The following is a 72,089-nucleotide window of genomic DNA, read 5'->3' as shown; positions in this document are numbered from 1 at the left end:
CTAGAGAAAGCCTTATTCTTTACCTTTTGCTTCTACACTTTGTTTTCATCCTTAGCCATATTTTTCTTTTCTTTGGCTTTTGACTCCTTTGATTCTATTTTTTTTTTTTTTGGAGTTCTAACTCTTTATTTTCTTTTATTTATTTATTTTTTATTTGGATGGAAACTTCCTTTTCTTATCTGAAGCGACTAACGAATTCTTGATTTCAAAAGTTCTTCTCTTTTCTATTCTTCATCTTTATTCTCAGACTTATTCAAAGAATTGGGTAGGTTGATTTTTTATTTTGTTTTGTTTTGTAACAGGGTAAAGGATTTTGGGTTTATGAAAGGCTAAAGAAAGGCTCAGAGGGGCGACTAGCGGAAAATAATTCATAGGTTGGAATTTCTGGCTATATCGATCCAAAGATGGCCTAAATTCTCGCTTAGGATATGGTATAGTGATCAAGCAAGTGGACGTGTGATTTCTCTATCCAGATTTTACTTCTCCCTTGTGTCATTTCTCAAATGTGTCACTCATATAAGACTTTAGGCTATATTCTCACAGGATTTGTAGAATAAGTACTCTAGCCTAGATTTCATAAACTTACTACCAACAATCATAGGTACTCATGTAACATATTTATAGATAGATGCAAGGATTATTACCTGCATATTAGCCTAAGTTTCTAAAAACTATTCTAATGCAAAAGCTACGTGAGACTTCTAGATTATTGAGAGCATAGAGAAAAAAAACAATACCAATGTTCCTAAGTGTATAGCATACTTTTTTATTTATATTTTTAAAAAATTTGAATTTTTTTAGCTAGAAAACAAGTGCATATTATACATATCTATATCCTAACAGATGCCTTAATTACACGTGTTTCTATGCCCCCTCCCAAAACAAACAAGAAGCATGCTTTGTCCTCAAACTATTTTAAATAAAGAGGGTAGGAAAATACCATTGAAACGCGTGAACTTCCAGAACATCTACAAAACAAGGTTATAACATACTAATATAGAAAAGAAAACTGACGCAACTCTATAAAAATTCCACCCGTTCTGGGGTTAATGAGAAATAGATTGCTTGGGACATAAGCAGACACTAACTGAAATAAAAACTTACCTGCACTCCTGTTTAAACATTTTCCTCCTCATTTTCCTCTTCATCCTTAATAAAGAAATGAGGTTCCTTCGTATCCTGCCATGCCATGGTAATTTGCCAGGCTTCACACCACTTATCGTCTACTATAGCTAACCTGTCAAGCGCCACTTGGTCGGATGGGGTGTAAGGCGCAACCTGATGAGGTTGTATCCTTTACCCTTGCCAAGTCATTGCACAGAACGATCGAATAATACAATTGGTGGGTCTCACAATGTCGACCCCAAACCAATCCGTGGAACGGGCACAAAAAATTGGGAATAAACATAGCATTATACGGCAAATTAAAACAGGCATAAGAAGGTACTCATGCCTCTTGCCATGGGCTCGGGCTAAACTAAACATTAATGTCTGGGGAATATCATAGAGTGTACGACCCCCAGCTAAAGCAAGGAAAATATCACATGTTTTGTCATTCACAGAAGAATAACGTCATTCCCCTCTAATGTTGAGCATAATCCAAAACATAACAGTGCCCACGTTCATAGACAGGCTACCAAGGGCGACGTTATAATCCCCTTGGTCCTCTATCCTAAAGATTCCTACCTCGTAATACTCATGCAAATCATCATAGTTATACATGTACATATTATCTACCAAATAGGCCCATGAGTCTTGTATTTCGGCCGGCATAGCAAGTCCAAGCACAAAGGCTATCAAGAACCTGAAAATTTCCATTGGTTCATCCCCGATGGTGATGGAGAACACTTGTTCTCCATCTGGTCTATCAAAGAACTTACAGTTATCATAAAAATAAGATGTAAGTGCGGGAGAATAAAGTTCATCAGGACTTACCAATAGTGGCTCCCATCCTGCTAGAATGATCACTTCGCGAAACCACGCACCATAGGTGTCACTTTGGAATAAATCTTCAAATGACTGTTCTGGTATGATACGAGGGAATGTCATCCCTAATAAACTTGCTGGAAAAGATGCGAAGGATCCGGGAACAACCCTCGGAAAACTGGAATTTTTTGGTGCTCAGAGGGGTCAGGGCACAGGGTACACTCAAGCAATGCCTGGGATGGGCGCGGGTGGCGCTCTGGTGATATTTGAGGTCCAGGCACTTGGGCGCAGGGTGCGCTCACAGTTAGCCTGGGATGGGCGCGGGTGGCGCTCGGATGAAAAACCGAATTCCGGTGTTTTGGCGCAAAATGTAAATTTGGTTTGGCTGAGTAGGTGGTGCGTCGCTTCGGGGTAAGATTTCTCTCGATAGGCTTAGGGTGCGGTGGCGCTCCTTTTGGGGCGCAAAGCCGAGTTTCTTGATAGACCAAAGTGCGAAGGAAAAATAAGGTAAAGTGGGAGTGAAATGTGAGAGATGAATGTGAGATGTAGTTGGGGTTGTGAGTGTAGAATGAATGCAGTTTTTATAGGTTTTAAATTGCTAAAACGAATCGGGAAGTTGCCAAAAAGCTTTAAGGTAATTGCTGGAAATAATAAAATTTCCAAACCCGAAAACGAAAATAACTCATAATCTTGATTCTAAGACAACCCTAATATCTTTTAGGTTGAATTGAGGATAGAAACTGCCTAACTCATCGAGATTTCATTCTACCACAATATCTATTCATACCGATGGCCATATCGGTCATATTCTCAACCCTCACTACAAAACAAATTCTAAAATAGACGAACATATAAACGAATTATGCTAAGCTATTTAATACCACCCCCCCCCCCCCCCAAACAATTCGGGAAGGTGGGATTAATGATAACAACCATGCACAATTCGAAAATAACCAAATTATATTAAATTTTAATTCAAACAACATAAAACAACCAAATTCAAATTTAATTACTTAACTAATATCCGACTAATAAAACAATAAAAACAACGAAATAACAACGAAACACAAAATTATTCGAACACGTAGCCATGTGATGAAGAAGGGTCCTGAGATGGAGATTGGTCATGGGATGAAGAAGGGCTCGATCCATTCTTTCTTTGGTGACGACGCTCATGCCTCTCAGACTCATCTGAAACAAAACCCTCCAAGGGTGGCATGCGTCGATAGAATCTCTACTCGGAACAAGCGTTGTGCTTCCATCTCAGCCTTTATTGCTATATACTGGGCCTAGTGACGCTGGTGGATATTCTCCATGTTAATCAAGATATCTTCCTGACCCTTTTCGAGTATTCCAAAACTCGTGTTAAGGTTCGTTTGTTTATTTTGAACTATAATCTGTCTATCTCGTATATCTTCACAAATAGCGTAAATGCAACGCACGCTAGTATGCAACACTGACATGCATTCTGAATCAGACGTACACCTTTCCGAGGCATCTTCATCCAACCATGTCATGTCCTCCCCTTCCTCATCCGAATCCACTACCCTATCCTCCGGCAACATCCAAGTCTTTTGGATACACTCCTTATAACTACTTTCATTTGCATGAAATTTAATTCAACATTATCTACTCAGTTCTTAGTTTATTCCCCTAAGATAACATTATCTTCGTAATTAAAACAGGAAATGGTGCGATACTCTTCCCAACTCCTCTAATCATATTTAGCAAAAACTCGAGGATATAGAATTCATACATCTTTTCTTGCAATATCCAGAGAACGTGCAGACATGTGAACCTGATGTCGCTCACTTTCTCCTTCCCAATGACGTTCTTACCAATCCACTGAGCTACAGCCAGTTGGTTTGTGAGCAGAGATGACTGTCGAGCACAATGAGAAGTCATATTATATTGACCCTCCATAAGGGTTTCATTCATCAATGCAGGAATACCAGTATACTGGGATTCCTACACGGTGGCTTCTATGTGGCGTCCAGGCGTAATGCCTAAAATTTCAACCATCTTCTCTTTCGATAATTCTCTCCGAGTCCCAACCACTTTCATGAAAATTTTGTGACCGGCCAACTCTCTCTTCTTATAGAACTATTCGACCAAATCGGAGTGGTAGAAATCATCTGTCGAGTACCACAACCGATTCCAACCCCTGCTAATCATCTCATCACCGTAAAACGGCGTGAAGCGGTCGGCCGTAAACGCTTGTTCCGGCAACAACCTTCGTCTTTGAGCCATTGATATCTTAGAACGATTTGGGGTTTAAAAGGACTGTGGGAATGGAGTTTGAGGCTCCCTTACTAACAAAATAGTAGTGGTGGCGCGGTAGTTTGAATTTCGTTTGGTTTTGGGTGATTTTCGGTGGTGGAAATTTTTGGGATTGGTGGAAGAGTGTTTTGGATTAGAATCGAAGTTGGAATTGTATTGTGGGCGTGGGTGTATTGAGGTTTATTTTTACTATTATTTTTTGTTAGGTTTTTAAATTTGGAAATGGTGAAATTGGAAAGAATCGTGATTCAATTTGTTTTGGAGGAAGGAGACGCACGCGCGTGCGTTGGGCCCAAGCCCAAATTGATTTTCCGATTTTTGTCGATTTTTCATGCAACTTTAAACTAAAATTCCCGCTTCGTTACTGGTCCGATTTATGCGAATGAGATATGGAAATGATCATGAGAGAATTTCCAATCTAATGATCTATAAAACACTCTATTCCGACCGTGGGTGACATATAAGAAGATAAAAAATGCCTCGAAGTGCGTACATGACGTAAGTTATGCGAACGAATGAAATCTAACTTAATAGAAAATGTCAATCCAAATAGTAATACCATTAAATGGTCTAACCAACACAACTGAAGAGTTGAACAATCTAGGATGGAACGAACACCCCACCCCCAAACAAATTTTAGACTCAGAGTTGAAAAAATTGGTTTTTTTTTTTTTTTTTTTTGGGTCTTTTAAAGTCAGATTCCTGAGACTTCTCAACTTACTATGGTTGTGATTTTAATGATTTTTAATTTTTTATGAATAAAAGTTAATATAAGAAAAACAAGAAAGCAATAAATGCATAATTCACACCATAGAAGAACATGACTTAAAAGCCGAGAAAACATGCAAGAGTAGAAAACGTGAATTATGTTGACCGTGGACTTAGGATCCGGTACTTACAGGCACACACTCCATAGGAAGGGCCCGGTTACCTGAATGGTGCACTTATCAGTATACGAAAGTGATAGAAAGTACACCAGACAACCAAATGAGTCGTTTATAGTCAGATACGCGAGACTTTAACAAATAACTGGATATATATATTAATACCCTATAGTTTCTATATATCAACAACCTAAAGAGTGGGTCTTTCTAGAAATAAATAACATGGAATGCACCCCCAAACATAATCAGGCACCAAGATTTCCTCGGCGCAACCTAGTGGAATGAAAACGAAGTCTGATAGACCTAGAACGTAACCGAGCATGCACCTTCTTATTCATCTTTGAATGAGAGGTTGTCCAAGTGAATGAGTGTGAAAAAATGGATAGTTTTGGAAGATATGGTGGATAGGGATAAGTATTAGAAGGAAAGAATGGAAAGAATGAGAATGTTGGTTTAGCACAAAACTCATTCATGGTGTAGGTAGGAACGGCCTCCATTCTGAAAATAGAGGTGTCATGTGCCTTTTCTTCGGGAATTATATCCGTATTAGGCGGATTTAGAAAATCATTAAGCACAGAAGAAATAAGAGGATCAAGTGCAAACTCTAGGTTCTTTTGAAAAGGTGTAGGATGGGGTACATTGATGGAAGGGGAATGATGTGAGGTGGGTGAATGGTTATCAATAGGAGGGGACTCTCGAGATGGCGGAGAAGAGTTGCAAAAGAGTTGAAGGAAATCTTCCTCAATTCCCTCCACATCCAAGGAGTCCTTATTAAAGTTGGAATGTCCAAAGGAAAGGAATTTGTGCATCTGATTATTTGGAAACATGGTTTTAACATAATCATGAGCTAAACCCTCGATCATACTAACCTCTCTATCGATATTGGTATCAGGAACCTATGTGATCGGTTCAAATACATTGACCTTAGCGGAAAGATGGCCAAAAGATAAGGACATCGAACCATCGCGGCAATTTATAAACGCGTTGGCAGTTGCCAAGAAGGGGCGCCCTAAAATGATCGGGACATCGTCATTAGCGACTTCTGTATCGAGGATAACAAAATCCGCAGGATAGTAGAAATCTTGAACCTTAACCAGCACGTTTTCCACTACACCTTGAGGATACTTGATAGACCTATCAGGTAATTGCAACGTCATTGTTGTAGGTTGCATTTCTTGTAGACCTATTTGTTTATATAAATAATAAGGGAGTAAGTTAACACTCGCCCCTAGGTCTAATAAGGTAGTGGTCGTGTGAGTATCTCCTAAGGTGCATTGTACAGTAGGACGACCAAGGTCCTTGTACTTAACTATTCCATTATGTTCTGATAAAGTTGGAACCTGTTCAGTGAGAAAGGCGTCTTTTGGAATATTTGTCCTACTCCTAGTAATGCACAACTCCTTAAGAAACTTAGCGTGGTGAGGTAATTTTTTAATTGCGTCGAGAAAGGGTAGGTTAATCGTTAGATTTTTGAAAACGTCCCTAATCTCGTCAAAGTTTGTATCTCTTTTTAACATAGCTAATTTCTGGGGAAACGGTGGTTTCTTACTATGTTTAGTGTATGGTTCTACTGGATATCTAACCTTTTCTTTTTGCTTCTTAGGTTGTGGTTTAACTGGTACCTCTACAGGGGTAGGATCTTCAGTTTCTGTTTCGGTATCTAGTATAATATCTGGTGTAGGAACTCCTTGTGGGGTAACTATAGACATAGTTACTTTGTTATCCACCACTCTACCTGAACGGAGAGTGGTGATGGAATTTATCTCTCCTACGTTTGCAATTTCGTTATTAGTATTACCGTTTACTTCAAAGGTTGTGTTTGGTGTTTTAGGATTAGGTATTGCTTGTCCTGGAAACACACCTTTGGGTTGTACTTTATCTTGAGCTAACTGTTGTAAGGAAAGTTGGATGGCTTGTAAAATCTGTTGTTGAGATTGCATAAAGGTATCAAAACAATCCGGTTGTGGAGTAGTATTTGCTACTGGTTGTGTGACAGGAACTATGTCACGTTGATTATTAATGAATAGATTTTGGTAGTTATTATTTATCGGAACGATACCTCTATTAGCATTATAATTATTATTGTTATATTATTATAATTACCCTGACCTTGTGCTTGACCTTGTCGTGGTTGAGCTTGGTTATAATTGTTTGTTTGCCTAACATTTGGGTTAAACAACCTTGGAGGTTGTTGATTATTCCGCCAACCGAAGTTGGGGTTTTGTCGCCAAGCTACGTTAGGTTCGCTATTAATGGAACAAACGTTATCTTGTTGTGATTGTTGTTGCTCATAAGCGAAAGGACAATAGGAGTCGGGATGCTCTAGACTCAAACAGAAATTACATGGATTGGAGTTGACATTCATGACGGGGATAGGCGTTTGTTGAACATAAATAGCCTCTACCTTTTTAGATAGAGATTCGATTAAATTTTTAAGTTCCGGATCGGGTTTCATCTCAAACATAATCTTGGCGGCCTTTATCAAGAGAAGAACTAGCGCCAAGGAGATATCGTCACTACCCCCAGTTATTATTACGCTTAGTCTGATTTTCTAAAAATTTATAAGCTTCTAAGGCTCCTTTACTTAAGAAACTACCCCCATTCATTATGTCAAGGACTTCTTTATGGTGGTGTAGAAGTCCCTTGAAAAAGGCACGAACTAACGTGTCTTTCGCAAGGTTATGATGTGGACACTCTATAAGTAGATCGGTGAAGTGATTCCAAGCCTCTGAAAATGATTCATAAGGATTTTGTCGAAAGAAATGAATCTTGGAAAGCATTTCATCGGTTTTCAGTGGTAGGTAAAAATGTTCCATGAATAGTTAAACAAGTTTAGCCCACGAGTCCACAGAATTAGGCGCTTGGGCAGTTAACCAAGGTGCCACCTTATCGTCTAAGGTGAAGGGAAATACCCTTAGTTTAATTTGTTCAGCACCTACCGTAGGATGGTGGAATGTAGTAAGGACTTGGTCAATCCTACGCATGTGCTGATAAGGTTTTTTATGGTCTAACCTATGAAAAACGGGTAACAAATTAAATATATTTGGGGGAATACGAAAATCCCCCACTGGGTCTGATAGAACGATGCAAGATTTAAGGATATCGTTCAAGGCTTTGTAAAAGTCAGAGAGAGGAGACTCTCTTTCTTCAGCCATTACTTCAGGTAGTGTGTGTGGTATGCTAGCTAGAGGTGTAGTGAGTGGTATACTAGAAAGACTTGTTTGTTGCCGTTGTTAGTTAATTACGTTAGACGTTTTTCTTCGGCCTGACCTTAATCTCATGCAAGGTTAAGACCAATCTTAATGAAACATAACAACACTCCAAACAATCCTGATATGCTAGTATGAACCTCTAACAGAAGATGCGAGGTGTGGAAGAAAAGAGTACCTGAAAGCCTCCTTACTTCGCTTATGAATATCGTCTTGTTTACGCGTGCTCAGTGTATATAACAAGTTAGAACACTGAAAACTTTGAAGAAATGGAAGTTCGAAACAAACCTGTGGAAATCGGGCAGTTTCAGCAGAGGGCGCGGGTGCGCTCAGAATATGCTTATGCAGGGCGCAGGTCGCGCTCAAGCAAAAGGTAGGATTCCAGGCGTGTGGGCGCAGGTGGCGCTCCAAGTTGGCCTTGGTAGGGCGCAGGTGGCGCTCAGCCAAAGGGTGGGATTCCAGGCGTGTGGGTGCAGGGTGCGCTCCACTTTGGCTTGCCCAGGGCGCAGGTGTGCTCTGAGTAATTTTTCATGGAAACTTACAAAGCTGAAACAGACAACCACAGTGAGAATCCAAACAAGGGTGGGTGGGTTATGGGACTTTGAAAAACTATCAAGTTTACAGAAAACAATACTAAAGAGTACTAAGATGGCAGCGGCGCCATTTGATAATCGTAAAATTGAATAATTTACCTACGAAATGAACGATGAAACTCAAAATGCAAGTGAAACTAAACTTAATTACGCATTGCTATCAAAGATTTATATACTCTCAATTCTATCGAAATAGAGTGGAGTAAAAAGTTTGTTCCACTCTTAGTTCTTTAGCATTCAAGTTTCCTAGATTGACTAATTTATTCAAAGTCTAATGAGAGCAATGGTGAGAATTATACTACGATGTGAATTAAAACTAGACGTAATATAAAGATTATAACTTTATTAAATTTAACTAAACAATATTTGAATTCTAAATTAATAACTAAGAATTGAATAATAACAACTGAAATTAGATCTAACAATTTTAAATGACAAAATCGAAATGAACAAGAATTAATTTATCTAATCAATGAAGAACTATGATTCAAAGAATTAATCTAAAATAATGTATGAAACTAATTAATTTAACTAATTGAATTCAAAACTAGATCTACAAGCTATTTTAATGGCTACTCTCTATTCTAGATTCTCTAACTATATCTTTCTTAAGAGCTAAGTCTTGTTTTATGTAAAGGAGGAGACCAGATCCACAATTTCATGCATGGGCTGAGGAGCCATGTTTTGGGCCGGAAAATCGAGCCCAAAGCCCAATTTCTTCAGTCTATAGAGCCCATTTCAGCTGACTTTGACTTTAGCAGACTTTTCATCCACTTTTGCTCCTCTGATTGGGTCAAGGCTTAGACCATTGGAAATTTCTTTCTGAGCCGGTCGTTTTGACGTAAGGTAGGCCCAAATCCGAGGCCTGAGTCAAAAGATATGGTCTTTGAAAGTTCTGCTGACTTGTGAACTGTTTCTGCCCGTGTTGACTTTTCAGCTTTTGACTGAGCTTTATAAAGGCTTTGTCTCCTTAAATCTTGGCTTTTATCATAGAACTTCTTAGCAACCATCCCTTTGCTCCTTTATATCACAAAAGTGGCACATTTCTGCACATAATTGAGTTCCATGCCTGAAATACATAAAAACACGTAATTAGCATTAACTCTTATTTATTACTCGCATAATTGGTCTAAAAGTAGTATTATTAAGGGGTTAAAACTACAGTTTTGGGCTCTTATCAGTGGTTCTCGCAATTTGTAGAAATATTTGCATTTTGAATAACGGTTCCTACAGTTGTTGCGTCTGACATGGTTCAACAGCTTCAGGATATTCGTACTACTGTTCGGAAGAATCTTTTAGAGTCTAATGCCAAATATAAAGCTTTTGTTGGCAAACATCGCCGTCATGTTGAGTTTGAGGTAAGTGACTTTGTTTGGGCAGTGCTTACTAAAGAACGGTTTGCCATTGGCAATTACAATAAACTGAAGCATCGAAAGATTAGCCCAAACAAAGGTGATTGAGAAGATCAATCCTAATGTCTATCGTCTTCTTCTCCCTAGCCATATCCGTACTGCGAATGTCTTCAATGTGAAGCATCTTATGCCGTATTTTAGTGCCTCGTCTGATGATGATGCTAACATAAATTTGAGGATGAATTCTTTCAATCCAGGAGGGACTTATGCAGTTCAAGTTACTGCTAGTGTTTAGTTAAGGGTGCACACACCCTTGGTTTGGGCTGTTCATGGGGGCGCACGCCCTTTGGACCTTAAGTAGTCAGGCCTTTTGTTTTTTCTATTAGTTACTGCTATTATTTAGTTAAGAGCGCGCACACACTTGGTTTAGGTTGTTCATGGGGATGCACGCCCTTTGGGCCTTAGGTAGTCAGGCCTTTTGTTTTTTCGGTCACGTAGGAATTGGAAAAGGTCGGTTTTAGGTCACCGCAAGGTTAGTTGTTTTTGTTTTTGGGAAGCCTATTTAAGGTTTCTTAAGGGTTTGTAATAGACACTTATGGATTTTATCATCGTTTCTTGGTTAAAGAGCGATTCTTTGATTGTTTGAGAGCTAACGAACACTTAGTTATACATCAAAACCCGACCCAACCCGCTCGAGTTCCACCCCTACTATTGTTCACTTGTCTTATCGAAAGCATTTTAACAAGCTTTTGGGCTTTCTTCATTTGATTTGGGCTTATTACGGCCAGGACCGATCTGGACAATTACTATATATGAATCCCTTCAAAACAATAAGTCTTTCTACAAACATATTCAAGAAGTTGATCATTCTTTCTTTTAGGGGCGCAGTATTGACACCCCACTTTATGGGATTGGCACACCTTTGGCAAAAAGTAAAACAATAATGGTTATTCTTTATATGTCCTTTTATACCCCCCATATGTTCGATAGTTCTACGACATCGGGTTGCCGCGAAATCCTATATCCAACGACATTGCTGTAAGATCGCACAGTCCACGGTATCGGGTTGCTTTGTGAGATCTTATATCCCATGGCAGGGAGTTGCCGCGGAGGATTTTTTTGTGCTTTTTTATTTTTTTTTCACTTCAAATTTTGCGTATTGAACAACACACGCACGACATATGGATACCTCATTTTCTTCTTTAAAGCTTCTTTATATACTCCAAGAACAACACCAAAACCATGAAGAAAAAAAAAAAGTACAATCGAGGCATAATTTTGTTATCTCGCGACAAATATTTTCATATGCTATAAGAAAAACTTGTGATCAAATTAATGAAGAAGAGTTTTGATAATTAACACAAGCAAAGACTCCATTTTAGTGAACACAACCATCTCGCGGTAACTATCTTTTTTTACGGTGGCTATTAAAAAAATTTTAAAACAAAAAAGGACCCACGACAACAACCTTCTGTGGGATATGGGATCTCGCGGCAACCCGATGTCGTGGATTGTACGATCTCGCGGCAACTTCTTGTCGTGGGTGTTTTTTTATGTGATTAATGTAGGGGTGTCAATATCACACCCCAAATTTCCAAAAAATTTAAAATAGGGAATTATCCAAGATATAATTATCTCAATCGTCACCCTATTCCATCTTCTGAAAACCCAAGATGAAACGAAACCCTAATAACTCATTACTAAACATGATATAGAAAAATAAGATCAAATTAAAACCAAAAGAACAACTCTTAATTCACAAATAAATAAATAAAATACTAACCAACTCTATTACATCTGTTTCAAATCAAAACTTTCCACTTCAGAAAACTTAAACCAGTAAGGCTCCAATAGTGAATCCAAATCAAACGTTGTCATCCATTTCATTCTACCATCTATGTTGCCAAGAACATACCCACGTTGCAAAACAAAGTAACCATGGGTCAGCAAATTGAATTTGCTGGTATGAGTAAGACTAAAATAAAATATACACTACTACATTCAATTTTCCAAATAAATAAATATAACATTACCAACCATTTCAACTTGGAAGACAAGATAGTTCCGTTTTCCAAAACGGCGTGTAGTTTCTTCCCAAGTAAGATTTCAATTCCATTATCTAGTAAATTAATTTAATTAACATCTTACCTATATCTGCTTATGTGATAGGGTAGGATAACGTCCCTACATAAGATGTTAATAAGTCCTACCCTCCTGCAAAACAAAGTTAGGTTTCCCAAACATAAACATTTAATTCATACCTCTACTTCACTCTCACAACAACCATGAGAATACACAATCTGGCATAATATGTCACCAATATTAACATTCATGTCACATTCCTTCGTAAGAAAATTATATGTATCATATAATAATACACAACCAATCATATTCAACAACTCACTCATATATAAAGCCAATATTTTACTTAAACCACTCATCTACTTATGAGAACGGGGAAAATATCACAACCAAGGAGTACATTCATCCCTTGTGAGTATCAACTCACACAAACCACGTATATATTTCTCATAAGAAAACATGTACATTATAATACATAAATATTCATATGCAATAACTCACTCACACGTAAAATCAATATTTTACTTTAATATCACTCGTCTACTTATGAGAACGAGGAAAAACACAACCAGGGAGTACATTCATCCCTCGTGAGTATCAACTCACACAAACCACATAAATATTTTCTTGTAAGAAATCATGTACATCATAATACATAAATATTCATATACAATAACTCCATCACACGTAAAATCAATATTTTACTTTGCTTATTAATTATCTCATTGACTCATTTATTAAAAGTCACAGCCCAACCTTTAGTTCCTACTCCATGATTTGCACTTCACACATTTGCCAAATCACACATATCCGTGTGCCTTACTCACATCGAGTACCACTACAAGACATATGTCCCAAGCGGGGATATCGCCTCCACGAAACATATTTTCATCTTGTAAACTTGTAACTTGTGAGTCACAACCATCTCTGGGCTTTCCATACACAAACACAAAGCCTCTTTTGGGCATAACAAAATATCAGGTCATTCATGGCACATTTAATGAATACCTTGGGTCATTCCCGCCACATTCAAGGAATACCCATCATAACACTAGCAGGTCATTCATGGCACATTCAATGAATACCTTGGGTCATTCTCGCCACATTCAAGGAATACCCATTATAACACTAACAGGTCATTCATGGCACATTCAATGAATACCTTGGGTTATTTTCGCCACATTCAAGGAATACCCATTATAACACTAACAGGTCATTCATGGCACATTCAATGAATACCTTAGGTCATTCCCGCCATATTCAAGGAATCCATACCTACATTCTCGTACACTCAAAGAATACATCACACCCGCAAGGCAAATGCCTTAGTTCCTCTCTAAGGCGGCTTTTCAAATGGCATCATTAGTCATAAACATTTCTTTTCATCAAAGAGGCATGGAGAGATCTAAAGATGTGGGCGACACATTAAATTTTCATCGGACACTTTTACACCGGATTTTAACACTCAAGAGTTCTCATTTATTATAATATTTTCATTACAAAACAAACATCGTCTCAAACAATAATTCATTACTAAATATTCCAAACACAATAACTAATCAACTCACCTCATTATCAATTATATAAATCATAGATATCAAAAGGTTTAATCAAGAATAATGCATTACTTAAATGTCTTATGAATACATTTTAAACAACTACAATCATGTACACAATTAAGTACTAACATTGTTCACATATAGTTATCACAATATATAATATATAATATATAGTGTAGTGGCTGCACTTTTGCTCAAAACTGTCTACGTATCCAAATCTTTCAAGATTGGAATTAAGCCTTTGTAGTTCTTATCAGCCACATATTCAAAGTCCAAGTCCATCAGTGCTAATATATATTATTGCATAATACCACGCCAAATCTTTAGCTACCAATATACGCTCTATACATACAATATTCATCAAACAATTATGCATGCAACTCTTATTCCAATATATGTAATAGAACTCTTTAGACAAATAAAATAATTACTCCTCCAATCAATACGCATTTATTTGAAATATTAATACGCTACAAATTGCATGATCATTAAATTTTTTTTCTTGTACAACTAAAATCTACACTAATAAGTTACGTATATTGTTCTATGCATGAGAAATTGGTTAGGACAATTTGACCTTTGTCTATTCTAAAAATTCTAGAGAATTCATATAATCAAAGTTTTGAATCAATTATACCATTCTGAAAATTAGACAGAAAAACCATTTCAATAATAAAATTTCTAAACACTAATTCGTTTAGTATGTACTCTAAACTATGTGATGGAACAGACCTAACAACTTAAATTATGTTATTCAATTTTCTGACGCACTTTCTTGAAAAATTCACATCAAATAGAATATAAACTGGAATCAGTCAAGGCCAATTGGAAATCCAAGATTATTCAGAGAACTAAAATTGTTTAGTTATGTTGAAAAGCTAGTTACATCATCTAATTAGTCCAATTCAAGTCACAAGTCAGTACTTGTGCAGAATTCTGCAAACATATCACCGTTCCAAACGATAATTAAAATTACAAAACAAATATCAAACGTTCATAATTAAAGATGAAACTTTTATAAAATGATGATGAAACAATTATGAAGCAAACAAGATAAAAATCATAGAAAAATGATTTATATATTTTTTTTGATAAAAATATGTCTACTCACCTGAAATTGAATTTGCAAAAGAATATCCATGCTTCACTTTCTCCAATCCCTTTTCTTCTTCTTCCCCTTCTTTTTATTTCTTTCAATCAAAAATATTCTTTTTAACGGAGGCTAGGGTTTTGTTTTTGAATAATAATATTTTTACAAAGAAAATTCGCAAGTATTGTTTATTTAGTGTTTTAAGTCTGTTTAAGTTAACCTATGGACCTCAAATAGGTCTAAAAACACCCAAGGTCCATACCTATATGAATGGGTACATTTTAACAATGTTTTCAAGCCCAAAAATGATTCTAAAATACCCACACAAGTTCTAACAAACAATTCAAGTAAAAACAATTTTGAAAAATCAATAACAGCCAAACAAATTCTAGAATAAGCTAGACTTCATAATATAATAATTATTTTCAATTCAAATAATGTAATTTATGTTATTTAAAAATTGGGGTTGTTATAGTCAATACCGTGGAATTGGTTAAAGGGGTGTCAATCCCATAAAGTGGGGTGTCAATACCGCAACCCTTATTTTATACTAGAAGAAGTTGAAGATTCTTTGTGGAAAAAAAACTCATTCACGTTTTTCAGCTAACCATCATTGTTATACCGACATACCCTTAATGAAGCAAATTTATTTAAAGAGTTTTAATGAAGCAATACTATAATTGCATCAAATGTTTCATCAAATCAAACAATTACAGATTATATATCAACACATCCACTCTCATTTGCTTTATTTGAGGGATGATTTTGCAGTCAAGGCCAATCTTACTAAACCTTCTATTCGTCTAGATATGCGTTGTATCTGCATATGTACCGATATTGTTGCATAAAACCTAGCATCAGACTTGCCTAAAACCTCATCTGGGTATTTCCTTCGATATTGTTGCATCCAACGATACCTAAACAACAACAACAAAAACTTATGTCATTCAATTTAATAATTAAACAAATAAGAAATCTTGTTGCTTATGAGAATTCTTGAAAAGCGTAAACAACTGGTTCAATTTTGGGAATGACAAAAGGTAATCTCTCAAACAATACGGACACCACTATCTTATCTGACGAAGATGCTGACGTTGACAACCCTACTCTTGCCGACCCCATTCTTCTTATTAGAGAATGAGATAAAAATGTCAACCTACGTTGCATTTTATTGTCACTATATTGTTCATTTGTCTCTCTGCAGTTTGTTCATCAAATGGTGTTAGGTGGACCTGGTACATTTTTAACAAGCTTTTGGGCTTTCTTCATTTGATTTGGGCTTATTACGTCCAGACCCTATCTTACAATTACTTAGAGAGACAACGAATATAAACAGTTATAGATTATATATCAACACATCCACTCTCATTTGCTTTATTTGAGGGATGGTTTTTCGGGGAAGGCCAATCTTACTAAACCTTCTATTCGTTTGGATATGCGCTGTATCTACATATGCGCAAATCATAGCACGGGATGGTTGTCAATCCAATTGTGGAGACATTAACATTCCTTACCTTTTTGGTATAGGAAGGGATGTTATAGAGGCGAAGGATTTGAAATCATATGCATGTTAAAGGTAAACAATACCGACAATAATCTTAAGGGTAATTTCCCAAGTAGTAACCCATAATGTCAATGTGTTCCCAAGTAGTAACCCACTTTCAATTTTGACTTTTCAACGCGGCTTTTGACAATTTTGCCCTTCAAATAAAAACAAAACACTTTTCTCTCACCTCTTACACTTTTCTCTCTCTTTGTCCCATGATGTTGACGTATTTGAGTTTTGTTTTTAAACAAAACAGTACTCTCTCTCCTCTTACACTCAATCATTGATTTTTGAGTATTTTTTTATTTATTTCTTAAGTAACTAAAATGACTAAAAATATAATATATAAAAATAATTAATAAATAATAAAACAATAAATTTAACACAATCCATCTTCATTCAAATAACAAAATTCATATTCTTTGCAAAATAATAAAAGATGTCTCATAATAAAATGAACAAAATATATATTCCATTAAAATGATAAAATTCATATTCTTTTCAAATTTATTACATCAAAATCCAACAAAACCCGAAAAATTAAATCATGAAGTAGTTTCATCAGTAGATGAAATAATAATTAGTCAATGTATAACAGTAAAGTTGTTGATATACAATGCACATGAGTTTGTCAGTCCCTCACTTATAAGATGAAAATAGACAAATGAATTTGGCGAGAAATCTGTTAGGCGGGAAATAATTGAGCGGGAAAAATATTAGCGATAAAACAATTAACACTAGTAAAGTTCTTTCGATATACGTGCATGTGAGTTTGTCGTCTCTCTCACTTGTAAGGTGACAAAAGACATAATAAATTGGGCGACAAATAATAAAATAATTGGGCGGAAAATAGTTAGGGGGAAAACAAAGAAGATATCTCATTTTCTTCTTACATTTCTTATTACTCAACTCATTTCCACATAATTTCTTTTATTTTTTTTCAACTTTTTTTTCTTAATCCTTCAATTCTCTTGTTATTCACTTTTCCCCATTTACCATTTTCATTATCCTACATTTATCTCTCACAACCAATTATATTATCCATTTTAAAGTTTTTGTTCATATATAATTCACACGGAATAAACAAATATCAACTTGTTGAACTCATCATTTAGTTTAGCTACACTTAAAAGTTGTACAACAAATGAAAAAGGTTTTACCTTTGTGTGTTTGGATACGCTAAAACCTTATCATAGTTCCAAGACATAAGAAAGGTAAGTTGTCAAGTAACAACTTTGTCAAAAGATATTCCCAATCTATCTTTTTTCATTTAGTAGTTTGAAGACGTTCAAAATTGAAAGGTAAATTATCTAATGGAGAAAAAATTCCAATGTGATAAGTTGAATTGACAATGAGTGTTGGATATTTGATTGTGGAGCAGGTGTTTTAGAAGAACCCTAAAACGAACTTGTGTTTTTTTTTTTCAATACATTTTGTGTAAAAAAATTTTCTTGCCTATAATGTACCTAATTTGGTAGTTACTTTCAAACAATATATCAGCTACATAATGACGAATCTGTTTGTCACTTATAAATATTATTTCTTACATACCAAATATATACATTTTTAAAATGCTTGTTTTTTTAGCATAAATATCTCTGAGTTTTAATTTATTGATTTGTGATCGAGTTATAAACTAATAAATATATTTGTCACATATAGAAAATACTAGTTGAATGTTGAACTCGTGTTATTTAAATACATTTTGGGCTAAGTATATTTTGGACCTTATGTATATATATGATAGTTACTTTTGAAACATATCTCAAAGAACTTTTATGATTTTAGGTAATCTTGAAATGGTGATTATTATTTTATTTTATATTATTTTTTCTTTATTAAGTTTCTCTAAATGATAATGGGTTGAATGTTGAACTTCGTGTTTTTAGTACATTTTAGGTCAAAATTTGGTATGTATCTTTTGGATTTAGTGCACATATTTAGTAGTTACTTTCGAAATATCTTTCAACAACTTTTATTATTTTGGATACTGAAATGGTGGTGATTATTTTATTTTATATTTTTTTTCAATTAAGTTTCTACAAATTTTAATTTATTGATTTGTGATTGATGATATTGGTTGAATGCTGAACTTGTGTTTTTTTAGTACATTTTAAGCTAAGTATCTCTTAGATATAATGCACATATTTAGTAGTTACTTTTGAAACATCTATCAGCAATTTATATTTTTTCAAGTAAGTTTCTCTAAGTTGTAATTTATTGACCTGTGATCGATGATATTAGTTAAAGGCAGAACGCGTGTTTCTTTTAGTACATTTTGTGCTAAGTATCTCTTGGATCTAATGTACATATTTAGGTAGTTACTTTCAAAGCATCTGTCAGTAACTTTTAATATTTTAGGTACTAAAATAGTGATATCTATGATTATTTTGTTATTATTCTTTTTTATTAAGTTTCTCTAAGTTGTAATTTATTTACCTGTAATCAGTGATATTGGTTTAATGTTGAACTCGTGGTTCTTAAGTACAATTTGTGTCAAGTATCTCTTGGATCTATTGTATGTATCCGGTAGTTACTTTTAAAACATATGTCAAGAACTTTTATGGTTTTGGAACTGAACTCGATTAATTTTATTATTCTTATTATTCTTATTTTATTTTATTTTTAAGTTTCTCTCGTTGTAATTTGTTAAACCGTGGAGCGAGCTACATACTAAGGAATATGTTCACAACATCAAGCAATTGCAAAATGGGTTTCGAAGTTGTGAAATCAAAACTTAGGGACAATATTGATATGGCTCAAACATACGTGAAGGTAACAACCTTTTTAGCTATATCATCATGATGAGCGCAACAATAGCAACTACTAACCTATGTTCGTTTGCCTTTTTTGCTTGCAGATAAGGGAATGCTTCAGTGAGTCGTACCAAATGTTGCCAAATTATTGTAAAGAACTTAAAAGAGTGCATTCAGATTGTTTCACCGAGCTATTAACGTCGTCCACCCATGACCACAAGTTTGAGCGTTTGTTTGTTAGCTACGGCGTCACTGTCCGAGCTTACAAAAGATATCTTCGTCCATGGATTATGATTGATGGCACTTTCATGACAGGTAGGTACAAGTCAGTCATACTAACTGCTATCACGGCGGATGGCGATAGCCACGTGCTTCCAATTGCATTTGCTATAGTCCCGAAGGAAAACTATGACCACTGGGATTGGTTTCTGGAAAAGTTGAGAGACCTTGTTGTTGGGACTAAGCTAAACTTTATTCTTCTCTCTAATAGGCATGCAAACATTCTTCAGGTCATGCCTAAAATATTTCCTAATGTGGTTCATTGCTTTTGTGCACAACACATTTCAAATTGTGTGACTAAGCAATAGACAAAAGGGAAGGTGAAAAGAGCAGCTGAAGCTTACGAACAGGCAGAATTTGTAAGACTAATGAGCCAAATGTATTGTTGCGACAACAAATGTTATGCAAAGATTGTTAAGATTCCAAAAGAGTCGTGATGTTGTGCTTTTGCTAAAAGGAGAAGGCATGGCATTTGTTACACAAATCACATAGAGCTGGAATAAGATGATACTTCTAGAGAGTGCTATGCAAGTGACATCTCATTTTGTCAATGGTATCAGGTTGAACATAATGAAACATTTCTATGACTACCGGGTGATGGCGTCAAAGTTGAAGACAAAACTGACCAAATCAGCCGAGGATGTGCTCATCTCGTCGAGATATACGAGTAGACCTTTCACAGTGGTAAGGGCAAGTGAGCACATTTACTATGTGCATTCAGTGGATCGTACTGACACCGTAGACCTTTTGGAGAAGACTTGCACTTACAGTTTCTTTCAGCAACTTGGTCTTCCTTGTAACCATGCTATGAAGGCAATCGATGACGGTAAGATATGTGTATATGACTTTTGCATGCATTAGTACACAAAGGAAACGATGATGGATACATATAGGAAGAAGTGGACGCCATTAAGAGGAAAAGAACAGTGGGTTTGGGTTTATGATGACATCATTGTCCTACAAGTGAGAGACTGACAAACTCACATGCAATCGTATATCGAAGAACTTTACTATCATCGTTATTTGTTTTCTCGCTAACAGTTTTCCGCCAATTATTCCCGCTTAATAGTTTTCCCGCCAAATTCATCTGTCTATTTTCATCTTATAAGTGAGGGACTGACAAACTCATGTGCATTGTATATCAGCAACTTTATTGATGTGCGTTGTACATTGACTAATAATTATCCCATCTACTGATGAAACTACTTCATGACTTAGAATTTCGATTTTATTGGATTGATGTAATAAATTTGAAAAGAATATAAATTTTATCATTTTAACGGAATATATATTTTGTTAATTTTATTATGAGGTAACTTTTATTATTTTGCAAGGAATATGAATTTTGTTATATGAATGAAGATGGATTGTGTTAAATTTATTGTTTTATTATTTATTATTTATTTTAATCTATTATATTTTTAGTCATTTTAATTAGTTAAGAAATAAATAAAAAAAACACTCAAAAATCAATGATTGAGTGTAAGAGGAGAGAGAAAAGTGTAAGAGGAGAGAGAGTACTGTTTTGTTAAAAACAAACTCAAATACGTCAACATCATGGGGACAAGGAGAGAGAAAAGTGTTTTGTTTTTATTTGAAGGGCAAAATTGTCAAAAGCCGCGTTGAAAAGTCAAAATTGGAAGTGGGTTACTACTTGGGAACACATTGACATTATGGGTTACTAATTGGGAAATTACCCTAATATTAATAGTCTTGCACCTTTTTTGGGTATCAATGGTGCGGAAATCATAAAAGTATCACTAGATCAAACAGCACGCGTCCACGTGCCAACCGTTTCTAGTTGTTATGACAGAAAATTTGGTGAGCAACAAGGATCAAGTGATAACACGTTCAACTTATCTGAAGGCCCTTTCACTTTCTCAAATATGCACAACAAGTTAATGATTGTTGGTTGTGATGTTTTTTCTTATATCTTTGCTATAAATAGCGAGAAGTACATGAGTGGCTGCGCATCTCTATGTAGAGCTACCCGTCTGAAGTTGTTAAACGGGCCATGCTATGGTTTTGGTTGCTGTGAGACAACAATTTCTATGGGTTTGAAGATATTCACTTTGTCGGTAGATCGCATCAACACGCAGACACGTCGTTCTAGGGCTTCAGACTCCAATGCTTGTAGTTTTGCAGCCCTGCATGACAGTGATCCATATAGCCCAATAATGAGATCCCTGATTAGAGCAAGTAATAAGACTTCAACTACTGCTCTTGATTGGGCTATAGGGGAAGTTACATGTGAAGGTGTGAAAACACTGAATTATACGAGTAGTGAATGCGGAAACAATACTGAATGTGTTAATTCATCTAATGGCTCTGGATATCATTGTCGTTGCAAACATAGTTTTGAAGGGAATCCTTATCTTCCTAGTGGCTGCCAAGGTAATTCAATATTTAAATTATATTTCCTTGCTAAATCGCATTATCGAATTTCTAATAGATAAAATCTGAACTCTTAGGAATGATCATAAAACACACACCATATATGCATGCATGTTCTTGGACCAATAAAGGAATTTTGATATATTAGTTGTTTTTTTTTAGATAGTCACATTATTTGGCTTAAAGAAGAGAACTAGACATCTTCACTTTAAAAAATGAAGTTATATATGTAAGTAATCGATGGATAGAGTCTTAGCTTCTTGGAGTTTTGTCAAAATTTGCACAACAGTATAAAATATGTATATGTCAAATGGGCATTTGGCAATGAAATCCTATCATAGAGTTGCAATTGTAGGAAAAATAAAACGCATTTTTGACCCGTGAACTTGGCACAGATTATTCATCTAGACACTAAAGTTTGTTTCAAGTAATTTTAACCTTGGACTTGTAAACGCAAGCATCTCCAATTAGCACACTAAAATCCAGCACCTGAAAGTTGACGTGGCAATTTATTGTCTTACATGGCATTCATAATTTTTGAAGTGTAAAATTATTGTTGGGCGTGTTAATTAATACCAAGTCATCATCTAACAATATTACATTTTGACATGTGGCATCATATGTGTTGCAATAGTATTAATGTCGTATTATAACCTCTCTACTTAGAACCAGAACCCATTATATCCAAGACATAATCCATACACCTCTACATTTCAACCTATTATTATTCTTTTTACTATTCACTTCTCTCATTCTAGTATGTGATAAGAGTGAGAAACAAAGAAGAGTTTGTTCATCAAACGGTGTAAATTAGGGTTGGTCACCGAGTCGAGCTGTTCATGAGTAACTTGAGCTCGGCTCGTCAAAAGCTTGACTCAAACTCCCTCATTTAATAATATGAGTCGAGTTTGAGCACATTTTAAAAATCGAGTTCGAACTTGAGACGCTCGCGTGCTACTCGCAGTTCACACTTTACATAGTTATGTTAACTCTTATTTGGGATAATTATTTATGTTAGTGTGTTGGATTATAATTACTCAATACATATTGATTGTATTTATAATATGCACATCTTGAAATAGTTGTTTGATAGTGCTTATTATAGTATTAGTGAATTATAGTTGTATTTTAGTATTTTATTTAGATGAGTTTAGCAAGTTATTTTGGTATTGAGGCAAAATTTAGAGTCTATTTGTGCTCAATTATCTCTAGTTTGTGGTTTAAGTTGAGCCTATACATAATACAAGTTAAATCAAATTCTAGAGCCTACGATCGAATTCAAATTTGTAGTCTAGAAGAATAGGAATCTAGAATCATTAAGCTACTCGAATCCTCGATGAGTCGAGCTTGAGCACGAAATAAAGCTCGAACAAAATTTGAACTCGACTCGAGATATAACGAACCAAGCTTGAGCACCATAGTACTTGACAAGAGTAGCTCAATCACCAGCCCTAATGTAAATGGACTTGATTTTGCTAAAACAAAGTTGGGGCCTTTTCCATTTGATTGGGCTTAAGTTCAAGATCGGTCCGTACATATTTGAATCCACACTCTTACAGTCAAGGTGTGTGGATATGAGCTAAGTGCATCTCTTGGTGGTGGAGGCATCAAGTGCATGTTTGAGGCCAAAATTTAATTTGGGGCAAACATCTCCAAACAATGACCAACTCTAGGTGGGAAATCACAAATTATAAAGGAACTAACCAAAGCGACAGTTGTAGTGTCGCAAAAGTAAACCAAAAAAAAAAAAAAAAAAAAAAAAAAAAAAAAACAAACAAACAAACAAACAAACAAACAAACAAAAACAAACAAAAGCAAACAGTGACGATCATTTGCCAAAAGTGTTGGATGTTAGATTTTATTGAATCCTTAAAGTTGTCTCACGTGATGGACACATGTTATGTATAATTAATGGTTTACAAAACATGGGCTTACATGATGAAGTATCCAAATCTATATTAATATTTTGGCAATTAGAAGTTGTTTCCAATTATAGTCTAATTTTTATGGGAAATTAGAATCATTGTCCAATTAATGAAATTGTCCTCTCCCCCCTTTTCTCTATATATACACATACCTCATAGTTGTGTATATGATGATGTTAAGAAAACACATTAGGGTTAGAGAAAAAGCTTAGGGTGAGAAACAAGTTCTCCTTCGCCATTCTACACATTTCATTCATCTAAAACTATGGATTAAGGTATGTTTATTTACGTTTAATTATTGATTTATGATTGTTATGATATTGGTGAGTTCATGCGATTCAGGATCCTTGGCTTAAGTTTAAGAATATGTTTACATGTGGTATCAGTCGCCTTGTTGTGAATCGTATGTTTCTCCCGTTAAAAATACAAACTTTAATATTTAATATATATCGAGGGTATTATGATCTAATTGAACGGCAAAAACTTTGTTTGTATATATCAGTTTTTGTCTCTCACCCTCTAATTACTGTAAGGTCCATGATTCTTGATTGAGATTTAGTTTTTCGGGATTTCGTTCGTCACCATAAAAAATCATGTTTTCTATTAAAACCTTGTCTTGACAAATCATGCTTTTCTTTGCCATTACAGTGAAGTATAATCGGTTAAGTCATTCTTACTGTTTGTTTGTCGCCGATATTATGCGTATACTTGAACTAACTACGAATTGCTCACGTTGGGGTTATTTTTTTGTCAGAAATTGATTTTTTTTTTTTTATATGTGCTGATATACTGATATTATAGTTTCAATCACCTATGATGATATCATGGTTATTAATGGACCATAGTATAATTGCTAGCAAATGGTGTGTATGGGTCTGTTCAAGTGTTAAAGTCAATTGTTCCTTAAGTTGTTTTGGTGGTGATCGGCCACTGGAATTCATGTGATTGTTTTATCAGTAATTGATTTGTTTTATTTGCATGGTAAAATATGTAGTTCCGTTTTGATGATGAGGATATATTTTGCAAAGTTGAAAGTCTGTTCGTACGAATTGATTGAGGAAGGAGTTGACATGATGTCATCACCCATTAAAATGGGCTTTAAGTTTTTTACTTCGGGCCTAACGTTTTATAAACCTGTTTAGGACCTGACTTGCTGGATGGACTTTTTTCGGGCCTAACTTCTTATAACCTGACTTATGTTTTAAGCCCATGAGCTGTATGGGTAAGGATCTGACCCATAAGGACTGGTCCATTTTTAGTCCATTAAAGTGGTTATTTATGTAGGCCCAATTTGTTTTTAAGCCCATTAATCTTCTTTTGGACACACAACACTCTTTTGAAGTCCGTTTTTGACAAATGAATAGTCATTACAAAGCTTTTTTCAAGCCCTACGTATTGAACAACATTGAAAATGGTTTTGAAGATTTAAGAATTCCGATATTAAAGTTGAAAGTTTATATAATCTTTATAGCTTGCTAAGTTGGGTTTTGACTTATAAACTTGCGTGCATTATTTGTTTTATTACATTCAAAGCATGCAATATGATAGAATGAATATTGCTTTTGGTTTATTAATATTATTGATATCTATTAATTTCCACTATAAAGGTTATTGCATAGTGAACTTTTGATCCTGTACATTATGAAAGTACACACGTTATTTCGCTGCATGTTTAGTTTTTCACTATGATTATGTATGTTAATCAATGTCATTTAATGATTTGGTACTCACAAATTAAGCTGTATTGGTAGCTGCCACAGTGGCCCAATAGTAAGATATTGTGAATGTTTTATTGTATTATTGTTAGTGACATTGTATAATGTTATTTATGATGATGATTAAGGATCCATTGAGATTATAATTAAACAAAAATAATTGATATAAAGCTGATCATTTGGTAGTCATCACAGTGACCCAATATGAGAAGTAGTAAATATCATTAATGTTACAGTTCTAATTAATTTAGGGTGATAATGTGTACTAAAGAGTTAGATATGGACTTGACTGCCCACAAGTAGCATACCTATCTAATTTTGACATACTTAATGACTTAGCCCTAGATATAAGTGAACTCTTTGTATGTTGTGATACACGCCCACAGGTGGTTTCACAATTACAATGTATGTTCATCATCATAATATTATAGAATGAACACCTCGTGTGTTGTAGTACTCACCCACAGGTGGTATTGTAATGACACTATTATGTTCATCATTAGATTTTAATCTAAATTATAGTTATTTGTATTAATAATTAAAGTTTAATACAGTGAGCATTATTTTGTTTATTAAAGTCCTAATTCATATACCATAAAGTTTTACTTGTCAAAACCTAAGGTGTTGAATATTCATATTACGTATAAGTTGGTGTTCACCACAGTAATTCCAACTTTATTCATGAATATTGACTTAAAACATTACTTTATATATAGTTTGGTATTCACCACAGTGAACCAACTATATTCTTAAATGTTATAATAGTGACAATAATTGTTGTTTGTTTATTCGATTGTTTTGAGTTACCTACAGGTAGACCAAACATGTAAGGTTAAATAAATATTAATTATTTGGTTAAATAAGTATAGGATATCCACAGATACCATACTTATTTGATTATCGAATAGGGACTTTATTATTATGCATCTTAAAGTTAGAGTTGAACGTAGCTAAAGGACTATCATGTCTTCTTAGTTGTGGCATGAAAAATGTATAAATCTTTAGAGATAAACTTTATAGAATGATTAGCATATTATGTGATTCATTTGAATCTAAATTTACTAATCTCATATGTGTGTAGAGTGTATTATAAAAAAAAAAAAAAAAAAAAAAAAAAAACCAACACACAAGAAAAGAAAGCCACAATAAGTATCGACATTTCTATACTTTTGCCACTTTGTATTTTGTTGTGAGATACATCTCACATGAAGATGACAATTCACATTAAGATTATGTTCCTATCTTACATAATGAATCTCTACAAGTGTGAGTCGTTAAGATTTACATTATTGAGATTGTAAGCAACTAAACAGACAAGTGAAGACTGTCAAACCAAATTGAAGTGGTGAAAATTAAGATAAATGTCAATGTCCTAGACTAATAATTGTCGAAGTTTTAGAAAAGCATTGTATTTGTGATAAATACACAATACTTAAAACGCCACAGTATAATGATATTGTTGAAAAGCGTAATCGTACTTTATAGGACATGATTAGGATTAGGTTAAGTTAGTCCAATTACCCTAGTTATTGTGGATATTTAAAGAAAGTTATAAAGACGTACTGTTGTGTATAAACTAAACTCGCTTTCCAGTAAGAAAGTTTCAACGACTCTTTTGAGTAGTTATGGAATCAAAGGAAACCTAGTTCAAGTTACCCGCCAATTTTGGGGATACCAACAGAGTTTGAGCTTATAAATTATCCACATAAAAATATATTGGATTTTAGAAAAGTTAATGGTAACATTATTAATTGGTTATCTTTAAAAATCCAAAGGGTATATAGATTTGACTTATCTAACCATAGTATGAGAAGAGTAGAAACCGATAACGTTAGATCCTTTGACAATGGTGAAATCAGTGGGAGTGACATATCATGATACATGTCTATTAAAGAAAAACAATGACATAATCATGAAATGTTGAAAGTAAAGAAGTTTTAACGTAAGTCTAGATACTTGTAGCTTCTACAATTTTGTTGTTCCTCATGATATTGATTTATTCAATATGAATGAACAATAGTTGTAAGATCAAACACTCCATAATAGGATTATCATCAATAAAGCGTTTGTAGAAAAACCACAAGGAATGGTATTTGGAAAATCTTATATAACACAGAGATCTACGTTTCCGAATGACATTGTGGCATATCTACAAGAATCCGATTATGATCTAGGATCTGTGGAGACTTGGTTTCATTTCCATGAGCCAAGATAGGTATTGATTCTACTAATCATATTGACACCATAAAAGAAAGTTCAAATCAATGGAATATAATAGAGTTAAGGATACTGTCACATTGCCTAAAGGATACAAGAAAGTCAGCTATAAATGTGTCTTACAGACAGAGCGTAACTATAAAGGCAATAATAAAAGACATAGCCAGACTTGTTCCAAAGATTCCACCATCAAAGGTATTAGCAATATAATGTGATATGCTATCTTGTGTCATAGCAGGTATCACTTAGAATCATTATAGCTTTAGTGACTCATTACGATTTAGAGCTTCACTAAATGAATGTCAAAATCGCTTTTCTATATGTAACTTCATGATGAAAAGAACATATTGTTTGCAAACTTAAGAGTCATATTATGGACCCAATGATGATATTTTAGGTTGAACAATATTATTTGTCTCTTCAGCTTTAACGAAAGCACTATTGATTAGTGTGTATACCTGAAGGTCAGTGGGAGCATATTTTTGGTCTTGTATGCTACGACGTTTTGCTAACTAGTAGTAATCTTGGTTTATTGCCCAAAATAAACAATTCTCTCTTAATGAACTTTGAAACGAAAGATATTGAGGAGGCAACATGTGTGATTGAAATCAAAATTTTTTGAGATCAAGAGCAATGACTGTTAGCGTTATCTCATAAAGCACATCTTAATAAAGTTCTAGATATATTATCTATATTAAGTTTTCAGCTACTGATGCATTTTAAAGTAATTAGCTCACATTTATTATGATGAATCATTTACTTGTGATTGAATATTCAAACTCATATTATGTTGATTCCTTTTTATAGTAAATTTGAGGTTTGTTACTATATTTATGAACGAGCAAGTTTGTGGAATAATGCGAAGCAAATTATCTTTGCTACTTCCACTAATACAACTGAGTTCGTGGTTTGCTTTGAGGCCACAATTTACGATGTGTAGTGTGCATATTATCTTAGAATTTGGAGTTGTTAACTTTATTTCCAAATTGTTGAGAACTTAAGTTGCACCTATTTCTCCAAAAATGACAAACCATTATTGAGGTGCTAAACTGGTGAACTTGGAGAGAACTTACGGAATGCAAAAACAATAAGTGTCTATGGATTATAATAGTGCCAACTTATGAACTAGCGTGTCCTTAACCAATTGGGTACTATCAAAGACGATTATATATGGATTCTGTCGACAATACAAGTCTTTGATACAACTAATAATGTTATGGTTATATGGATACATTGATTATTTATGTTTTTTCTATTAGACACCTTAATAGCTCAATTTTGTGTTTTTGCCAAACTCTGTTTCATTAGTGGGAGTTTGTACATATTATGAATAAAACGAGTTATCACTGTTGGACATTTTAGACAATTATACATTGACTTATACTTCTTACTTATGTGTTATGTTAAACAAGTTATCATTGACGCACTAAATGGAAGGAATGGTGTCGCACACATGCATAAATGACACACGACCGTTATGACTTGCATTAGTAGATTGTTTGATAATGATATTATGATGGCCAAATTAATGAGAAAATTAGATTGGATACATTTTTCAAAATCACGTACGCATATCAGTTATTTTAAGTTAAACCCATAATGTGTCGTTTTACAAAACTATTATAAGGTATATATTTTCGATAAAACTTGTCGTGTGGGCCAAGTGGGAGACTGTTGGATTTTATTGGATCTCTAAAGTTGTCCCACATGATTAGGGCAGGGATCGGGTCGGATATGGCTATATCTGAATCCGAATCCGAATATTTTTATAATATCCGAATTCGAACCCGAACTCGATTATATCCGAAATTTAATATCTGAACCAGACCCGAACCCGACTAACCTGATCCGATAACACTAAAAATTCAAAAAAAAACCCAAAAATTATATCCGAACCCGACATACCCGAACCCGATTACATAAACGGTTATAAAAATCGACCTGATGTATTCGGTAATCGGGTCGGGTCGAATTTGGGTCTACCCGACCTGATTCCCTGCCCTACACATGATGGACACCTGTCATGTATAATTAATGGTTTACAAAACATGTGCTTATATGATGAAGTATCCAAATCTATATTAATATTTTGGCAATTATAAGTTGTTTCCAATTATAGTCTAATTTTTATGGGAAATTAGAATCATTGTCCAATTAAGGAAACTATCATCTCCTCCCTTTTCTCTATATATACACATGCCTCATAGTTGTGTATATGATGATGTTAAGAAAACGCATTAGGATTAGAGAAAAAGCTTAGGGTGAGAAACAAATTCTCCTTCGCCGTTCTACACGTTTGATTCATCTAAAGCTATGGATTAAGGTATGTTTATTTACGTTTAATTATTGATTTATGATTGTCATGATGTTGGTGAGTTCATGCGATTCAAGATCCTTGGCTTAAGTTTAAGAATATGTTTACATTGGACACTGCCAATGTCGGGTACACCATTCCAAAGTCAAAAAAAAAAAAACCCACGTGACACTCCCAATGTCTAATTTGAAGTAGGACGAATCAACATTTTGTTTTATATTCTTGCAGAATAATGATTTTGCTTTCTTAAGGAAATTCTTTCATTGTTGATTGCTTCTTTTCCTTGTCTTTTGTTTATGTGAATGTTTGTGTCTGTGATGTCCTGATTAAGTTTCGAAAGTATTTATTTTTTGCCCCACAACTGTGGGTTTGTCTCTGATTTTGCCATGAAATAGATTTCAGAATGGATTTTAGAGTTCTTCTAGTTGATTTTTGAATTTTCTTTTTTGAATTAATGTATTCTTCTTTTTGTGCTCTAGTTCTGAAATAAATTGTTATGTTAGTTCATGGTTCATCAACCTGGTGCATTGGAGGTAGGAGTACATCACAAATGTCATACTTTCATGTTGAGCATGCGTGTAATGTTTAAATCTGGGGAAGGTGGTTGGCACTGATTTTGAGGTGCTGGTGGAAGAGACGAGGAAGAATATGAATAAGAAGTTTGTTATTAGGATGGAGGTGGTGCATCTATTGCCAGTTAGATCTTAGGGAAAAGAAAAAGCATTTCAGTATTTCAGCAATGCCAAAGGGGTTAGCAATTCAAATAACAAATTATTCAGTATTAAGCTTCCAAACACGAAACACCACGAGATTTTGTCTACAACGAAATTGGCTTCAGAAAAAGCATGTTTAACCGGGAACAGTGTGTTGCAGACTAGCAGTTCATAGTGGGAATAAACTTCTCAAAGAGGCAAAACTAGCGTGAACATTAACTCACTACAATGACTCAATGATGATCACAATGTGTTTCGTGTTTGTCACTTGTCATGGCAAGTAGTGAAACAGATGAAAAAGAAAAGCTGAAACCCTTCTTGTAAGTCCCTCCTATCATTGGATGACATAGCAAACCTACCATGATTACTTTGTTATTTCTCTTCACTCGAAGTTGATTGTCCACCTAATCAGTGTTCAGTTTGCTGACAGTTTTTTGAAATGCATGGTACCTCTGTAACACTTCGAAATCCCTCAAGTTTGCTTGCTACTTCTTTCATTGTTGGCCTCTTTTTTCCAGCTGGTTTTAGACATTTTTTTGCAAGTTTGGCTACAGCTAAAATCTCTTCTTCCCTTGCCCCCGTCGATATCACAGTATCTAGAATTTGAAACAGACTGTTTTCTTTTACATATGTTATGAAATGCATGGCAAGGCTTTGGACTCCAGTTGTTGTAGAGAAAACTGGCTTCTCTCCTGTTAGCATGTCAGCAAGAAGTACACCAAAACCGTGAACATCACTTTTCTCCGTGAATTGGCCAGAACGAAAATACTTGGGATCCAAATATCCAAATGTCCCTTGCACAATTGCTGTTAGATGAGTTTTTTCAGATGGTACAGACCTTGAAATTCCAAAATCAGACAGTTTAGCTCTAAAGTTTTCATCCAAAAGTATGTTAGAAGACTTTATATCTCTGTGAAAGATTGGCACAGAAGCGGCAGAGTGTAAATAGGCGATTGCTCCTGCAATTTCTATGGAAATGCTTAAGCGAGTGTCCCAAGAGGAGGCTTGTGATCATCATCATTGTCATCATCGCCATGCAGATGGTTAGAGAGCGTTCCACTGGATATAAATTCGTAAACCAACAGACGAACTTCGGTTTCTAGACAGCACCCAAAAAGTTTTACTATATTCATATGATTTATGTGAGACAGAATAACCAATTCGTTGATAAATTGTTCTATTTGGCTTTCATCCACTATTTTCGATTTCTTGACCGCCACTATTTTACCATTTGGTAGCATCCCTTGTAAACTGTACCAAAACCTCCTTTACCAAGAATCCGACTCGCATTGAAGTTGTCTGTTGCTCTCTTAAGTTCTTCTATGTCATATATTTTTGCATTTTCTACGTTGTAGTTGTTTCGACCAAATATAATCAAAACACTAAGTGGTGACGAAAGAGATAAAGAACATAGAAACGTAGTAAAAAAGCGATGGTAATCGAGTGAATGATGAGACTATAACTTTCGGTTGCCTAGGTACCCAAATTATCGATGGGATCAAGTCTCATAGTTCTTTATGAAAAAACAGTTTTGTATTTATATGTGTAGAGTAGAGATTTATTGTAGCTCAAATAATTGTAATTGATCATGACTCTTAATTGATAATTATCTCTTTGATATGAAATGAATCTAGACATAAATTAATGTACATAAGTGGCAAGCCATGTGGCTAGGGTTCAGCCCTAGACACATGAGTTAATGGGTCTGCACATTGATTCATGATACTGCAAATTTGGCTTTAGCCTTGTCGATTAAACGAAAAAAGTGGAGACCCCTACTAATAGACGTTTGCCACGTAGGTGGGGGTCGAAACACCGCCCCCTCTTTGGAATGCGAACAAAGTTCATATGGCAAAAAAGAGAAGAAAAATCAAAGAAAAAATGGAATAAGAAAAGAGTGAGCGGAATGTATAACAAAGTGTCGTGTGAATGTAAACGATAAGAAAATGGACTGTCGGGAAAAAGTCGTAAATTATTGTGAACGAAATATTTCTTCGAGACGTCCTGAATGAATTTCTTCGAGGCCTAGTAAATCGTTCATTCTGCTGAAACAACGAAGGATAGGATTGAGACTTATGCCGCTGTGATAGAGCTTTTGGTCATCAGGAATTCCGGAGTATCGGTAGCTGCATGATCGTCGTCGATAGATACTGAGACATTATCAGTGTCAAGCTCGTTGGAATCATTTGACAGCATAAGTGGTTAATCCAGTGTTGTCCTCACAGCGACGACTTGAATTTCCATGGATAAGTATGCGATTGAATTAGGATGTCTTACATCATAACGCGCATACTGTATAATATTGATAGATGTAAAATTTCATGCAATTCGTTGAACTAAGTCCAAATAAATGTTCATTCTATCATTGCGAGCCGCATATTATCATTCAAAGTGGCTAGCGACTAACTTAGAATAATTAATCGTAACTTAGTCGCCCCCCCCCCGGAAGAGTTGTCATTATCAGTAAATGATGCTTTTTACTACTGCCATATAATGTGAAGCGTCAAAAACCCAAACGTAGAGACCTCCCAATTATGGCTTCATTCAGCTTCAAGATGACAAAACCAAGACCGGAACCAGACTTATTATGCAAACTATCGGTGTAAATATAACAATTAGCTGATATATCTTATAAGTATTTCAAGTCAGCGCCCCCGGGAGATAATGATAATTAGGGATCGACGTGTTCCTCATCGAGTAATGTGTTCGACATAGAAATATCATCGATAAGAAAATCAGCCATTAGCGAAACCAAATTTTGCCTCTTTTTAGTTGTATGAGCGTCAGAGACAATGTTGTAAGCGCTAAGATAATTTTTCTATTTTGCGACTCGATCCATAGACATTGCGAAAAAACTTGCGCAGCAGATATTCGATAAGTATAAACTTCGACTATTTATTCTTTGAAATAAGCTTAAGACATCTGACAGCATGAAACAAGGCCAATGTAGTTTTCGCAAAGCAAGAATGCCTCCATTCAGCTGATATAAGAACCGTATTAACAAATAATATAAGACGACCATCGTCACTATTAAACGACAATGGACAAATATGAATTAGATACGATTTGCTGAGATTCGTGAAAAGTAACCATTGCGAAGTCTGTATTTATTGTCTTGAACTCGTGGGTAACCATTGAGAACAACGAGAATCTAATTATCACCACTTAAACGATCCCACACGCAACTATGTTATTGGCATGTGTTAGTGTTACATTGTGGTGTGACAGATACAACACCATTTTCGAGAACTCGTGGATGACATTTGTTGCGAACAACCGGAATCTCATCCTCACCATGTAAACGATTCCACATGCTTTGATGTCGTTGACATGTGTTATGTTGTGGTGCGATAGATGTCACATCATCTTTGAGAGGAATTATTCATTTCAGATGACGCTTGTAGTAACTGTTCTATTTCCGATCCGTACATGCTTAAACTTTCGAATAAGTGCTTCTCGAGGTATTTGACTTATATTATAAGTATCAGATTGCGGAGACCATATCTCTGTGGAAAAGTAGTAATGTCGCGCGGCGCTGAAGAGGGGTAAGACGGGTATTTTTTTTGTCCGTTGTCGCCAGGTTGACTTTGAACATCATGGTTGGGTTGATTGACAGTAATTGTATCGGGAACTTGAGCTCTTCTAATATTCGTCATAATTTTTGCAGAATGTGATCAAGGGTGTTAAATAAGAACCGCAGACGGCGTCAATTATGTTTCGATCAAATATGATCAAAACACTAAGTGGTGACGAAAGAGATGAAGAACGTAGAAAAGTAGTGAAAAAGCGATGGTGATTGAGTGAATGATGAGACTGTACCTTTCGGTTGCCTATGTACCCAAATTATCGATGGGATCAAGTCTCAAGAACGTAGTTCTTTATGAAAAAATAGTTTTGTATTTATGTGTAGAGTATAAATTTATTGTAGCTCAAGTAATTGTAATTGATCATGACTCTTAATTGATGATTATCTCTTTGATATGAAATGAATCTAGACATAAATTAATGTACGTAAGTGGCAAGCCATGTAGCTAGGGTTCAGCCCTAGACACATGAGTTAATGGGCCTGTACATTGATCCAAAGTACTGCAAATTGGGTTTTAGCCCTGTCGATTAAACAAATAAAGTGGAAACCTCTAGTAATATACGTTTGCCACGTAGGTAGGGGTCGAAACAGTAGTCTCCTGAACAGATTTCTTGTTTCAGCAACAACCCTCCATTTCTCTTGAAAAACTTCTTTTTGATTTTCATGCGCTTTATTTTCCTTAGTATCTTTGTATACCGAGAAACCAAATGCAAGTAAAACAATTAGAGCTACGCCTACTCCAATACCTGCGTGATTCAAAAGGAAATGGTTGTTATTATTGTGCTGTCCAATCTTGTTTAACCGGAGTATATCAAGCCCTATTGAGTATGGACACCAAGATATAGTCCCGGCCAACACCCTAACGTGTATTCTGATGCATCAACTATCAGTTTTAAAACCCTCCGCCCAGAAGAAGGGTCTCTATCTTAAACTTAACCATTGTATGTCCAGGAATTTAATTAGAAACATTAATGTTGCTAACCAAAAACAAAATAAAAATACAAAATATATGCTCTTGTAAAAGATGAATCACTGTCAATGGATTTATGCTGGAGGAAAGGATCAAGTCACACCTATTAGGACCACTTTGGTCTGGCTAATTCCAGGTGTGCAACCCGATCCATCTCTTTTGCCGTCACCATGGTGCCCAGATGGACATGTACAGTAATAATCCCCATGTGTGTTGAAGCACTTAGCTTTGCTCATGCACTTGTTTGGACCCTCGCACTCGTTAATATCTGCTAGTCAGAACATCACAAACATGAATATCTGCTAATCAGAACATCACAAACATGAAAGAAACAGATTATTACAGAGCTAAATATTTACCAAGCAAAACCGCCCAGCCATAAAACACACCCCTCCCCTGCACTGTATTACGGAAATTTCTCCTTCATTTAGGTTGTTTGATAATATTCGAATTCCAACTTAGCTCCGAAAAAGGAGAAGTTCCAACTCAAAAACAGTGGAGGTGGACGCATATATATATTAAAAACAAGAAATTGGTCCAAGGCCTAATTTTGGGGAAAATGAAGTCCGGAGGACACGGTTTTTTGTGAGTAACTCACAAGGACAAATTTTGAGAAAAAGTAACTCACGAAACTACTATTTTAAAATTAGTAATCCTCAAGGACAAAATAAGTTGGCCCGCCTTTTTACGTTTTTAAAATGTCAATTATACTCTTCTATGAAAATAACTTTCAAGGACAAATGGCCCGGATTTAAAATAAATATTTTCCGATTTTACCTTTTCTGTCATTTTACTATAAACAATGAGTGTTCATACCTTCTGCTGGTATATAAATAATGATTGTTCATATCCAAATAAGTGAATGTACCTTATACAATATATTGATGTATGTTCATACCCAAAGGACTATGAACATTTAATGTTCATATCCAATTAATGTTTATACCCAAAGGACAAAGGACTATGAACATATATCCAATTAATGTTTATACCCAAAGGACAAAGGACTATGAACATTGAATGTTCATACCCAAAGACTATGAACATCGAATGTTCATACCCAATCAATGTTCATACCAAAGACTATGAACATTAAATGTTCATACCTAAAGGACTATGAATATTGAATGTTCACTATGAACATTGAATGTTCATACCCAATCAATGTTCATACCCAAAGACTATAAACATTGAATGTTCATGTATGGACATTAAACATTCAATGTTCATACCCAATCAATGTTTATACCCAAGGACTATAAACATTGAATGTTCATGTATTTTTTTTTTTTTTTTTTTCCGATAACCATTGAACATAGTTATTAGACCCAGCCCGAATACTAACCCGGTAAAGGGACTGAGTCAATGAGTCACTGGTTCAACCAGTGGGTTAGTGGTTTAACCAGTGGGTCACTGGTTCATAAATTAAGTAGAAATATAATTGAATTATTACTTGATATCACTAGTTTACTAGCCGTGCATTGGTTTTTAATCTACTCCCAAGTGACCAATGATCAAAACCATGCAGCTACGTTATTTTCAATTATTGTTGTATTTTCTCATCAAATACTATGCATAGTTATATTAATCATGACCCAGTAGTTCAGTCTAAACTGTGCTTGAACGTAAGGGTGGAATTTGAGCCGAGGGCTCGGAGCTCAGCTTGGGCTTGGCTCGTTTAAGCTCAGCTCGAGCTCGCTCGTTTAACTATATGAGCCGAGCTCAAGCTCAAATTAAAGCTCGTGTAACAAATGAGTTTGATGAAGTTTGGCTCATTTAGCTCAAATAGTATATTTATAGTGTAAAATAACCGAGCGGCTTGGGCTCGGCTCGAGCTCGCTCGTTTACTATATGAGCCAAGCTCGGCTCGAGCTCGCTCGTTTACTATATAAGCCAAGCTCGAGCTCAATTTAAAGCTCGTGTAATTAGCGAGCCGAGCTTGAGCATGGTAAAGCTCGCTTGTTTAGCTCGAATTCTACCCTTACTTGAACGATCTACTGAGCGACCCAACCCATTTGGGTGACCGGTTCAACAGAGTCAAATTTGACCCGGTTCAACAGAGTCAAACCATCGGGCTAGGTCTGATAATACTGCCATTTTATACCCAAAGAGTATAAACATTGAATGTTCATACTAAATACACCGGGTCATTTCTTCTAAGCCTTGAGAGTTACTGTTTTGGCATTTTTGTTATTGAGAGTCACTCCTTGTATGAAAAAAGACTACTTCACAACTACAAAAATGACGTTTAAAAATAGAGTAGAACTCTTGGAAGTTAGAAATTGGAAGTTTTAGAAGTTACGACTTTTAAGACTAAAGGGAACAAAGTTCAATTCTTTGAAAGTTGAAACGATGCATCAAGTTCTTCACTCAGAAATTGGATGAGCTGAAGAGCACGACGAGTTTGAAGAAAACACGCGTAGGTCAAGGTCTGGATTGGATTAAAACGCCATATTTGTACTCATTACCTCAGAAGTTGGATGAGCTTAAGAGCAAGACGAGTTGAAGAAAACACCCGTTGGTCGAGCTCTGGATTGGAGTAAAATGTCATATTAGGACTGTTAACGCAACTAGTAAATTAGTAAATGTGCTCACGTTAGTCACATCTCACTGCCGGAAGGATGAAGTTATACAGAGAGAAATTTGTTTGTTCTCCTAGCAATATAGGAGGATGAGATCAAGTTATAACCATGAGGCAAATATGGGTTCCCTTGATAACCTTCTAAGCAACGACAACGAAGTCCTGGCCCGTGGATTGAGTCAATACATTCGCTGTGATTCCCACATCTGAAATTACTTCCGTCCCTTCTTCGTGCCTCTTTGCATGTTTGTTCGCCCATAGCCCAATTTAGTGAAACAGTTGCCTGAATAGCCGCTAGTGAACTGTTTTCATCTGGTTCATTAAAGGAGACACTACCTTCCTCAGCCACGAATGCTATTTAAAAATCACTATAATCGGAACGATAGAATGATCTGTTGTGTTGTTGATTGGCAACCAGGCAATGCTTCTTCTGTACGTGTGCATAAGTCAATGGCACCCATATCCATACAAGTAAAACATTTTGCAACCTTGGTCTTAAAATAACCATCTCCTCCCCTCAAATGGCCATACAAATAGTGAAATAGGTAGGTGTACAGAAGAGTTGGAAGAAATATATGTGACTCAGGAATAAGGCTGTCTTTCTCTTGCAGTGGCAAACTGAGTGTTGGTGTCTTTTTAAAGGACGTCCAACACCAGAATCAATCCTTCACCAAAGCAACTTTTGAAAAGTTAAGTCAAAGTGCCTTAATTAACATTCATAATATACACTTTAGAGGATTTACAGCTATCGTGATCGTATTTGTCTTCCTTGTCATTACAAAATAAAACTGATAGAAAACTTTTTGACAATGTAGAGGACGATATAGACAATGTTTTGTTTTTTTCTCCTCTCTGAACAATTATCAACTATTGTAAGAGAGGATGCTGAAGGACACAACTATCATGGGTTAAAATGAATGCTGGTTAGGGGTCAGCCATAATCCCAGCTTAATTTTTTTTTAAAAATTTATAAACTTTAAATTACTATTTTACCCTTCAAAAGTTAAAAAAATAATAAAATATGAAGGACCAAAATGCCCCTACATCCACGCACATTCACTATTCACTCAACCCCTCGTTTTTCTATATATATATAAATAAATTAAAAAAAAATTATGACTATGAAACCAATTTTTAGTAAGAAAAAAGAACATAGAAGACTATGGAAGTGGATTTCATTATCGCCACCACCTTCATGTTGGCTGCTTTTGGAACAGTTGAAAATTGTTCATCTCATTTTATACTGCTATCTTATAACTCAAATAGAACATAAGCCCACAATTGCTCAATTTCTTGTTTATTTAGATCTCTTTGGCCGCGCTTGGAAGCCAGTAGCCAATTATTTGAATACAATTCAAGGATTTGGAAGGCAGTTTCATACTTTCATCACTAAAATTCCTGCCCGAGAGGCCGAGAAGATGCAAAAACAGAGACATTTACACTTTCATTGTAGCAGAAAAATTCTGAATGAAAATTAGAGTCTACTCCTAACACATGGTCGAGTTCTGGTCATCTTTATTGCGTCTCTGATGCTACCTATTACTGGTAGCTGTTTGCTTGAGTTAGGGCCGTAAAAGGATATCCTGTCCGTAATGACTCTGCTAACTTTTGTGCGCCAAAGAAAGAAATCAAAATCAAAATCAAAATCAAAATCCTATGGTGTAAAGCAAATGTCCTGTAGCACCACTCCAACTCAGTCAAATCTTCACTTCACCTAACCATGAAGTATGATTGTAAACTAAATCATAATTCCAAAAATTAATGTGAAAAAAAAACTTGTCATGCTTACTGTGCGGTTTAGGCAACTTTCCAGGATTGTCATTCCTAAACTATTTAGATTTTACTAAAATGAATTTTCCTTTTTCTACCCATTCTTGGCACTAAAATCAACAAAGAAACACAAGTTATCTTGTGTCCGATTGGTAAGCAAACATTTTTTCAGGTAAACAAATGATATCATAAAAGTATCCTACTCTATTTATTTTTTAAGTACTTAAAAGAAAACATAATAAACGGAACACTACTACTCTAAAATGTAAATAGAGTAGGATATTTCTACGTAAATCGACCGATCTGAACCATGTAAAATGCTCGTAACAAAAGCTGGATACCCATAAAATCTGGAACACTCTTGTTTCAGCAGTGAATCGAAAGATTATGACCACAAGACATGAGAAAACATACGGAGGCTGTGGCTCAAAATTTCAAGTGAGAAAAGCTTTTGATATTCTGACTGAAAAGCATCGGAACTCCGAATATATAAAGTCTCAGCTGATGATCATCTTGTCAAGGAAAGCCGCTTGCTCTGGAAAATACTCTGTTAATTCGTCCTTGGTCACCCAAACATGATCCTCACTCTTTCCAATCCTAAACTTGTTGGTAGCAATTACTTGGGACTTGAAAAAGAATCTCTGAGGAAAACAAACCAGAAGCATTGAAAAAAAAAGGAAAGGTTAAACAGTGTCATCCTTCCTTATAAAAAAAAACAGTGTCATCCTTTTGAAATGAAGGACATGGAAAGAACAAATGTTCAAGTCACATGACTTATTGGGGAAATCAAAAGTTGCAATGATATATATCATCTGTCTGTCTCGCATTGAGCTTTTCCTATAAGAAAGTACACAGTAAAGATTGCACATTACACAATCTCTTATATAATGTTCCATCTTTATCATCTGTCTGTCTCACATTGAGCTTTCCCTATAAGGAAGTACACAGTAAAGATTGCATATTACAGAAGCACTTATATAATGTCTGATCTTTATCATCCGTCTATCTCCAATACAGAATCTCTTATATAGTGTTTCTAAGGACTTGTTTGGTTTAGTGCTGCTAACAGATGAACTCATCTTGTCAGTAACATTAAGTTGCTGACCCATTATGCAAAAGGTATGACATCACAATGAAATGTTCTGTCTGCTTATAGAATTGCTAGTTCAGACTCTATTTCACCATAACACAAAAGAAGGACCAAAATAGAGATTACTAAATTCCTCAGTTTTTTAACAAACTCTACCTCCCTGCATCTTCAAATCATCATATGTTGCTGCGGTAAAAGAGAATTTTGCCAAAAGTCGATAACAGATCCTCAAAACATCATTAAGGATGCATAACTATGACTTTCAGCCTAGACTATTCTTCAGTATGCAAAGCAACGACTGAAGTAACAAACTACACCTTTGACGTATCCACTATTGTTTCTTTTTGAGAAAGAAACTTTAACATTGCAAACCAATAATAGCCTATGTTACATGGACACACCAAGTTTAAAAAATAAATCGTGTTGGATACGTATACACGTGTCCGTGTCATGTGATATACCTCAGTTTTGGATATTCGTAGTGTCAGACACTTCATATCCATGTAAATTTAACTTAGATAATAGCAGATCATATAGTTTAGAGGAAAAACATAATTTGGACAAATTTATAAAATCAGTGGTAGCGATAATATGCATCTCAGAAGCATCCAAATATCCACTTAAACGCATCAAATAAAAATAAAATAAACATACCTTAAAGGACGGAGTATCAGGCATATCATCCGTTGGCTGTATCACCATATGACCCATAGGAGCATTCCCAACGAAGTATGTGTAGGAGAGGTCTCCAAGAACAGATTTTAAGGCTGACGCAATATAAAGAGTTAAAACTTGAAAATATAAAATAGGAAAAAAAAAAAAAAGAAAATCGAATGAAACCAACAAACAATAGTGGACTTTTACCTTACGAAGTGTCTCTTCATGCTCTGTTTGGTTCGGTGCAATGGGTTGCATTTGCACCCCTTTCCCTCTAACTTCCCATTTACTGGTGTTTGCATTTGCATTTACGAAGTGTCTCTTCTTCTTCTTCTCCTCCTCCTCCTCCTCTTATACATATGAATAAGACAGAGGCCAAACCACTATTGGGTTATTCTTTTATTAAGAATGGCAAGTTGGCTGGATTTAAAGAAAAGCTAATCAGTCCAAGATAATACGGCATTTCCTGTAATTTATCATTCTATACTGCTTTGGTGGGATAAATGATATATCATGAATGTAACCAATGTGCCTCCTTGGCGCATAAAATTATGCGAATTAGGAAATTATAAGGTTCAATCATGTATTTATTGACTACAGAATGTACTTAAAAATAATTTCAACTGGAAGTGGTGGAACACAGAAACTCTTGTGATGTTTATCTTTTGCAATCAAGGAAAACTTAATCCTAATGGTATATGTCAAATGCTGCACAGTTGCAGCAGAGATTAATTTCACATGCTCATGTTTCAACTTATTGTTTTCTGTCTCTGTTTCTTTTTTGAAGTGGAATTGTCTCTTTCGTATTTTTCTGTTTGCACCAGGAAACATGAACTTATGTCCTTTAAAATCTTTCGTATCAAATAAGTGGAGAAACTGAACCCCTTTATTTTTGTAGACTATCTCACAACTCCAAGTACTCTAAAAATGTGAAAGAATCGCTAGAAATATTTGATCAACATTTTTATCCAAGCCTTATAAAAAACTTGAAGCATAATTTACACGTAAGGTGGAAACTATTTTTGTTTGTATATTTATGGACTTGGGTTTTCCATGCAAGGCTTATTTTTGCCATTTTAAAAACACAAAAGAAGTTGAAGGCCTGCTAATATATGTGCCTAAGCCATAGGAGAGTAGGGGACTATAGGAGTAGGTCCTGGTAAAGTGAACAATTAACTGTCTTTTGTATTACTACTTCTAGAACAAATCTCCATGAGTTAAAAAACAGGAGGCCCTGAAATCCAAAGTGTTTACTACTTACTTTTATATATGATAATGTTAAATACTCCTCTTGATCAATTTTCTCTACTGGCAGATAATCGTATAGAAGTTATGGATAATTGTGAAGATGAGGAGCGAATTAGAGAGGTTGTTGCTGTCGCTTGTGCAAGCGTTGCACATGTAGCAACAATATTTACTGCATACTTTTCTTTTAACTTACCAAGAGAACCTTATGTTCATCATGTTGCCGAACGAAATGCATATATCGACTCAATCATATATAATGATGAAAAGTGTCGTAAAAATTTACGAATGGGAATGGAGTCATTCCATCGACTCTGTTTGTTGGTTAGGGAAAAAAATCTACTGGAAGACACGCGAAATTGTCAAGTTAAGGAAATACTAATGAGATTCCTACATTTACTTGGGCATGATGTGAGGCATAGTGTGATGTCGGGTCGATTTTTCCGATCAAAAGAGACTATTTGTCGACAATTTAATGAAGTACTTGTTGATGTTTTGAAATTGTACCCATGCTTGGTAGCTAACCATGGAGAAGCCATACATGGTGGAGGAACCCCATCTGTAATCGTAAGTGATGTTAGATATGCACAATATTTCAAAGATTGTTTGGGAGCACTAGATGGTACTCATATTAGAGCTACTGTTCCAGAAGAGGATGTAGAAAGATTTAGGAGTGGTAGGAAGGACTTTACTTCTCAAAATGCGTTAGCAGCTTGCTCATTCGACTTGAAGTTCACATATGTACTAGTTGGCTAGGAAGGGACTTTTTGACATGACCAAAGAGTTTTGGATAACGCTTCGTTACTAGACCTAATCCATTTGTTATTCCTTCCGTAGATATCTATAACATTATATTTTTGGTTGATTGTTACTACCTAAAAGTACATGTAATAACTATGTGTATAACTTTGATTTTTATTTTATAGGTAAATACTACTTAGGTGACGCGGGATATGGTAATGAGCCTGGGGTCTTAACTCCATATCGGAATACAAGATACCACATTAGTGAATACATTACTATTCATGAGCCTCGAAACTTTAAAGAGTTGTATAATAAGCGGCATTCGCAACTTAGAAACACAATTGAGAGGGCTTTCGGAGTATTGAAGAAGCGGTGGCCCATGTTATCAGCTCATTCCCATTATTCATACAAGTCACAAGTTAAGATAGCTATGGCGTGCTTCATACTCCACAATCACATAATGGGTGTTGACCCAAAGGATCCGATTATTAAGGAAACAGACAAATAAATCCTAGCATCTCGACAACAAGTTGGTTCTTCATCAAGTCGTAATAGCCAAGAGCAGTAGATCCGTCAAGTAGTAATAGCCAACAACCTACATTTAGAAAATTTGAACAAGCTCGATGGCTACAATTTAGGGACAACACTGCTAACAAAATGTATATTGACTATCAAAACTACAAACAACGTAGAAATGCGGGAAGAAATGCATAAGTATATATAGTTTTTATTTTTTTTATTTTTTTTTTGTCTTATAAGAGATTGGTAGCAGACTTCAATGTATACTCATTGTTTTGTTTGTGTTTGTAAATTCGCTTAATTGAATGTGTGATTTTAATTGATATTTTCTTTAAGTGCACTTGTCTCTCTCTCACTCAGTGTGTACAATTGTTGTGAATTTGTTGCTTAATTTATATTACAGATATGGCCGACAAAGTACCCGAAGTAAAGACTGAAAAGGAGAAGCAAATAAGTTGGACTTTTTCCATGGATGCTGCACTAACAGAAACTTTCCTTAATGCATATGGGCAAAACAAGAAACATGGTAGGGTTTGGGATGAAGCAAGTATATACATCGATCCAATTGGCGATTGGCCAAAACTTCAAGAGCAAGTTGAAAAGGCTCATATCACGAAATTTGAATCGTCTAATGAGGAAAGAGTACAACTCTTTTACTTGATTTAAGCGTCAAGAAGTAGATTCGGCTGGGACCCAATTAAGCAAACAATCCAAAAGCTCCTCCTTCAAATGGATTGAGCTCCTAGTCGATCCCAGGTAAGTTGCATTTGTACTTGTTTCTTATGTTATCCCTCTTACGATAAAATCCAAATTAACTATTAGTTTTACTGAGTAAATAATAAACTGATGAAAAAAAAAATGGGGCCAAAGACATTTCTTACGAAGCACTGCCAAGTGCTGAGGCTAAGTGGTTGTAGCATATCTGTTTATGAAGTATTGTTTTGCGTGGTTACTACTTCTACGGTTCCTCTGACAATGAACTGTGACAAAAAATGAGGCAGACAATGAGCTGTGACAAAAATGAGCATATCTGGTCTTAGTTTGTTTTAACTGAGCCGAATAGACGGTTATGAGTGATCAATCTAGGCACTGTAGTCTAAAGGAAAATAGAATCGTTTCTTAGGTTGCTAGTTTGCTGTAAATGCTTCCATGTAAGTTTTGGTTAGAATATGGATGTTGAAGTAAATAAGTAAATTAATGATGTTTCAAGTCGTAGATGTTTTGAGGAGGAAGTCCTTCAAAAAATTGTAGGTGCTTCTACAGTTCTACACTTCTACCTGTAAATTCCTTCCAAAAAGAAAATGCAAATGCAGCTAAAATATTAAGTTTTCAATGGCACCATATTCTTCGCTGTATTTCATATTTTATGTTAGTTTCCCTTTAGAAATGGAATATATGCTAACTACTTAGAAGCTGCAACAGTCTCTGTTTTCGTTCAAAACTAGAGTCTTAACCGAAAATCCTACAAACACTTGAACAGACAAGTTTTAATCATTCAAAGTAATCATTCAAAGTACTGATAAACTGAACCATACATTTGCTTTTTATTGTTGAACACTTGAACAGACAAGTTTTAACCGAAAATCTTAATCAGAAAAGCATACATAAAAACCAAGATACATACAGTATCTTTACCAATTCAAAAAACAAGAAAAGCATACATAAAAACCAAGTTACATACAGTATCTTTACCGAGTCAAGTGACCATTGCAATGCCAAAACAAATTTATACAGAAAAAAATGATAAACAGAGGGGCATGAAAGGGATAAAATAAGAAGGGGAAGTCGTATATAGGTGTTTATCTAGTTACTAGTTTTGGCCTTCGATGTCTATGGAGTTAGCCCCATGGTTTTCCTCGTCTTCCCAACAAACAAATCCTCATCTTAACACAACTTTTCTTCATCGGTATTAGAGATGTATTTCATCCTATTAAGCTGTAGAAATAACGTGTAAGTTTATTATTTTATTTATTTATTTATTAGTGTGTTTTTTTTTTTTCAGAAATCAAATGAAAAGTATAAGGGATTTCGCGATAGGGGGCCAAAGTGGCCTCTTGATCACTTGGCTATTATCTTTGGCAACACATACACATCCGGATCCTACTCAGTTGGAGGCATAGACTCTGTTGATCTAACCCATATGGATAGTGTGCCTGACTTGAATGTTGAAAATGAAGAAAATAATCCCGTTGGTTTAGGAGAAGGTGAAACAAAAATGGTAATTTGAAAACGAAAAGTCCTCGCCATGTCGAAAAACACGTTGGAGGAGAAAAGGCCACATGGTAAGAAAGTGAGAGTGGTTGATGAAGTGAAAGAGATTGTTCAAGATATGACAAGTGCAATAGGTGATCTTAAAAGTTGTTGATCCCGCAGCTTCGTCGTGGAGTATGTGTCGTGAGCAAGTTATAAAGATTGAAGGTTTTACTAAACGATATTTAAAGAAGGCTTACACAATCCTAATGAGGAACCCCATTGAGAAAGAAATCTTCTTAGGCGGAGATTTGGAGCTCAAACAAGAAATGGTAGAGGAACTTCGTGATCTAATTGGAGATATTTGATTTCCTGTTTTTATTTTTTAGTTGGGAGTTTAGAAATAAATTTGTTGGATATGTAAATAGATGGGTTTAGTAGTTTTCCCCCCCTTTTTTTGTGTGCTTAAGCTTGGATTTTAACAAATGTGTCATTCAATGCTTAGATTCATTGAATTACATTATTCAAATATTTGTTTGTTCGTTATAAAATTATTATTATTTCATTTTTTAAGTAATTAATGATCCAATGTTCATGTGCATAGAATTATTTTGTTTACTCAAAATGTGAACCAATTCAATCACAAAATTTGAATGAGTGATAAAAAATAGAATGCAATAATATGTATTTTGCACTGATTTATATGCATTGCAGTGAACCAATCACAAAATGCTTATTTTGCATCTATTTGCAAAGGGTGAACCAAGCAACTGTAAATGAAGTACCTTGCAAGTTGATGCATTGCAATAAGATGTATTTGCATTTTTTTGCAAATTGCATTCAGGTCCAGCGAACCAAACAGAGCATTCAGTTTCATAGACCTTTTCCGAAAATGCAAACAGGATTTCCTCCAGGACATCCATATGTAGCACCATAGAGGAGAAGATAAAGTCTTCTGTCGAGTGCTCTCTGTAACGATCTAAACAAAAACAAGGAAAGGAACGATTAGCAAAAGAAAACTTGAGAAACAAAATTGTTACATTTTAACGCAAATATGAGCTTCCAAGCTTTTGTCACCACGTCATGGTGTAAGGTACAATTGTCAAGAATTACTGAGTCATATTCCTAAACAGCACGCACATTCATTATTTATGAGTCATATTAGCAATATGACAACCTATAAGTTACAGGTAAGTAGAAGGCACATGATCAGCACCATGTCCAAGTACAGAGGCTAAGGCATGAATCTCTCCCACCTCCCCAAAATATAACACCTTCCTCTAAGAGAGAATGGTAACACATACCCCGGACACAGCTACAAAACACAGAGGATGCCTCAAAACCACCTAACCTGCTCAATATCATCCCTTAAATAGGGAATAATATCATCTAACAAATTGAAGATGAGAAATGAGCAAGGTGGTATTGTCAAGAATGAATCAAGAATCCTCGAACCACATAATCTCAAACCTAAACAGGGTAGATCTTTTATGTTAATAATGAAACTAGGATCCTCAAACCACATAACCTCAAACCTAAATGGGGTTGTCCTATTTATATAGATCCAGTCACTACATTTCCAGTCCATTTTTCATAAGGAGAAGTTTCAACATGCAAACGAAGGAATCTGGTAGTAAGGGATCTCAAGCCCTAAACAAATAACATAAACTATAAACTGCAAATTGTTAGACAATTCAATTAGGATTTGGATTACGTTGTCTGGGAGTTGGTCCTAGTTATTTATTTATTTGAAGCTTAAAGAAACTTATTTCTTAACTAATGTTGCTCCCTTCTTACTTGAACACAAACTGTACTCCATTGTTTCCATTAATACTATTATGCTGCTTGTTCCACCTTGAGGGCTATCTTAAAAGGCCGTCAACACTGGTATAAGCAATTAAGCACATCTCCTACCGAATGGGACTAAGCATTATGTGATGGTTGTGCTAAATGCCCCAGACCGGCCAGACGCTAAGATACCCTGGTCAACCATCACAAGTAGGCTAGGCACCTTCCCAACGTCCTTATCCCACACTAGACAGGCAACCCATCCACCAGCCATCAGGTGAAGCATCTAAGGTGCCTACTGGCTCACAAGTCACAAATGTAGACAGCATTAGCAATATCAAGACGAGTCTAGTCCCAATTGTAACAAACTGCCTCATAGAAGGATGATGTATCCTCAACTTAGCCACCCACAAGGTGTGGGGTTACTTAAAGGGCTTCCACACTAGCAGAAACATATCTCCCACTTATAGGAAAGAATCTGGAGAGACCCCTATCTGATGGTACAAAGGCACTTAGTGTAGCCATCACCCTCACAAGGAGGCTAGGCACCTTTCAATCATCTTTCAGGGAAAAAAAAAAGCTCTAACATGGTAATTGGATAAATTCATTGTATAGAAACTTCAAGAAATCAATCACAAACATAACATGGACCTAGTGTTTACCTAGGAGAAAGTTTAACAATGTGACATATACTCTTCAAAGAGAATCTGAAATGCAATTTAGAGTTATACGTTTTGAACTAGAAAGTTAAGTCTGTAAGATTATTTAGAAGAAAATAAATAAGAAAGCCTCAAAGCACTAGCACAAGCAATATAACAACAACTTGCTACCTCCTATCATTTTTTTTGTCAGCTTCAGTGACTCGTGGAGCTGGGTACAAAGTCAATTTGGTAGTCACCTTTTCCCCTGTATAGAAGTTTGTTTTCAGATTACAAATCATGAAATGAAACTAAGAATATCTAAATTTGACCAGTAGTTAAACATACATGAAAACAATCACCAAAATGGGAATCATGAAGTAAAGATTGGGTTCAGATCATAAAAAAAGAAGCATACATCTCACAAAGTCACAAGTTAATCAATGTAATAAAAAACTAAACATTTACAATTGCAAATGAAGTTAAGATAGAAACTTCACTAAACCTTCCAACTTGCCGAAGAAGAAATAATCAAGTAAATGAGAAAACAAAAACCCTAATTCTTGTGTAATTTTTCCCTTTCAAGTCATATATATACAGGTGCCTTGAAGACAATGGGCAAATGCATATTAACTTGCCTTTTTTCTTACTCATTCCCACTCCAAACATTAACTAGTCATATTATAAATAAAATAAAAAGAAATACCTAGCATCAGACTTGCCTAAAACCTCCTTCGATATTGTTGCGTCCAACGATACCTAAGCAACAATAACAAAACCATCCATCATCCAATTTAACAAATTCAACAGACAATTAAATAAATAAGAAATCTGGCTGCTTACGAGAATTCTTGAAAAGCGTAAACAGCGGGGTCAATTTTGGGAATGACAACAGGTAATCTCTCAAACAATACGGACACCATTATCTTATCTGACGAAGAAGATGCTGACGTCGACAACCCTACTCTTGTTGACCCCGTTCTTCTTTTTAGAGAATGAGATAAAAATGCCAACCCCCTCTGCATTTTATTGTCACTATTGTTCACTGGTGAGTGAGAAGTGAGAAGTGAGATCCCCAATCAACCTGTCAAAATTAGTAACATCAAAAAAAATCCATTTAAAATTGCAGCAAACGATTACGCAATTACGCTCCAGGGAAAAGGTACATAAAAGCATCGAAGTAATTAAACCTCACAAACCAACGTTTTACTAATCGCATATCGTGATCAAGGAAGCATCAAACTACACAAATAAAATTTAGCCCAAGTAAAGTTGAAACTTTATAGACATATAAACATCACTTCCCATCACCATTAACTTTAAAGACACAATAGCAGTAAACAAAAAAACAAAAACAAAATTACTTATCGGAATTCATACCAATGTCTAAGATCCAAATTCAGCTACAAGCGGAGAAACTGAAATGTAGAGTAAGCATGGAAGAGGGGACACGCTCGAAGGAAAAAGGAACTGCTATTGTAAGAGAGTCGGCCACAAACAAGTTCTAAGTGGTAAGCAGCAGTAAAATTGTTCTTTACATAACAGTATAATTACATGGGCACACGAATATCGTACCAACATCAAGTCACAATGACCTAACTAATTAATCAAAGACAATCGAAACCGAATTTAACAAAAAAAATAACCTAACTAATTAATCAAAAACAAAACAGCAAGAAATAGTAAATCGAATATATTTTAGATTTAGGGGTGGAGAAAACTTACTAGCAGGAGGAGAGAAGAATGAGAGGAGAGAGGAGAGAAAAAGACGTGCGCTCTGAAAGTTTACGATGAAGAGAAAATAGTTCCTTAGCTTCTTTCTTCTTCTTTTTTCCGCTAAGCTATTGTGCTGCCAAAAAATGGAATCTTAAATATAAATATAAACAAGTATGGAAAACATTGAATTTCACTCTGTTTGTCGCTTCTCGTTGAAATGTTGATATATACAATTCACCACACTTCCAAGACTCTTTTGGAAGCAGTGCATGCTTTTTTTGAAGCATAATTAGCTTGGTTGTATACTAACTGGTGTGGAGTTTGAAGGGCAGATAAAAGCATAACTACATTTCCAACGCTCTCACACACTTCGCCTCTCGCTCTCCTGACCAGAAATAGAGAGAGCTTTGTATCTGAATGTTGAGAAAATCAGGGTCGTATAGGAATCGATCCTTGCCAACCAATGAATTATCTCCTTGACGTTCATATCTAAAACAAATATAGAAACAATAAGCAGAAAGGAGGGGGAAGAGTTCACGTAACATAGAGACGTTCAACCAACAATACACTGGGAAACATCAAGAATTAACGCTACCCTGGGAGATCCCCCAACAAACTGTCAGACGATTGGTTGACCATATCCATCTCGATCATCATGCATTACCCCCTACTAGATGGGCCAATTAGGATTTCCCCCAACTAGATCGGGAAATTAGGGTCTCCTCCCTGAGTATACCTGAGAGGGGAGACTGGGGTGTAATACGGGGCGGGGCGGGTCAAATAGTGATGAGGTGGGGCGGGACAGGTTTAGGGGATACAAATCCAGTGGACGGGGTAGGGCAGGACGGGTTGAAGTGTGATGTCTTACTACCATCACTCGGCCCGTTGGGTCAGCTTACGGGGCGGGTTTTGGACGGGTCATCCGGGTCAATTTCATCCAAAAAAAACTTTCTAATTCTGCAAGTAATATATTTCCAATTCACAACATAGAGAAAAAAAATTGAATCAATCAATAAAAAAAAAAAAAAAAAAAAAAACTTGAATTTGAACCCAAAACCATATATGTAAATTTGAAACTTCTTTCTGGTGATTTACCATTTGTAAATTGATTATTTTCCATAGTATGATAAAATGAAAATGGGAGCAAGGATCTATGGTACAAAACAATAAAATAAAAACTAAAAGAATTCGAAATTAATACAAGGATGAATGATTCTTCTTCCCAAAAATTCGAAAGTTGAATTTGAACTTTTGATATTTGCCCAATATTCAAACTTGAATATTTGAAATTGATGTTGAACTCATAAGTTTGTGTTCATATCTCCCAAATTCTTACAAAAGTTAAAAGAAAATATAAACAAAATACAAAAATATTAGAGTTAGAGTCTTGAAATTGTGTGGGTCAACGGGGTTGGGTCAACGGCTTTTGACACGGTGCGGGTCGGGCGGCTTGACGGGTCGGGTTTGAGCATAGAACCTACACCCATAGCCCGACCGAAGCGAAACGGTGGTGGGCTGGCAGTCCGTTTTCGGTCGGTCTTGGGTTTGGGTGGCGGGTGAAGACCGGGTACCCTACCGGATAATGGGTCAACGGTTTTTTTTTACACTCCTAGGGGAGACCTTAATCTAGTTGGGGGAAATCCTAATTGGCCCATCTTGTATGTAGGGGGTAATACTAGTTAACCCAAAAATAAATAAAGAAGTATGTGCTCGATTGGAATGACGAATCCATCCAATATGGTTTATTTTCATTTACTAGCATTTTGAGTTAACACTTCATCCATATCTTTAGAGCATATTTAGGAGAGAAACCCAAAAAAATACTAAATTTTTTAACCAAACCAAATACCAAACCAAAAAAACACCAACCAACTTCAAGAGAAACATCAAATATTCGACATCAAATGACGCGGTTTTGGATAAACCGCGCCGTATAGCCCACGCAGCTTTTTCAAAACCGCGCCACTGAAGCCCATCTTAGAAGCCCAAGCCCACGTGGTTTTCCAGAAACCGCGTGCTATAATCTTTTAACCCTCTAATCCTGCGAGGTTCTTTTCATTTTTCATGTTCCCTCTAATCCTAAACTCATCTCCTTAGCAAAAAAAAACTACCGAAACTCTTGACGATTTTTCAATAGGTCATTCATCTTCTTTTGATTTATTTTCTTCTGATTCATCTTCTTCTTCTTCATCGAGCTCGAGCTCGAGCTCTTCAAATGATAACACTGCAATTAAGCATTGTAAAAAATGAATGGCTATTGCTCTACCTTTGGTCCGACATCGTTTGGGTTTATTGCGTCAGCAAGAAGTGGAGTCTTCTTATAAACCACATGGTGGTTCAAAGAAAGGAAGAAAATGTAAAAATCATCAGTACAAGGCAACACTAGCTCGTGTAAATGCTAACTACTTCAGCGCAAATTCTATATTCACTGACCACGACTTTCGACGCCAATTTCGTATGGGTGAGTCATTGTTTACTCGTATTGTCAATCATCTTAACCATAATGTACCATATTTTTAACAAAAAGTTAATAATACGGGTAAGTTTGGGATTCACCCAAAAATCAAAGTAATTGATGCTATATGAATACTTGCTTATGGGTCTCCAACTGATCTAGTAAATGACATGTTATATGTTGCTAAGCCAACTGTTCATGAATGCATGCGCTATTTCTGTGATGGAATTATTAGAATTTTTGGAGGTGAATACTTGCGCAAACCAAATGTTGCAGATATTCAGCATTTGCTTGAAAAGTCTGAGGAACGCAGATGGCCTGGAATGCTATGAAGCATTGATTGCATGCACTGGCAATGGAAGAATTGCCCATCCATGTGGCAAGGGTCTCACACTGGCCATGTGCATAAACCAACAGTGATTTTGGAGGTGGGTGACACGTGACACGTGGATTTGGCATGTTTTTTTTGGAATGGTGGGTGATCTTAATGTGCTTGCCCACTTACCAATATTTGATGATATAGTCAATGATGAAGCTATTCCTTGTAACTACACTGTGAATGGGCATCATTATGATATGGGTTATTACTTGGCTGACGGTATATATATCCTAATTATGCCACCTTAATTCAAACAATTTCTAAGCCAACTGTTGCACAAGACAAATATTTTGCAAAGAAGCAAAAAGCTGTTAGAAAAGACATAGAGTGGGCGTTTGGTATATTGCAGTCGCGTTGGGCTATTTTAGCAAATTCGTGCAGGTTATGATATTTTGAGACCATGGCTACTGTTATGAGGGCTTGCATCATTTTACACAATATGATTGTGGAAGATGAACGTGAAACGGATATCCCGCAGTATATTCCTGATTATGAAATGCCAAGTAGAGAAGGTGCATCTGAAGATGAACGCCACTTTGTTCTATCTCGTTGGGCATCTGGCGTCGAGAGGGTTCGTTCAAAAGTTGTTCATGATAGATTGAAGAATGACTTGGTCAAGCATTTGTGGAGTAGGCGTGGGCGGCGTGGTCAGCATTGATTTCTATTTCTATTTGGACTTTATGTTTATTTATCGTTTCAATTTCTATGTATTTGTGTTCCAAGTTTATTTCTATATATTTATGGTTTTATGAAAGGATTTGTGTATATGAGAATTTTGAAAATATAAAGTAAACTATGCCGAATTTTTTTTAGAATGATAAAAAGTATCAACTTTAAATTAAGGTAACTCAAATTAAAAGAAAATATTCCATTAAAGTACATTCTAATTAAAATCAAAATACAACCTCAAATTAAAGTACGTCATAAATTAAAAGACATAAGTAGGAAGTAAATCATTTAGACTATGCACTACTTTGACTACTACCAGTGATATTGCCAAGTCGATTCTTCATTTTTTGTAAAAATTTTGCCTTTTTGAGTTGCCAAATTTCGCGCTCATCTTCGGGTAATCCTTATAATTTCATTCCTAGTATTTTAGCATCATTTTCATCTCCTCAAACTCGAAACGCATCTTTCTTCAATTGAAGTTTTTCTTTTTGAATCCATCGCATTTTTCTTCAATTGAAGTTTTTTGGATTCCATCTCATCTTTCTTCAATTTTCTTTGAGCTTCCAATTCATTGCCTTATTTGGTGGTTTTAGAAAGTTTCACAAAAAAATCATCAAGTTTCTTAGCAGATTCCTCCACTTTAGAATGACCTTTTTCTTTCTCTTTTTGCCTTATTCTCTTTTCTTCTTTCTTTCCAATATGCCTATCCTCAAGCCTATCAACTTGGTATGGATCATAATCCATTGGTTGAGTTGTCGCAATTGATATTGGAACTGATGAACCTCCTTCTCCACTGTTTGACTTCGACTTTTTGGTGGGTCGCAATTCATTTCTCAATTGTAGTCTCTTCCATTTGGGTGAGTCTTTCACCATATTATAGCATTGCATCCACTTCCAAACCCCCATTATGCATCCCATATGCATTTATTGCTTCCTCAACCTACCAATTAAGAAAAAACTAAATTAGAATTGAAAAATGTATTTATGAATCAAAATAACAAATAAAAAGTAAATACTTACAATCATATTGTCATTATAGCCACTTGGAGGAGATGTTTGAATCTTAGAAAAAAATAGCATGGAACTTGTTGATATTAGCTTGAATGAGAGTCCAACGGTGTTTCATGCCTGTGAAGTTGCGTTCGGTCACTCTTCCTAGATTTGCATGAAATGCATTTAGAATCATACTCCAAAATTCGTTTGACTTTTGCTCATTTCCTACTACACCATCTTGACTAACTTGTAGCCAACTATTGGTGATAGCAACATCTTCTTCTTGTATCCATGAACCCCCTCTAGATTTTGTTTTTGGCTCTTCACTATTTATTGTGGTTTAGAGTAGATAGTAGAGAAAAGAAGTGAGTGTAAAACCTATTGTGTGAGTGCTTCAATTTATAGTGAAAGAAAAATATAGCCGTTTTTTGCCCGTTTTTTCATTGAGAGCACACGGTGTTGGAAAAACCGTGCAGTTTTTGCAAAACTACGCCATAGAAGGCCAAGCCCATGCGGTGTTAGAAAAACCGCGAGAGAGATTCGATACGGCACCAAAGCTGGAACCAAATTTTGGTCGATTTGGTGTTTGGTTTGGTGTTTTTTTGGTGATTTCATCAACATATGTCTCTCCTGAAGATGAAAAAACACCAAATTATTGGAAATTTTGTGTTTGATGGTAGGATAATATCTCACCTAAAGATGCTCTAAAATGCAAATCTATGTGTTGCAAATTGAGGAATTTTTTAGTTTGGTTGAGTAATTAACGAAGTTTACTGACAGTAAAGACAATAATGGAAAATAAATAAGAGATTGAGATCCTATATTTTTGCTTTTGATTGATGTTTTCAAAGTATTAAGACTAAATTGATATAGATCTTAATATATGTTCATTACCTCAACAGAAGTTGGTCATGCGATTGAGGCCATGTGAAGCATGTGTTGGCAAAGACATCCACTAAATCTTCAAGGGTCTGCACATGAGAAACGAGAGGAATATTACACTCCGTTTAAGAAAACAGAGACGTGCATGTGTGTGTTAAAAAAAACTCATGTCCAAAGGAGAATGGAAGGTTTTTCATCTTTAAGGAACTCAACTTCAATTCGTTCCACCATTTCATTTACAAGGATCTTTCTTGGTTTGCAAAATGCTTCAGTCTAAAAGCGGGCAAATGCTCCTTGTTTAACAGATGTCCTTGTGACTAAAAAGATCATATTAAGGGTGATTTAACAAGCTATGCAACTTTTTAGGTGAGTTTTGTGCCAGTATAGACTAAACCTCCATCTGGGATCAGATGGATCACATATGCTTCTTTGTTATTGAATCTTCCTCTAATGATCATACTCTTAAGGAGGATTGTAAACTTTTTGCTTTGTTTTAATGAAACTGGTAAGGTCAGCCTCAACCCAAAAAAAACCATGCAAGTGTGAAGTGTCTCTGTGCCTGGAGGATTTACTAATTCAATATAAATCCTTCTAGAGTCTTAGGCTCACTTATTATTTTTTAACAAAATTTTGAGAAGCATACAAAAGGATACTAACACATCATTTACCAAATCAGGTGGACGTATTGCGCCTGAGACTTAGACAATGTGTTTCTAACCTTGGCTTCGAATAAAGGAGCAGCTCGCTCTTGGATTTCTTTGGGTAATATATATTGAGAATCCAAGTCAAAGTGCTTGAAGAACTGGCTTGCAGGGAAGTTATTATTGACTAAATTGTCCCACAAAAACTTGTAGCACATCAATTGAAACCTGCCATGGTTTTATAACAAATCGATATAAATTAACGAAAATCTAACCAAATTATAAAAGCATAATTGTCTACGATAAGAAAGTGAAAGCAAAATACACCTTCCAACTCTTTGTTGAGGTTCACTTGGAAGTGTAGATTTAACTCGAGTTTTTGTATCTTCAAAAGACGGTATTCGTGTAGATTCTGTGATAGACATTCGGATTTCATCAATCACTCCCTCAATCCAAACATCCTTTATTAAACCTAATCTGAAAACAAGCAAAGTTACGGTCTTAGAACATCCATGTTCATATATCCATCTTCTTCAACGTTGTAGAGGTTTAGTATCTTTGGACCTACGACATGAGGTTGGGATTGATATGAAGTGGTTGCACTCTTTCTTAGGACAAGAGTTGCCTACGTATCAAGTTTCTCGGGGTAAACTTGAATCAAGCTTTACGTAGTTCATCTCTCTCTACTTATAGATGTCTGAGCTGACTTTCCTTATTTGTTCCAAGCCGTTATCATGTGTAGATTCACCTTGTGTGCTATCTTGATGATTCGCCATTACTCCTGATGTTATAAAGTAAATGTCTCCTTGAATGGTGCGTTGACTAAGCTCCAGGATTAGGCTAGAAGATTTGCTTCCATATATGGCTGTACTTGAAATTTGGAACGACCTGAGTTTAGGTCGTTATTACATGCTGGTCAAGTGGTACGAACTGGTGGAGATACAACCTGGTGTGGACACGTGTGTTGTAGTGACATGAGCATAGAACGGAGGGTACTTACACAACCCCCTTTATTTTATTTATTCTTTGGACAGTTGTGTTGTAAAAAGTAAAAAATAGAATAAAGTGTTCAACACATGTTGCACAACGGGCTTTGTTTGGTTTAAAAAATGTGCGGGAATTGTTGGATCTGACCTATGGGCCCAAAATCACAGTGGTTTGTTGGCGAGTGATGATTGTGTTGTGTGGGAAAACAAAATATTTTGTCTTTTTCAAGGTTTGTGCATCTGAAGGGTTTATGGTCTGGTGGTGGCTTCTCATTTCTCATTCTACTAACAAGAGTCAAGAAAGCAGAGAAAAAAAGAGAGAAAGCAAAAACTTTTCGAGTTTTCTTCTTCAGGTGCGTCTTTTGAACTTTAAAATTTGCTTCTTTTGTTATTGCAATGTCGATTACTAGTGATAGTTTGAGTGGGGAAGTGGAGATTGATCAGTGGAGAGAGGGAACTGTAAGTGATGGTGATGATGGTGCTAGGGCACGTAGTGGAGGTGAGGCATCATCGTCTTTTTCATTGGAGACGATGACTGATGTGGCGGTGTCTAGGTCGGTGTGGGATAACTTTAGGGATTTGAGAAGGGAGTTTAGGAATGATAGCCCAAACCTGATGATATACGACCTGAGCGGTTAGCAGAATGTGTTTGGCTGTGATTATGTGCCTCGAGACGGTGGGGTTGTAATTATGTATGGTCAATTGAAGGCTGGGTTGAGGTTGCCGTTCTCACATTTGACTTTGGACTTTCTGAACTTTTGTGGTAAGCTACCTTTACAATTTGTGGGTAATAGTTGGAAGGTGCTCGGCATGCTGGATTTGTTGAGACTCAGAGGTTATAACATCTGTTTGTCTGACGTGCTGGAGCATTATAAAAATATCTTCTGGTTTGAATTTTGGTTTTCAAGTGATGAGGGGTAAGTTACTGGTGATTGTTGGTGTGAGTAAAGAGGAGTGGTGGCGTAGGCCTTTGTTGATTGTGGGGAATTATTGTCCTCCTGGGTATGAGGTGGAGAATCGTAGTGTGATGACTAGTGGTAGGTCGTTTATTTGATGTGGGTTGTTTTTATGTTGTAAGTTGTAGGTTGTAGGTTGTAGGTTGAAGGTCGTTTGTTTTGGTTATAAGTTTGATATGATGACGTTCTGATGTTTGTTTGTTTTGCAGAGGTCGTAGTTTGGAATCGTACGTCCACAGGGGTGATTGAAGAGTTTGTTAGGTTGACTTTAGAAAAGAAGCATCTTTGTTGGGGGAGGTTGCACACTACTTCAAGAGACGAGCTGGTGCGAAGATTAACAAGAAGAAAGTTGAGCAGAAAAAGAGGGCTCGTAAGCTTGTTCTTGATATCTCTGATTCTAGCTCAGACACTAGGATGGAGAGGGAGAGCCAAAGGAAGGCACCTATTTTTGGAGTGAGAACGGCTGGAGGAGCTGCTGATAGCCGTTCTGCTTCAAGTCGTTATGAGGGGGTGAAGGTGACCGAGCTGGTCGTGGTGATGCTCCTGCTCCTTTCCAGAGGCCTCAGTTGAAGAGGCGCTCTTAAGTGGTTGAGCCTGAGGGGGTGAAGATGACCCGAACTGAGTCTGAGGAACGACCTAGTGCGGGGGAAGGTCGTACTTCTTCAGGTCAGGTTCCTTTAAAGAAGATGAATCTGAAGGAGTTGGTTGTTGATGTGGCTGATGCCCGGGGCAAGAAGAAGGCTAGTGAGACTGAGCCAACTGCCCAAAAGTGCAAGGGGGTCGGAGAGTGTGACCCTAGGTGACAAGGCTACTGAGTCTGACATCTTGGATAGGGTGGTCAACTACTACGACCTAGTGAGTGGGTTGAGAAAGCTAGTGAAGAACAAGGACTGCAGCTTCAAGTCTTCACTAGTTGCTGGAGAGCATTGCCTTGGATGGAGATAGGCACCAGCTGGAGACGAGAAAGGACTTGGAGGCGAACCTGAAAGATATGGATCGCTCCATCTGCTTTGTAAGTGTCCCTCCGACCTGAGCTTTTGCTTTATGCTTTGATTTATTGCTTTGTGACTAATTTTGTTGTTTGTCAGGTCCTGGCCATGTATAGGAAGCTAAAGGAGATGGCAACTTTCTCTTACTTATACAAGGAGACTATGACAAGCGACTGGTGGTGCAAGAGGTGGAGCGTGCTGAAGTTGGGTTGGGGGAGGGGGGGGGGGGGGGTGAGGGCTCAGGTCAGGGACTTGGCTAGTAGGGTTGCCTTGTTGCAGCCGTCTCTTGACGCTTCCAGGGTGGAGGTCGAGAATTGGGTTGCGGAGTGCAAAAATGTGCAGGCTGTTGCTGAGCGAGCTCAGAATGAATACAACAAACTGGTCAACCTGGTAGAGAGTGGTGATGTCTACGTTCTAGTGGATGATTACATGAAGCTAGAACATAAGTACAAAACCCTCAAGAGGTCAGTCGAAAGTGGGGTTGTAACAGTAGTTGTGGAAAGTGTTGTTGTAGATGTTAGTATATGACCTGACTTGCCAACCGACCCGAGTGCTGCTCCAGCTGCTCAGCCAAGTGAAGATGCTGCCACAGAAGTCGTGAATGCAAGTGGTAATCCAGCAAGTGGTCTTGTTGGTGAAGAGGGCTGCCATCTAGATCTTTTAAATGTGGAGAATCTTCCCTGTGTCCTCTGATAGGCTCTTCTTTGTGATTTTGAGTGATGGTGGATGAAGTGTTTAAACAATATTCTCTTTTGTGATTGATACTGATACTTCTATTTTTTATGGGAATGCTGAGGTCATTTTTTCGGGATAACCTGGGGGCCTCTAGTATCTAACCAAACTTGTATTTAAGTAGAAATATTTAAATTGCTTACTTGTTGAGATTGTGTTTGAAGTTTGCATGCATGTGATTGTTTTTATTGCTTTTTGATTTGTTGTTCAATGACCTGTGTTGTATGGTTGTAGACTCGACGTCCTGTTGAACTTTGTTAGATCGTCTGGCGATTGTAGGTCATCAGTGTTTGTGTATGACCTAATATATGCACTTAGTTTGCACCTAGGCTTCCTTGTGTCTTTAGGTGTATGTAGTGATTGAGTCGTTCCTTCTGGGGGAATCTTTTATTGATTTTTGATAGGTAATTAGTCGTTGAATAGCCATTATAGTTGAGTCCGACTTAAGCCTTTTGAGGGCCTTAAGTTGAATTGGGGTCCTTTTGGGGGTCCCCTGGATTGTATTTGTCTGATAATTGGTATTTGAGTGGCAATTACAGTTGAATCATGCTTAACCCTGACGTTGGTGTTAAGTTGATTGTGGTCCTTTTGGGGGACCTTTGATTGAATTTGGCTGATAATTAGCCACTGCGTGGCAATTATAGTTAGGTTGAGCTCAATTCTGGCATTGGTGCCAGAGTCAGATATTGTGATATCCTAGATAGGTTAGTGCATGCAAGATGTGCAGTATTCATGTAAGGCAAAGATAACATTCATACGTCAAATGCTAATGAAATTTCATTCAATTGATTGGTGCATCTAGAGATAAATTATTGGTAAAAGTGCTTGAGGAGAGCTATATTCCAAGGTCGGGGAAGCATATCACCAAGCTGAGTTTTGATCCAGTAAGCTCTATTTCCAACAACTTTGTCAACTATGTATGGTCCTTCCCAAGTTTGGTCAAGTTTGGTTGGTGCTAAAGTCTTTTTAAAGACTAAGTCGCCAGCTTGAAAAGATCTTAGGACGACCTTCTTATTGTAAGATCGTTGGATCGTTTGGTGGTACCGAGCTAAAGATATTGCAGCTGCTTCCCTTCGCTCTTCTAAGAGGTCGACTTTTTTGGCTAAGATGTTGTCGTTTTCTCCTGATTCGACGATGTCAGAACGTGTGGTTGTGATTGTAAGCTCTGATGGTTGATAAGAGCCCAAAACAGTAGTTTTAACCCCTTAACAATAATACTTTTAGACCAACTATGTGAGTAATAAATAAGAGTTAATGCTAATTACATGTTTTTATGTATTTCAGGCATTGGAGTCGTTTATGTGCAGAAATATGTCACTTTGGCGAGATAAAGGAACAAGGGTTGGTTGCTAAGAAGTTCTGTGATTAAAGGCCAAGATTCAAGGAGAAAAAGCCTTTTTAATGCCCGGTCAAAGCTGAAAAGTGTAAAGTCAACGCGAGCAGAAACAACGCACAAAAGTCAGCAGAACTTCCGAAGGCCATATCTTTGGACTCAGACCTCGGAATTGGGCCTACCTCATGTCAAAACGACCGGCTTAGAAGGATATTTCCAACGGTCCAAGCTTTGACCCAATCAGAGGAGCAGAAGTGGACGAAAAGTCTGTTGAAGTCAAATCTAGCTAAAAAGGCTTCTATGGACTGAAGAAATTGGGTTTTGGGCTCGATTTTTCGGCCCAAAACATAGCTCCTCAGCCCATGCACGAAAAAGTGGATCTTGTCTTCTCCATTTGAAGACACAAGACTTAGCTCTTAAGCAATCTAGTTTTTAGTTAGCCATTAGCCAATAATTTTTAGATCTAGTAATTTTACATTCAATTAGTTAGTTAGAACAAGTAGATTCTTATTTAGAATCAGATTTTAGTTTTTTAATAAGTAGTAGTTCTTCATTTCAATTTAGATTATTGATTCAATTCTTATTTAGATTTAGTTGTCTTAAATTCATAATTAGTTTGTCTCCATTGATAATTAGTATTCATAATCTTAGTGCTAATTTAGTTTTAAATCTTGTTTTAATTCATTTGGAATCATCATTATTATTGTTCAAATTAGATTTATAAGTTAATCTTTTATCCAATAATGGGTTGTTCTATGTGTTCTTGTTTGAGAAGTGATAGTGTAATGATTCTAGGCTAAACCTCCATTAGAGGGGGTTGAAAAAGCCTTGATGAAAACTTGATTTCGATTAGCGTAAAATAGACGTAATAATCCATTCCATTCTAGAAAACAATTAGTTCACCATGAGAATGAGTTTGATTGTTTCACATGATAGTTGTTAGTTGGTAGATATTACCATGAACAACTAGGGATTATGAAGACTCAATTGTTATGCAAAAGCATTTCAATTCAGATTACCACGATTCTTCATTAGTAAATTAAGTCGAGTTAAGGTGGAATCAATCCCCCCTAATTCCTTATCATCGTATCAAGTTAATAGTTGAATTCCGTAATTTTGTTATTCATATATTGATTAGTAGTTTCTCATCGTAGTATAATTCAATCATTACTCTCATTGATTTTGATAGACTGATAATCATAGTTAACGTTAATTTTAAAGAACTAGGAATGGAATGAATTCTCTACTCTAAATATATATAGAACGATAACGAGAGTAGAAAAACTTTGATATATTAAGCGTAAAATAGTTTTAGTTTTACTTGCGTTTGAGTCTCGTTACTTATTCATAGGTAAAACTATCATTTTACCTTTTATCAATGGTATGGCTGCCTCTATTCCAAAGCAAAGTGTGAATGGAGATTCATTGGTATTGGCTCTGACAGTTGTTCTGTATGCCCATAGAATGTTCTCAAGTTGTTCTGGCCATTGACATTTCTTGCTTTCTAACTTCTTTTGGAGATTTTCTTTGATGGATTTGTTCGTGGCCTCTGCTTGGCCATTGCTTTGTACATATATAGGTGTAGAAAATGCTTGAGTGATGCTCTATTTTTGTAGAAATGCCTTGACTTGTGTGCCAGCAAATTGTGTCCCATTGTCCATGACAAGGGTGTGGGGTAGACCAAATCTTGTGATGATATTGGTCTATATGAAGTTGATGATGTGGACTTCCTTGACTTGGACCAGTGAGATGGTTTCCACCAATTCGGTGAAGTAATCTATGGCTGCTAGGACATATTTGAGATATGTTTTTTTTTGTGGGATGAATGGTCCCATGATGTCTAGCCCCCACATAAGAAAAAGCTATGGGCTGGCTATGTTGATCAACTCTCGTGCTGGACTTAGATGGTTGTGTCCAAATATTTGACATTGGTGGCATTTGAGAACATATTTCTTTTCTTCGATGTGCATGCCTAGCCAATAATATCCCTGGGCGATTGCTTTGTGAGCTAGAGATCTTGCACCTGCATGGTTGCCACACTCGCCTTTGTGAATTTCTTCAAAGATGAGCTGGCCTTCACTTAGAGTTATGCACCGTATTCGGCGGAATTATGGAACAATCGTCCGTTGATCACGGTGTATCTGGGAGCTCGAAATTGTATTGCACGAGCACTCTTTGCCTCTATAGGGAGCTCGCCATGTATGATGAATTTAAAAAATGGGCCTATCCAAGATTAAGTGATCTCTTCTACGGATGAAGGCTGGAAGTCTGTGAGGCTATTGACATTTTTGTGCTAGTAGGCGGGCCTATCTAGGATGTCAATGTATACTGTGTTGGGACATGCTTCTTGGGTTTTCAAGGCTAAGAAAGCCAGGCTGTCTGCATGTCTGTTATCTTCCCGAGGAATATGTTCCAAGGAGAATGTTTTGAACGAGTTGATGACCTGAGCGTACTTAGCTAAGTTTGCTCCGTTTGCCACATACTTTTTGGTGATCTTCTTGATGATTAGCTACGAATCACTGTAAGTTTTGAGCTTTTGGACTTGTAGTTGTTGTGCCATGAGGAGGCTTGTGATTAATGCTTCATATTCCGCTTTATTATTGGATGTTGTGAAATCGATCTTGATTGAATTTTGTAGCTGAGTTTCTTCTGGTGAAGTTAACACAGCCCCCAGTCTACTACCGTTGTTGTTGCACGCTCCATCTACGTAGAGGTGCCATGTGTCTGGGGTGGTTGGTTGATGAAGTGAAGTGATGGGCTCGAGTTCCTAGTTGACATCTTCGACGGGGAAGTCTGCTAGGAAATCAGCAACGACCTGACCTTTGTGAGACGTTCTGGGAACAAATTCAATGTGGTGTTCGCCGAGTTCTATAGCCCATTTGGCCATGCGGGCCATTTTGTTTTTAGAACTCAAGACTTGCTTGATGGGTACATCTGTTATGACTTTGATGCTGTGAGCTTGAAAGTAAGGTTAGAACTTTCGAGCGGAGTACAACAAAAACAACATTGTTTTCTCCATTGCTGAGTAATGATTTTCTGCATCTGCCAATGTCTTGCTAGTGAAGTAGACTGGTTTTTCGACTCCCTCGCTTTCTCGAAAGAGGACCGAGCTGATGGCAAAGTCTGTAGTTGCAAGGTAAAGCCCCAGTGTTTCTCCTTCATTTGGTTTGGACAGGACGGGCAGAGTTGATGAGTAAGCTTTCAGGTCGTTGAAAGCTTTGTGGCACTCGTCTGTCCATGTGGATGTTGCGCCTTTCTTGAGTATTTGTAAAAATGGTCTGCACTTGTTAGATGCCCGTGAGATGAATCTGTTGAGGGCTAAAACCATGCTAGACAACTTGTGGATTTGTTGCTTTGTAGTTGGTTCTGACATTTCAAGGAGAGCTCATATTTGTTATGGGTTTTCTTCAATGTGTCTTTGTTAAATGAGGTATCCTAGGAATTTGAGCTTCATCTTGTTTTGGCGCAACCTTTCAAAAGCTTCTTGTAGGTGAGATATGTGATCACTAGCCTTTTCGCTTTTGACTACCATGTCGTCTATGTAGACTTCTATAGTGTCTCCTAGCAAGTCTTTGAACATCTTTGTGACTAGTCTTTGGTAGGTCGCACCAGCGTTCTTCAAGCCGAATGGTAGGACGTTATAGCAAAATGTTCCTTGTTCGGTTATGAAGGACGTCTTTTCCTGATCTTCTTCTACAAGTGGTATCTGATTGCACCCGCTGTATGCGTCCATAAACGATAGAAGTTCATGTTCGCAAGTTTGATCTACCAGAATATCAATCCTTGGTAGGGGGAAGATGTCCTTTGGGCAGTGTTTGTTGACGTTTGTGAAGTCTATACAGAGTCGTACCTGGTTGTTCTTCTTAGGAACGGCTACGATGATAGCTAGCTAGGTTGGGTACTCGACTTCTCTAATGAATCCAACATTTTTCAGCTTTTCTATCTCTTCATTGATGGCTTTTTGAAATTTGAGTGCCAGTTTATGAGGTTGTTGTTTGATAGGCTTTATAGTTGGATCTACATTTAATTTGTGGCAAGCGACCTGTGGGTCGATTCCAGGCATATCGATATACGACCAAGCAAAAACATCTTTATTGAGAGATAGAAATTTGACAAGTTGCTCCTTGAGCTTGGGTTCTAAATCAGCCCCTACATAAACAAACTTAGGGTCATCATTTGTGCCCAAATTGACTTTTTCTCCAAGCTCGATTTGTGCTTGCTTCTCTTTGAGCTTGCCCGTACCTAGTGCTTGTGAGCTGGATTCTTGAGGATCTTGCAGCTTTGGGACGTCTTTGTCTTGGATGACCTGAGTTTTGGCCGTGGCTGTTGCGCTGACTTGATTGCATCGATGAGCTTCTAGTTGGTTGCTCCTGAGTTCCATGATGCCTCGGGGTCCGGGGAATCGTAGCACTTGGTGTAAAGTGGATAGGACTGCTTGGATCTTGTGAATCTACCTACGTCCTAGGATGGCAGTGTAGGACGACTTGACATCAATTACTCTTAAACGTGTTGAGGTCTTGACCATGTCCTCTTTTTCTCCAATGGAGACTGGTAAGATGACATCTCCAATGGCATCTGTGTAGTCTCCGTTGAATCCATAGAGTGGTGCATTTGATTCTATCATCACCGAGTTTGGCAGGTGAATATCCTTGTAGGTTTGATAGAAGAGGATGTCGCAGGAGCTGCCTGGATCGATGATAACCCTTTTGACTGTCCACCCATTGATTTTAACGTGCACTACTAGGGCATCATTGTGGGGTAGGCACACCTTGTCGAGATCTTCCTCCATAAATGCTATAGAGGTCGTTGATTGGGAGCTGGTATGAGTGATGACTTCAGCTTTGTGGGAGAGGTGGTAGATTTCTTGCAGCGCTTATATTCGTCTGCGCTTTTCATGACTTGAGGTGTCATTGTTGGAGGTGTCTATAATCATGTTGATTACTTTTTCCTCGTCGTGTTCTGAGGGGTGTTGTCTCCTGTTGTGCCTCAACCAACCTGGAGATTTAGATCGTCGGGTTGTTCTACTTCTGCTCCTTCAGCGAGCAGGTCGTTCATGGCTCCGGCTCCTGCTTTTGTTGCGATTGGCATTTAGCTTATGCCTAAGGTCGCTTTTTGGCAGGAACTCTTTCAATTGTCCCTCTTCGACTAAGTCTTGGACATAGTGCTTGAGGCTCCAACATTCATCTGTGTCATGGTGTTGGAGTTTGTGGAAGTGGCAGTATGGACGTCCTTGGATTGCTATAACTTTGTTGATGTTGGGCTTGAAGTATGGTTCTGTATATATCTTCTTCAGGATATGGCTTGGCGTCTTAGAGAAGTTGGAGAATTCTCTTTTGGTGTATGAGGGCTTGTGGGAGTAGGAGCCTTTGTTGTTGTTGTTACCAGAGTAGTAATTGTTTTCTTTAGGTCCTCACTTATCGCTTACTGCGAGGACTTCGTTGCCCTTACGCTGGGCCATCCATTCTTCGTACTTAATGTACTTGTCAATTTGTGGTATAGGTCGTCTAAGCGTTCTGGCTTGTTGCACATCAGAGACCCTGCTAGGCCGGAGTCGTCCAAAAGGGCGTTGGTGAATGCAGAAGTTGCAAAGTTGTCTTTGAGACCTGGATCCATTGATAGGAGCTCCTTCTTGAAACGTCCTAGGAAAGCACAAATTGTCTCGCCATGTGCTTGCTTAAGTTGAAACAAGGAGTCCAGGTCGGCTTGTTTCTTCCTGTTGTGGACGAAATCCGCTGCGAACGACTCAGCCAGCTTGTCGAAGTTGTTGATTGAATCGGGGGTGAGCGTGTAAAACCAGTCTAGTGCTCTGTTCTTCAAGCTGGCTGGAAAGTGTTTGCACTTTAGGTAATCATAGTCTGTAGCAGTGTAGTCAAGGCTTTAAGGCGCACCTAAGGCGCAACACCTTCTTCGTGCCTTAGTCGCAAGGCGCAGGGCGCGCCTGATTGAAGTGAGGCGCACAATACTAAAAAAATAGAAAAACAATAAAAAAAAAGCTCTTGGCCTATTTATTGTAGAGTAAATCTTCAATGGCAGGATGAAATGAGGTTAATCGCATCTGTTTTTGTGTGTAGGGAAAATAAACAGTTTGGTCGGCACCAGGTGCAACAATGTTGAACTTAGGATCAATTGATCAAACTTCAAAGACATCGATGCCAGAGACGACTCGAGATAGGCCTGGTAATGTGAAATTGTGAATGCAGTATGGCTCTCGTACTGTCCAGGCCTTTCCTTGCTGCAGATAAAAGCATTTAAGTACAATTATCACAAGCAACCTTCAACATGATTTGAAGATCGCGAACTCAGATGCATGAGTTTTCAAATACAAAAAGGCACCACGTAGAATGAGATATATGAAGTTACAACACTTGTTCAAAGTTCCAAAAATCCAAGATCTGATTATCATGCTAGTTACAGCACTTGTTCAAAGTTTCAAAATGTCAAACACTAAACAAACAAAAGAGATTCAAGTGCTATGGTCTTAAATTTCAACTGATAACCTAACTAAAAAACATAACTAATAGTCTAATACTCATCATCAAATTGAATATCATCCTCCAGCACATTCATCTCTCCGTCTTCTTGGTCCGCTTCTTTATCACTTTCAATTAAGTCAACTTCTTCGGTCATTGCTTCTTCTTCTTCGTCTTCTTCATCTCTAAGAGTGAACACAAAAGAACTTGGTGCAGAGCTTGTGGTACATTTGCTTCTGCCTTCACTAGTTGATGCCAATGCTTGTGGTACATTTGGCATAGAATTAGATGCCTCAAATAGGCCACTAGCCATTTCCACATCCCCTGGCAGTGAGCCAGCACCATCATGCACTTTATCTTTGGGATCAACATATAGTTCTCTGGTGATCCACTCATTAGACTCTTCAATCAACTCTGTAAGTGAAATAGGATCAACGACGTCCCTAATATTGTAACGGTCCACCAAGCTTTGGTTGTACTTAACAAACACCAAATCATTCAACTTTGTTTGCTCCAACTTATTCCTTTTCTTGGAGTGAATCTATTAATTCCCAAAAGAAATGCAAGTCAATACGCAACACCATAAATTTGATGCATTCATTTAAAAAGTAAAAACCAATTTAATTCATTAAAAAGCCATGAACCTCGACACTTAACCACATTGATTTGATAGTGATCAGCAAACTATATGTCATGTGATAGGAATAGCATTGAAACAACAAACATTTGATGGGTCACATTAGTAATAACTAATATTAGTATGCTACTTACATGTTCAAATATGCTCCAATTACGTTCACAACCGCAAGCACTAGTTGTTAAGCTAAGTATGCGTATTGCAAGTCTTCGCAGTTCTTTAGTACTTTGCCCGTATGCTCTCCACCATTCAGCTATATTTAAAAGTGAAATAAAATAAAATAAAGGGTATAAAACAAATTAGTAATTATATATAAGTCATTTGATTCTTTAAGCTTGTACAATAACATGATCTAGGTATCTAACATATTGAACTCATTATAACATATAAAATATTAAGAAATAGCATACCTGGTGCTACTTTTGTTTGATTTATAACTGCCAAGTTACTCCCAAATAGGCCTGCAGCTCTCTTGTACATTGGTAATTGATCGTTCGTAATCGAAACCTGCTCACTTATGGAAGGCACTAGCTTTTCAATGCAAGTAAGAATGCCTTTACCGATTACTGCATCTTCCTCAATTTTATCAAGATTGCTGTAAAAAAACTCCGGGTTTAGCAAGTGGGCAGCAACATGCAATGGCTTATAGAGTTGGCAATTCCATCTCTTATCTATGATTTCAAAAGCAGCATCATACTTGTCATTGTCGTTATTGAATGATACCTTGATTACATCCTTAGCCCTTTCCATCGCCCCATACATATACCCCATAGAGGGTTTCTTCTCGTTGTCTGCCATTCGGAGGACTTTAACTAGTAGAGAAGTCAACTTGAGAGCATAAACAATGCCATTCCAATAGTACTCTGACAAAACAATCTGTTCCACTTCTTTGACTTTTTTTTTTTTTTTTTTTTTTGTTCAATGCTGCCTTATGTAAATCCCATTTTTCTGAAGTGAACATCTTTCTCAAATTCCCCTTTTGCTTGTGTATGCTTCCGAGGGTCAAAAATGAAGTTGCAAATCTTGTTTTGGCAGGCCTAAGCAGCTCCCTTTCTTGTGTAAAGAACCTCATCATGTCTAGTGCTTTGAGGTGGTTGTAGAGGTACCCACTCAACTTAATTGACTTCTTTATGATGTTCAACACATCTGGCATTTTTCCAATATCTTCCAAAGTAAGATCAAGGCAATGTGCCGCACACAGAGTCCAAAACAAATGAGGGAAATGGGCTTCCAGATGTTTTCCTACCACAATTTACAAATAATTAAAAAAATAAATACAAGCATGCATGTAGAAATATTATATTTAAAAGTGCAATGTCAATAATATGTATTAAATAACTAAACTAGATTAACATACCAACTAATACATAGCTTGAGGCGTTGTCATTCACGATTTGTATGACATTCTTTGGTCCAATCCTCTCAATCACGTTGCTCACCATCTCAAACACTTTAAAGCCAGTCTTCGAAAATGACGAAGTATCAATTGACTCTAAGAACATTGTTCCCTTAGGGCTATTCACCAAGAAATTGACCAATGATATATTCCCTTCGATTAGTCCATCCATCATACATAAGTGAACAACCTGTCGTTTCCCACTCCTTTTTATTTGCTTCCAACATTTTACCCGTGTTCTCCACCTCTTTTTTCAGCAAAGGAACTCTCAAGTCATGGTAACTTGGAGGTTTCATTCCAGGGCATTGCCCAACAGCTTCAATCATGACTTTGAAGCTCTCAAACCTAGCGGCATTAAAGGCGATACCCGCTTGGTAAAACCACCTAGCTATGCATTGAATAGCATATTCAACTTTTCCCGGATCCAATGCCTCATCAATAGTAGTCTGTCTTACTTTCGCTTTCTTTCAATTACTGTCCACTTTTCGAATAACAAAAGCATCCATTGTACCTTTTCGTTTTTTTGAACTACTGCCAGAAACACCATCCCCCAAATTAACCACTTCATCTAAATCGATATCGTCCCCTAACACATCACGATCAAAAGGATCAAACGCACTTGAAGTAGACGAGTATGATTTAGCCATTTTCTTTGTATCTATAAATTCCTGAATTTCTTTTCTCACGGCTGCTGACACTTCTTTACATCCAGTCACTTGGCGTGCACCTCCTCCAACAAGATGCAGTTTGTGACGGTAAATTCCACCCTTACTAGTTTTGTTGCAGAATACGCATGTCACATCGTTTGAATTGTTCTTATCTTTTAAAAAGCCATACTTCCATCCCACATCAGTTTTCTTACTGCTATTCTCCCCTCCATTACCACTACCATCCCCCACATTACTAGCATTGCAGCCATTGCCATCAGCACTCATGTTTAGTTAAACACCTGAAAAAATGCAGAAGTTGACGAAATTATGATTACTTTGTTCTTCAAGCAAAAGTTATGTCATAAGTTTTTATTTTATTTCATTCTATTTTCTTATCATTTAAAAAAAAAGATCGAGATGGATTTAAGAAAAAAACATAAGAAGAAATAGTGAAATACCTGGTTGAAGGCTTGAAGCGGATAAAAAGAGATGCTTCAGTTGTTCTCGACTTCTCGTACTTTAGTTGTTCTTCACTTCTTTGGTCTCGTACTCACTCTGTTGAGTGACTTGAGTCTGTTACTCTGTTGAGTCTATTCTTTGTTTTTGTGACTCTTTGTTTTCTACTTTTCTTATTATATTTTCTTATTAAAATTGTAGTCTATTTTGAGTTTTTGACCATTGGATGCTTTAGAGATTTGTGAATACTGAATATTAACACCTAAATAAATAACTCAAGTCAGGCGTGTGCCTGGTGCGCCTTGCGCCTCACTTAAAAGTGCACAAAAGCGAATAAAGCGCATGCCTCATATTAGCTTCCGCGCCTTGACTGAGGCGAGGCACAGAAAAACGCCTCTCCGTGCCTTGCGCTTTAAGCGCGCGCTTCCTTGCGCCTTGACTACACTAGTCTGGAACGCTGTAGAGTGAGAGGATCTGGCTGAAACAAGCTACGTGCTGACCTGGACACGAGCTACGATCGTACAGTGGGAACTTTGGAGGTATGAATTCTGAGGGGGGGTTGTTTGTCTCTGATTTAAATGGTGAAAGGTGATGCCTTGTATGACTGGAGCATCTTCTGAGCGATTTGGATTGTGCTCGCTTTGTCGTTTGACTTCTCCAATCTCTGGGCAAAGTCTTCAAGTCGTTGATTGGTGGTGGTGGTGAGGGCTATGACGGCGTTGTTCTCCACTGCGTCTGGAGTATCATTGTTGGTATTGGAGGTTGCTTGGTCACGCATTGTTTGATTTTCTTGCTGGAGAGCTACAAAGGAATCTTGTAGCGTCTTCATTTGATCTGCTAAGGCTTGTAGTTATGCTTCCATGGTGGTTTTTCTAACCAGCTTCGTGGGCATGAGAAAATAGGTTGTGTGTGTTTTCTCACAGGAACGAACCGGCAGACGTCGCCTATGTAGAGTTTTAGTATCTCTAGACCTACGACCTGAGGTTGGGATTGATAGGAAGTGGCTTCACTCTTTCTTGGGACAAGAGTTGCCTACGTATCAAATTTCTTGGGGTAAACTTGAATCAAGCCTTACGTAGTTCATCTCTCTCTACTTATAGATGTCTGAGCTGACTTTCCTTATTTGTTCCAGGCCGT

General features: G+C 36.7%; 3 pseudogenes across 1 annotated transcript; all 3 read right to left on the bottom strand.

Moving 5' to 3' along the window:
- Positions 1 to 31,242: 31,242 nt before the first annotated feature.
- LOC147497038 (wall-associated receptor kinase-like 9) lies at positions 31,243 to 38,432 on the bottom strand (annotated as a pseudogene).
- A 1,457-nt stretch (positions 38,433 to 39,889) lies between these two features.
- On the bottom strand, positions 39,890 to 50,677 carry LOC147497037 (uncharacterized; annotated as a pseudogene). Its single transcript, XR_015196793.1, has 7 exons — positions 50,338 to 50,677; positions 49,456 to 49,696; positions 49,319 to 49,371; positions 48,805 to 48,880; positions 47,062 to 47,165; positions 41,486 to 41,598; positions 39,890 to 40,382 (listed from the first exon to the last, which is right to left on the bottom strand). The product of XR_015196793.1 is annotated as an uncharacterized LOC147497037 (transcript).
- A 17,188-nt stretch (positions 50,678 to 67,865) lies between these two features.
- LOC147497036 (uncharacterized) lies at positions 67,866 to 70,781 on the bottom strand (annotated as a pseudogene).
- Positions 70,782 to 72,089: the final 1,308 nt, after the last annotated feature.

This window comes from Coptis chinensis, chromosome 5, assembly GCF_015680905.1.
Source record: "Coptis chinensis isolate HL-2020 chromosome 5, ASM1568090v1, whole genome shotgun sequence".
Classification (NCBI taxonomy): Eukaryota; Viridiplantae; Streptophyta; class Magnoliopsida; order Ranunculales; family Ranunculaceae; genus Coptis; species Coptis chinensis.
The sequence above is the reverse complement of the archived record's forward strand: the minus strand, read 5'-3'. Positions and strand labels throughout refer to the sequence as shown.